Genomic DNA, 72,089 nt, shown 5'->3' with positions numbered 1-72,089 from the left:
TCGACCAAAAAGGTCAAATCGCCGTAGGAGTCTCAGACTTTGCAGGACGACTCCTTAGGTCATATGGAGCATACTGAACCGAACATTTTTCACTTTGGAGCCAATGTTAAAATCATCTTTGATCGCCCATAGCTCCACTCACAGAGGTGAGCGGGGGTCAAGAACGGTGGAAACATGACCTCCAGGTCAAGGTCTACCCGCATGCAAAATTTCAATGCGCTGCGACAACTTTGACATCCGAGTGGCATTTGAGCGCCAGGTGTTAGCCTTACATGCATTTTCGACAAAAAAGGTCAAATCGCCGTAGGAGTCTCAGACTTTGCAGGACGACTCCTTAGGTCATATGAAGCATACTGAACCGAACATTTTTCCCTTTGGAGCCAATGTTAAAATCATCTTTGATCGCCCATAGCTCCACTCACAGAGGTGAGCGGTGGTCAAGAACGGTGGAAACGTGACCTCCAGGTCAAGGTCTACCCGCATGCAAAATTTCAATGCGCTGCGACAACTTTGACATCCGAGTGGCATTTGAGCGCCAGGTGTTAGCCTTACATGCATTTTCGACCAAAAAGGTCAAATCGCCGTAGGAGTCTCAGACTTTGCAGGACGACTCCTTAGGTCATATGGAGCATACTGAACCGAACATTTTTCACTTTGGAGCCAATGTTAAAATCATCTTTGATCGCCCATAGCTCCACTCACAGAGGTGAGCGGGGGTCAAGAACGATGGAAACGTGACTTCCAGGTCAAGGTCTACCCGCATGCAAAATTTCAATGCGCTGCGACAACTTTGACATCCGAGTGGCATTTGAACGCCAGGTGTTAGCCTTACATGCATTTTCGACCAAAAAGGTCAAATCGCCGTAGGAGTCTCAGACTTTGCAGGACGACTCCTTAGGTCATATGGAGCATACTGAACCGAACATTTTTCACTTTGGAGCCAATGTTAAAATCGTCTTTGATCGCCCATAGCTCCACTCACAGAGGTGAGCGGGGGTCAAGAACGGTGGAAACGTGACCTCCAGGTCAAGGTCTACCCGCATGCAAAATTTCAATGCGCTGCGACAACTTTGACATCCGAGTGGCATTTGAGCGCCAGGTGTTAGCCTTACATGCATTTTCGACCAAAAAGGTCAAATCGCCGTAGGAGTCTCAGACTTTGCAGGACGACTCCTTAGGTCATATGAAGGATACTGAACCGAACATTTTTCACTTTGGAGCCAATGTTAAAATCATCTTTGATCGCCCATAGCTCCACTCACAGAGGTGAGCGGTGGTCAAGAACGGTGGAAACGTGACCTCCAGGTCAAGGTCTACCCGCATGCAAAATTTCAATGCGCTGCGACAACTTTGACATCCGAGTGGCATTTGAGCGCCAGGTGTTAGCCTTACATGCATTTTCGAACAAAAGGTCAAATCGCCGTAGGAGTCTCAGACTTTGCAGGACGACTCCTTAGGTCATATGGAGCATACTGAACCGAACATTTTTCCCTTTGGAGCCAATGTTAAAATCATCTTTGATCGCCCATAGCTCCACTCACAGAGGTGAGCGGGGGTCAAGAACGGTGGAAACGTGACCTCCAGGTCAAGGTCTACCCGCATGCAAAATTTCAATGCGCTGCGACAACTTTGACATCCGAGTGGCATTTGAGCGCCAGGTGTTAAGCCTTACATGCATTTTCGACCAAAAAGGTCAAATCGCCGTAGGAGTCTCAGACTTTGCAGGACGACTCCTTAGGTCATATGGAGCATACTGAACCGAACATTTTTCCCTTTGGAGCCAATGTTAAAATCTTCTTTGATCGCCCATAGCTCCACTCACAGAGGTGAGCGGGGGTCAAGAACGGTGGAAACGTGACCTCCAGGTCAAGGTCTACCCGCATGCAAAATTTCAATGCGCTGCGACAACTTTGACATCCGAGTGGCATTTGAGCGCCAGGTGTTAGCCTTACATGCATTTTCGACCAAAAAGGTCAAATCGCCGTAGGAGTCTCAGACTTTGCAGGACGACTCCTTAGGTCATATGGAGCATACTGAACCGAACATTTTTCACTTTGGAGCCAATGTTAAAATCATCTTTGATCGCCCATAGCTCCACTCACAGAGGTGAGCGGGGGTCAAGAACGGTGGAAACGTGACCTCCGGGTGAAGGTCTACCCGCATGCAAAATTTCAATGCGCTGCGACAACTTTGACATCCGAGTGGCATTTGAGCGCCAGGTGTTAGCCTTACATGCATTTTCGACCAAAAAGGTCAAATCGCCGTAGGAGTCTCAGACTTTGCAGGACGACTCCTTAGGTCATATGGAGCATACTGAACCGAACATTTTTCACTTTGGAGCCAATGTTAAAATCATCTTTGATCGCCCATAGCTCCACTCACAGAGGTGAGCGGGGGTCAAGAACGGTGGAAACGTGACCTCCAGGTCAAGGTCTACCCGCATGCAAAATTTCAATGCGCTGCGACAACTTTGACATCCGAGTGGCATTTGAGCGCCAGGTGTTAGCCTTACATGCATTTTCGACCAAAAAGGTCAAATCGCCGTAGGAGTCTCAGACTTTGCAGGACGACTCCTTAGGTCATATGGAGCATACTGAACCGAACATTTTTCCCTTTGGAGCCAATGTTAAAATCTTCTTTGATCGCCCATAGCTCCACTCACAGAGGTGAGCGGGGGTCAAGAACGGTGGAAACGTGACCTCCAGGTCAAGGTCTACCCGCATGCAAAATTTCAATGCGCTGCGACAACTTTGACATCCGAGTGGCATTTGAGCGCCAGGTGTTAGCCTTACATGCATTTTCGACCAAAAAGGTCAAATCGCCGTAGGAGTCTCAGACTTTGCAGGACGACTCCTTAGGTCATATGGAGCATACTGAACCGAACATTTTTCACTTTGGAGCCAATGTTAAAATCATCTTTGATCGCCCATAGCTCCACTCACAGAGGTGAGCGGGGGTCAAGAACGGTGGAAACGTGACCTCCGGGTGAAGGTCTACCCGCATGCAAAATTTCAATGCGCTGCGACAACTTTGACATCCGAGTGGCATTTGAGCGCCAGGTGTTAGCCTTACATGCATTTTCGACCAAAAAGGTCAAATCGCCGTAGGAGTCTCAGACTTTGCAGGACGACTCCTTAGGTCATATGGAGCATACTGAACCGAACATTTTTCACTTTGGAGCCAATGTTAAAATCATCTTTGATCGCCCATAGCTCCACTCACAGAGGTGAGCGGGGGTCAAGAACGGTGGAAACGTGACCTCCAGGTCAAGGTCTACCTGCATGCAAAATTTCAATGCGCTGCGACAACTTTGACATCCGAGTGGCATTTGAGCGCCAGGTGTTAGCCTTACATGCATTTTCGACCAAAAAGGTCAAATCGCCGTAGGAGTCTCAGACTTTGCAGGACGACTCCTTAGGTCATATGGAGCATACTGAACCGAACATTTTTCACTTTGGAGCCAATGTTAAAATCGTCTTTGATCGCCCATAGCTCCACTCACAGAGGTGAGCGGGGGTCAAGAACGGTGGAAACGTGACCTCCAGGTCAAGGTCTACCCGCATGCAAAATTTCAATGCGCTGCGACAACTTTGACATCCGAGTGGCATTTGAGCGCCAGGTGTTAGCCTTACATGCATTTTCGACCAAAAGGTCAAATCGCCGTAGGAGTCTCAGACTTTGCAGGACGACTCCTTAGGTCATATGGAGCATACTGAACCGAACATTTTTCACTTTGGAGCCAATGTTAAAATCATCTTTGATCGCCCATAGCTCCACTCACAGAGGTGAGCGGGGGTCAAGAACGGTGGAAACGTGACCTCCAGGTCAAGGTCTACCCGCATGCAAAATTTCAATGCGCTGCGACAACTTTGACATCCGAGTGGCATTTGAGCGCCAGGTGTTAGCCTTACATGCATTTTCGACCAAAAAGGTCAAATCGCCGTAGGAGTCTCAGACTTTGCAGGACGACTCCTTAGGTCATATGGAGCATACTGAACCGAACATTTTTCCCTTTGGAGCCAATGTTAAAATCATCTTTGATCGCCCATAGCTCCACTCACAGAGGTGAGCGGGGGTCAAGAACGGTGGAAACGTGACCTCCAGGTCAAGGTCTACCCGCATGCAAAATTTCAATGCGCTGCGACAACTTTGACATCCGAGTGGCATTTGAGCGCCAGGTGTTAAGCCTTACATGCATTTTCGACCAAAAAGGTCAAATCGCCGTAGGAGTCTCAGACTTTGCAGGACGACTCCTTAGGTCATATGGAGCATACTGAACCGAACATTTTTCCCTTTGGAACCAATGTTAAAATCATCTTTGATCGCCCATAGCTCCACTCACAGAGGTGAGCGGGGGTCAAGAACGGTGGAAACGTGACCTCCAGGTCAAGGTCTACCTGCATGCAAAATTTCAATGCGCTGCGACAACTTTGACATCCGAGTGGCATTTGAGCGCCATGTGTTAGCCTTACATGCATTTTCGACCAAAAAGGTCAAATCGCCGTAGGAGTCTCAGACTTTGCAGGACGACTCCTTAGGTCATATGGAGCATACTGAACCGAACATTTTTCCCTTTGGAGCCAATGTTAAAATCATCTTTGATCGCCCATAGCTCCACTCACAGAGGTGAGCGGGGGTCAAGAACGGTGGAAACGTGACCTCCAGGTCAAGGTCTACCCGCATGCAAAATTTCAATGCGCTGCGACAACTTTGACATCCGAGTGGCATTTGAGCGCCAGGTGTTAAGCCTTACATGCATTTTCGACCAAAAAGGTCAAATCGCCGTAGGAGTCTCAGACTTTGCAGGACGACTCCTTAGGTCATATGGAGCATACTGAACCGAACATTTTTCCCTTTGGAGCCAATGTTAAAATCATCTTTGATCGCCCATAGCTCCACTCACAGAGGTGAGCGGGGGTCAAGAACGGTGGAAACGTGACCTCCAGGTCAAGGTCTACATGCCTGCAAAATTTCAATGCGCTGCGACAACTTTGACATCCGAGTGGCATTTGAGCGCCATGTGTTAGCCTTACATGCATTTTCGACCAAAAAGGTCAAATCGCCGTAGGAGTCTCAGACTTTGCAGGACGACTCCTTAGGTCATATGGAGCATACTGAACCGAACATTTTTCACTTTGGAGCCAATGTTAAAATCATCTTTGATCGCCCATAGCTCCACTCACAGAGGTGAGCGGGGGTCAAGAACGGTGGAAACGTGACCTCCAGGTCAAGGTCTACCCGCATGCAAAATTTCAATGCGCTGCGACAACTTTGACATCCGAGTGGCATTTGAGCGCCAGGTGTTAGCCTTACATGCATTTTCGACCAAAAAGGTCAAATCGCCGTAGGAGTCTCAGACTTTGCAGGACGACTCCTTAGGTCATATGGAGCATACTGAACCGAACATTTTTCCCTTTGGAGCCAATGTTAAAATCTTCTTTGATCGCCCATAGCTCCACTCACAGAGGTGAGCGGGGGTCAAGAACGGTGGAAACGTGACCTCCAGGTCAAGGTCTACCCGCATGCAAAATTTCAATGCGCTGCGACAACTTTGACATCCGAGTGGCATTTGAGCGCCAGGTGTTAGCCTTACATGCATTTTCGACCAAAAAGGTCAAATCGCCGTAGGAGTCTCAGACTTTGCAGGACGACTCCTTAGGTCATATGGAGCATACTGAACCGAACATTTTTCACTTTGGAGCCAATGTTAAAATCATCTTTTATCGCCCATAGCTCCACTCACAGAGGTGAGCGGGGGTCAAGAACGGTGGAAACGTGACCTCCGGGTCAAGGTCTACCCGCATGCAAAATTTCAATGCGCTGCGACAACTTTGACATCCGAGTGGCATTTGAGCGCCAGGTGTTAGCCTTACATGCATTTTCGACCAAAAAGGTCAAATCGCCGTAGGAGTCTCAGACTTTGCAGGACGACTCCTTAGGTCATATGGAGCATACTGAACCGAACATTTTTCACTTTGGAGCCAATGTTAAAATCATCTTTGATCGCCCATAGCTCCACTCACAGAGGTGAGCGGGGGTCAAGAACGGTGGAAACGTGACCTCCAGGTCAAGGTCTACCCGCATGCAAAATTTCAATGCGCTGCGACAACTTTGACATCCGAGTGGCATTTGAGCGATAGATGTTAGCCTTACATGCATTTTCGACCAAAAAGGTCAAATCGCCGTAGGAGTCTCAGACTTTGCAGGACGACTCCTTAGGTCATATGGAGCATACTGAACCGAACATTTTTCACTTTGGAGCCAATGTTAAAATCATCTTTGATCGCCCATAGCTCCACTCACAGAGGTGAGCGGGGGTCAAGAACGGTGGAAACGTGACCTCCAGGTCAAGGTCTACCTGCATGCAAAATTTCAATGCGCTGCGACAACTTTGACATCCGAGTGGCATTTGAGCGCCAGGTGTTAGCCTTACATGCATTTTCGACCAAAAAGGTCAAATCGCCGTAGGAGTCTCAGACTTTGCAGGACGACTCCTTAGGTCATATGGAGCATACTGAACCGAACATTTTTCACTTTGGAGCCAATGTTAAAATCATCTTTGATCGCCCATAGCTCCACTCACAGAGGTGAGCGGGGGTCAAGAACGGTGGAAACGTGACCTCCAGGTCAAGGTCTACCCGCATGCAAAATTTCAATGCGCTGCGACAACTTTGACATCCGAGTGGCATTTGAGCGCCAGGTGTTAGCCTTACATGCATTTTCGACCCAAAAGGTCAAATCGCCGTAGGAGTCTCAGACTTTGCAGGACGACTCCTTAGGTCATATGGAGCATACTGAACCGAACATTTTTCCCTTTGGAGCCAATGTTAAAATCATCTTTGATCGCCCATAGCTCCACTCACAGAGGTGAGCGGGGGTCAAGAACGGTGGAAACGTGACCTCCAGGTCAAGGTCTACCCGCATGCAAAATTTCAATGCGCTGCGACAACTTTGACATCCGAGTGGCATTTGAGCGCCAGGTGTTAGCCTTACATGCATTTTCGACCAAAAAGGTCAAATCGCCGTAGGAGTCTCAGACTTTGCAGGACGACTCCTTAGGTCATATGGAGCATACTGAACCGAACATTTTTCCCTTTGGAGCCAATGTTAAAATCTTCTTTGATCGCCCATAGCTCCACTCACAGAGGTGAGCGGGGGTCAAGAACGGTGGAAACGTGACCTCCAGGTCAAGGTCTACCCGCATGCAAAATTTCAATGCGCTGCGACAACTTTGACATCCGAGTGGCATTTGAGCGCCAGGTGTTAGCCTTACATGCATTTTCGACCCAAAAGGTCAAATCGCCGTAGGAGTCTCAGACTTTGCAGGACGACTCCTTAGGTCATATGGAGCATACTGAACCGAACATTTTTCCCTTTGGAGCCAATGTTAAAATCATCTTTGATCGCCCATAGCTCCACTCACAGAGGTGAGCGGGGGTCAAGAACGGTGGAAACGTGACCTCCAGGTCAAGGTCTACCCGCATGCAAAATTTCAATGCGCTGCGACAACTTTGACATCCGAGTGGCATTTGAGCGCCAGGTGTTAGCCTTACATGCATTTTCGACCAAAAAGGTCAAATCGCCGTAGGAGTCTCAGACTTTGCAGGACGACTCCTTAGGTCATATGGAGCATACTGAACCGAACATTTTTCCCTTTGGAGCCAATGTTAAAATCTTCTTTGATCGCCCATAGCTCCACTCACAGAGGTGAGCGGGGGTCAAGAACGGTGGAAACGTGACCTCCAGGTCAAGGTCTACCCGCATGCAAAATTTCAATGCGCTGCGACAACTTTGACATCCGAGTGGCATTTGAGCGCCAGGTGTTAGCCTTACATGCATTTTCGACCAAAAAGGTCAAATCGCCGTAGGAGTCTCAGACTTTGCAGGACGACTCCTTAGGTCATATGGAGCATACTGAACCGAACATTTTTCACTTTGGAGCCAATGTTAAAATCATCTTTGATCGCCCATAGCTCCACTCACAGAGGTGAGCGGGGGTCAAGAACGGTGGAAACGTGACCTCCGGGTGAAGGTCTACCCGCATGCAAAATTTCAATGCGCTGCGACAACTTTGACATCCGAGTGGCATTTGAGCGCCAGGTGTTAGCCTTACATGCATTTTCGACCAAAAAGGTCAAATCGCCGTAGGAGTCTCAGACTTTGCAGGACGACTCCTTAGGTCATATGGAGCATACTGAACCGAACATTTTTCACTTTGGAGCCAATGTTAAAATCATCTTTGATCGCCCATAGCTCCACTCACAGAGGTGAGCGGGGGTCAAGAACGGTGGAAACGTGACCTCCAGGTCAAGGTCTACCCGCATGCAAAATTTCAATGCGCTGCGACAACTTTGACATCCGAGTGGCATTTGAGCGATAGATGTTAGCCTTACATGCATTTTCGACCAAAAAGGTCAAATCGCCGTAGGAGTCTCAGACTTTGCAGGACGACTCCTTAGGTCATATGGAGCATACTGAACCGAACATTTTTCACTTTGGAGCCAATGTTAAAATCATCTTTGATCGCCCATAGCTCCACTCACAGAGGTGAGCGGGGGTCAAGAACGGTGGAAACGTGACCTCCAGGTCAAGGTCTACCCGCATGCAAAATTTCAATGCGCTGCGACAACTTTGACATCCGAGTGGCATTTGAGCGCCAGGTGTTAGCCTTACATGCATTTTCGACCAAAAAGGTCAAATCGCCGTAGGAGTCTCAGACTTTGCAGGACGACTCCTTAGGTCATATGGAGCATACTGAACCGAACATTTTTCCCTTTGGAGCCAATGTTAAAATCTTCTTTGATCGCCCATAGCTCCACTCACAGAGGTGAGCGGGGGTCAAGAACGGTGGAAACGTGACCTCCAGGTCAAGGTCTACCCGCATGCAAAATTTCAATGCGCTGCGACAACTTTGACATCCGAGTGGCATTTGAGCGCCAGGTGTTAGCCTTACATGCATTTTCGACCAAAAAGGTCAAATCGCCGTAGGAGTCTCAGACTTTGCAGGACGACTCCTTAGGTCATATGGAGCATACTGAACCGAACATTTTTCACTTTGGAGCCAATGTTAAAATCATCTTTGATCGCCCATAGCTCCACTCACAGAGGTGAGCGGGGGTCAAGAACGGTGGAAACGTGACCTCCGGGTCAAGGTCTACCCGCATGCAAAATTTCAATGCGCTGCGACAACTTTGACATCCGAGTGGCATTTGAGCGCCAGGTGTTAGCCTTACATGCATTTTCGACCAAAAAGGTCAAATCGCCGTAGGAGTCTCAGACTTTGCAGGACGACTCCTTAGGTCATATGGAGCATACTGAACCGAACATTTTTCACTTTGGAGCCAATGTTAAAATCATCTTTGATCGCCCATAGCTCCACTCACAGAGGTGAGCGGGGGTCAAGAACGGTGGAAACGTGACCTCCAGGTCAAGGTCTACCCGCATGCAAAATTTCAATGCGCTGCGACAACTTTGACATCCGAGTGGCATTTGAGCGATAGATGTTAGCCTTACATGCATTTTCGACCAAAAAGGTCAAATCGCCGTAGGAGTCTCAGACTTTGCAGGACGACTCCTTAGGTCATATGGAGCATACTGAACCGAACATTTTTCACTTTGGAGCCAATGTTAAAATCATCTTTGATCGCCCATAGCTCCACTCACAGAGGTGAGCGGGGGTCAAGAACGGTGGAAACGTGACCTCCAGGTCAAGGTCTACCTGCATGCAAAATTTCAATGCGCTGCGACAACTTTGACATCCGAGTGGCATTTGAGCGCCAGGTGTTAGCCTTACATGCATTTTCGACCAAAAAGGTCAAATCGCCGTAGGAGTCTCAGACTTTGCAGGACGACTCCTTAGGTCATATGGAGCATACTGAACCGAACATTTTTCACTTTGGAGCCAATGTTAAAATCATCTTTGATCGCCCATAGCTCCACTCACAGAGGTGAGCGGGGGTCAAGAACGGTGGAAACGTGACCTCCAGGTCAAGGTCTACCCGCATGCAAAATTTCAATGCGCTGCGACAACTTTGACATCCGAGTGGCATTTGAGCGATAGATGTTAGCCTTACATGCATTTTCGACCAAAAAGGTCAAATCGCCGTAGGAGTCTCAGACTTTGCAGGACGACTCCTTAGGTCATATGGAGCATACTGAACCGAACATTTTTCACTTTGGAGCCAATGTTAAAATCATCTTTGATCGCCCATAGCTCCACTCACAGAGGTGAGCGGGGGTCAAGAACGGTGGAAACGTGACCTCCAGGTCAAGGTCTACCCGCATGCAAAATTTCAATGCGCTGCGACAACTTTGACATCCGAGTGGCATTTGAGCGCCAGGTGTTAGCCTTACATGCATTTTCGACCAAAAAGGTCAAATCGCCGTAGGAGTCTCAGACTTTGCAGGACGACTCCTTAGGTCATATGGAGCATACTGAACCGAACATTTTTCCCTTTGGAGCCAATGTTAAAATCTTCTTTGATCGCCCATAGCTCCACTCACAGAGGTGAGCGGGGGTCAAGAACGGTGGAAACGTGACCTCCAGGTCAAGGTCTACCCGCATGCAAAATTTCAATGCGCTGCGACAACTTTGACATCCGAGTGGCATTTGAGCGCCAGGTGTTAGCCTTACATGCATTTTCGACCAAAAAGGTCAAATCGCCGTAGGAGTCTCAGACTTTGCAGGACGACTCCTTAGGTCATATGGAGCATACTGAACCGAACATTTTTCACTTTGGAGCCAATGTTAAAATCATCTTTGATCGCCCATAGCTCCACTCACAGAGGTGAGCGGGGGTCAAGAACGGTGGAAACGTGACCTCCGGGTCAAGGTCTACCCGCATGCAAAATTTCAATGCGCTGCGACAACTTTGACATCCGAGTGGCATTTGAGCGCCAGGTGTTAGCCTTACATGCATTTTCGACCAAAAAGGTCAAATCGCCGTAGGAGTCTCAGACTTTGCAGGACGACTCCTTAGGTCATATGGAGCATACTGAACCGAACATTTTTCACTTTGGAGCCAATGTTAAAATCATCTTTGATCGCCCATAGCTCCACTCACAGAGGTGAGCGGGGGTCAAGAACGGTGGAAACGTGACCTCCAGGTCAAGGTCTACCCGCATGCAAAATTTCAATGCGCTGCGACAACTTTGACATCCGAGTGGCATTTGAGCGATAGATGTTAGCCTTACATGCATTTTCGACCAAAAAGGTCAAATCGCCGTAGGAGTCTCAGACTTTGCAGGACGACTCCTTAGGTCATATGGAGCATACTGAACCGAACATTTTTCACTTTGGAGCCAATGTTAAAATCATCTTTGATCGCCCATAGCTCCACTCACAGAGGTGAGCGGGGGTCAAGAACGGTGGAAACGTGACCTCCAGGTCAAGGTCTACCTGCATGCAAAATTTCAATGCGCTGCGACAACTTTGACATCCGAGTGGCATTTGAGCGCCAGGTGTTAGCCTTACATGCATTTTCGACCAAAAAGGTCAAATCGCCGTAGGAGTCTCAGACTTTGCAGGACGACTCCTTAGGTCATATGGAGCATACTGAACCGAACATTTTTCACTTTGGAGCCAATGTTAAAATCATCTTTGATCGCCCATAGCTCCACTCACAGAGGTGAGCGGGGGTCAAGAACGGTGGAAACGTGACCTCCAGGTCAAGGTCTACCCGCATGCAAAATTTCAATGCGCTGCGACAACTTTGACATCCGAGTGGCATTTGAGCGCCAGGTGTTAGCCTTACATGCATTTTCGACCCAAAAGGTCAAATCGCCGTAGGAGTCTCAGACTTTGCAGGACGACTCCTTAGGTCATATGGAGCATACTGAACCGAACATTTTTCACTTTGGAGCCAATGTTAAAATCATCTTTGATCGCCCATAGCTCCACTCACAGAGGTGAGCGGGGGTCAAGAACGGTGGAAACGTGACCTCCGGGTCAAGGTCTACCCGCATGCAAAATTTCAATGCGCTGCGACAACTTTGACATCCGAGTGGCATTTGAGCGCCAGGTGTTAGCCTTACATGCATTTTCGACCAAAAAGGTCAAATCGCCGTAGGAGTCTCAGACTTTGCAGGACGACTCCTTAGGTCATATGGAGCATACTGAACCGAACATTTTTCACTTTGGAGCCAATGTTAAAATCATCTTTGATCGCCCATAGCTCCACTCACAGAGGTGAGCGGGGGTCAAGAACGGTGGAAACGTGACCTCCAGGTCAAGGTCTACCCGCATGCAAAATTTCAATGCGCTGCGACAACTTTGACATCCGAGTGGCATTTGAGCGATAGATGTTAGCCTTACATGCATTTTCGACCAAAAAGGTCAAATCGCCGTAGGAGTCTCAGACTTTGCAGGACGACTCCTTAGGTCATATGGAGCATACTGAACCGAACATTTTTCACTTTGGAGCCAATGTTAAAATCATCTTTGATCGCCCATAGCTCCACTCACAGAGGTGAGCGGGGGTCAAGAACGGTGGAAACGTGACCTCCAGGTCAAGGTCTACCTGCATGCAAAATTTCAATGCGCTGCGACAACTTTGACATCCGAGTGGCATTTGAGCGCCAGGTGTTAGCCTTACATGCATTTTCGACCAAAAAGGTCAAATCGCCGTAGGAGTCTCAGACTTTGCAGGACGACTCCTTAGGTCATATGGAGCATACTGAACCGAACATTTTTCACTTTGGAGCCAATGTTAAAATCATCTTTGATCGCCCATAGCTCCACTCACAGAGGTGAGCGGGGGTCAAGAACGGTGGAAACGTGACCTCCAGGTCAAGGTCTACCCGCATGCAAAATTTCAATGCGCTGCGACAACTTTGACATCCGAGTGGCATTTGAGCGCCAGGTGTTAGCCTTACATGCATTTTCGACCCAAAAGGTCAAATCGCCGTAGGAGTCTCAGACTTTGCAGGACGACTCCTTAGGTCATATGGAGCATACTGAACCGAACATTTTTCACTTTAGAGCCAATGTTAAAATCATCTTTGATCGCCCATTTGCTCCACTCACAGAGGTGAGCGGGGGTCAAGAACGGTGGAAACGTGACCTCCAGGTCAAGGTCTACCCGCATGCAAAATTTCAATGCGCTGCGACAACTTTGACATCCGAGTGGCATTTGAGCGCCAGGTGTTAGCCTTACATGCATTTTCGACCAAAAAGGTCAAATCGCCGTAGGAGTCTCAGACTTTGCAGGACGACTCCTTAGGTCATATGGAGCATACTGAACCGAACATTTTTCACTTTGGAGCCAATGTTAAAATCGTCTTTGATCGCCCATAGCTCCACTCACAGAGGTGAGCGGGGGTCAAGAACGGTGGAAACGTGACCTCCAGGTCAAGGTCTACCCGCATGCAAAATTTCAATGCGCTGCGACAACTTTGACATCCGAGTGGCATTTGAGCGCCAGATGTTAGCCTTACATACATTTTCGACCAAAAAGGTCAAATCGCCGTAGGAGTCTCAGACTTTGCAGGACGACTCCTTAGGTCATATGGAGCATACTGAACCGAACATTTTTCACTTTGGAGCCAATGTTAAAATCATCTTTGATCGCCCATAGCTCCACTCACAGAGGTGAGCGGGGGTCAAGAACGGTGGAAACGTGACCTCCAGGTCAAGGTCTACCCGCATGCAAAATTTCAATGCGCTGCGACAACTTTGACATCCGAGTGGCATTTGAGCGCCAGGTGTTAGCCTTACATGCATTTTCGACCAAAAAGGTCAAATCGCCGTAGGAGTCTCAGACTTTGCAGGACGACTCCTTAGGTCATATGGAGCATACTGAACCGAACATTTTTCACTTTGGAGCCAATGTTAAAATCATCTTTGATCGCCCATAGCTCCACTCACAGAGGTGAGCGGGGGTCAAGAACGGTGGAAACGTGACCTCCAGGTCAAGGTCTACCCGCATGCAAAATTTCAATGCGCTGCGACAACTTTGACATCCGAGTGGCATTTGAGCGCCAGGTGTTAGCCTTACATGCATTTTCGACCAAAAAGGTCAAATCGCCGTAGGAGTCTCAGACTTTGCAGGACGACTCCTTAGGTCATATGGAGCATACTGAACCGAACATTTTTCACTTTGGAGCCAATGTTAAAATCGTCTTTGATCGCCCATAGCTCCACTCACAGAGGTGAGCGGGGGTCAAGAACGGTGGAAACGTGACCTCCAGGTCAAGGTCTACCCGCATGCAAAATTTCAATGCGCTGCGACAACTTTGACATCCGAGTGGCATTTGAGCGCCAGATGTTAGCCTTACATGCATTTTCGACCAAAAAGGTCAAATCGCCGTAGGAGTCTCAGACTTTGCAGGACGACTCCTTAGGTCATATGGAGCATACTGAACCGAACATTTTTCCCTTTGGAGCCAATGTTAAAATCATCTTTGATCGCCCATAGCTCCACTCACAGAGGTGAGCGGGGGTCAAGAACGGTGGAAACGTGACCTCCAGGTCAAGGTCTACCCGCATGCAAAATTTCAATGCGCTGCGACAACTTTGACATCCGAGTGGCATTTGAGCGCCAGGTGTTAGCCTTACATGCATTTTCGACCAAAAAGGTCAAATCGCCGTAGGAGTCTCAGACTTTGCAGGACGACTCCTTAGGTCATATGGAGCATACTGAACCGAACATTTTTCACTTTGGAGCCAATGTTAAAATCATCTTTGATCGCCCATAGCTCCACTCACAGAGGTGAGCGGGGGTCAAGAACGGTGGAAACGTGACCTCCAGGTCAAGGTCTACCCGCATGCAAAATTTCAATGCGCTGCGACAACTTTGACATCCGAGTGGCATTTGAGCGCCAGATGTTAGCCTTACATACATTTTCGACCAAAAAGGTCAAATCGCCGTAGGAGTCTCAGACTTTGCAGGACGACTCCTTAGGTCATATGGAGCATACTGAACCGAACATTTTTCCCTTTGGAGCCAATGTTAAAATCATCTTTGATCGCCCATAGCTCCACTCACAGAGGTGAGCGGGGGTCAAGAACGGTGGAAACGTGACCTCCAGGTCAAGGTCTACCCGCATGCAAAATTTCAATGCGCTGCGACAACTTTGACATCCGAGTGGCATTTGAGCGCCAGGTGTTAGCCTTACATGCATTTTCGACCAAAAAGGTCAAATCGCCGTAGGAGTCTCAGACTTTGCAGGACGACTCCTTAGGTCATATGGAGCATACTGAACCGAACATTTTTCACTTTGGAGCCAATGTTAAAATCGTCTTTGATCGCCCATAGCTCCACTCACAGAGGTGAGCGGGGGTCAAGAACGGTGGAAACGTGACCTCCAGGTCAAGGTCTACCCGCATGCAAAATTTCAATGCGCTGCGACAACTTTGACATCCGAGTGGCATTTGAGCGCCAGGTGTTAGCCTTACATGCATTTTCGACCAAAAAGGTCAAATCGCCGTAGGAGTCTCAGACTTTGCAGGACGACTCCTTAGGTCATATGGAGCATACTGAACCGAACATTTTTCACTTTGGAGCCAATGTTAAAATCGTCTTTGATCGCCCATAGCTCCACTCACAGAGGTGAGCGGGGGTCAAGAACGGTGGAAACGTGACCTCCAGGTCAAGGTCTACCCGCATGCAAAATTTCAATGCGCTGCGACAACTTTGACATCCGAGTGGCATTTGAGCGCCAGATGTTAGCCTTACATGCATTTTCGACCAAAAAGGTCAAATCGCCGTAGGAGTCTCAGACTTTGCAGGACGACTCCTTAGGTCATATGGAGCATACTGAACCGAACATTTTTCACTTTGGAGCCAATGTTAAAATCATCTTTGATCGCCCATAGCTCCACTCACAGAGGTGAGCGGGGGTCAAGAACGGTGGAAACGTGACCTCCAGGTCAAGGTCTACCCGCATGCAAAATTTCAATGCGCTGCGACAACTTTGACATCCGAGTGGCATTTGAGCGCCAGGTGTTAGCCTTACATGCATTTTCGACCAAAAAGGTCAAATCGCCGTAGGAGTCTCAGACTTTGCAGGACGACTCCTTAGGTCATATGGAGCATACTGAACCGAACATTTTTCACTTTGGAGCCAATGTTAAAATCGTCTTTGATCGCCCATAGCTCCACTCACAGAGGTGAGCGGGGGTCAAGAACGGTGGAAACGTGACCTCCAGGTCAAGGTCTACCCGCATGCAAAATTTCAATGCGCTGCGACAACTTTGACATCCGAGTGGCATTTGAGCGCCAGGTGTTAGCCTTACATGCATTTTCGACCAAAAAGGTCAAATCGCCGTAGGAGTCTCAGACTTTGCAGGACGACTCCTTAGGTCATATGGAGCATACTGAACCGAACATTTTTCACTTTGGAGCCAATGTTAAAATCATCTTTTATCGCCCATAGCTCCACTCACAGAGGTGAGCGGGGGTCAAGAACGGTGGAAACGTGACCTCCAGGTCAAGGTCTACCTGCATGCAAAATTTCAATGCGCTGCGACAACTTTGACATCCGAGTGGCATTTGAGCGCCAGGTGTTAGCCTTACATGCATTTTCGACCAAAAAGGTCAAATCGCCGTAGGAGTCTCAGACTTTGCAGGACGACTCCTTAGGTCATATGGAGCATACTGAACCGAACATTTTTCACTTTGGAGCCAATGTTAAAATCATCTTTGATCGCCCATAGCTCCACTCATAGAGGTGAGCGGGGGTCAAGAACGGTGGAAACGTGACCTCCAGGTCAAGGTCTACCCGCATGCAAAATTTCAATGCGCTGCGACAACTTTGACATCCGAGTGGCATTTGAGCGCCAGGTGTTAGCCTTACATGCATTTTCGACCAAAAAGGTCAAATCGCCGTAGGAGTCTCAGACTTTGCAGGACGACTCCTTAGGTCATATGGAGCATACTGAACCGAACATTTTTCACTTTGGAGCCAATGTTAAAATCGTCTTTGATCGCCCATAGCTCCACTCACAGAGGTGAGCGGGGGTCAAGAACGGTGGAAACGTGACCTCCAGGTCAAGGTCTACCCGCATGCAAAATTTCAATGCGCTGCGACAACTTTGACATCCGAGTGGCATTTGAGCGCCAGGTGTTAGCCTTACATGCATTTTCGACCAAAAAGGTCAAATCGCCGTAGGAGTCTCAGACTTTGCAGGACGACTCCTTAGGTCATATGGAGCATACTGAACCGAACATTTTTCACTTTGGAGCCAATGTTAAAATCATCTTTGATCGCCCATAGCTCCACTCACAGAGGTGAGCGGGGGTCAAGAACGGTGGAAACGTGACCTCCAGGTCAAGGTCTACCCGCATGCAAAATTTCAATGCGCTGCGACAACTTTGACATCCGAGTGGCATTTGAGCGCCAGGTGTTAGCCTTACATGCATTTTCGACCAAAAAGGTCAAATCGCCGTAGGAGTCTCAGACTTTGCAGGACGACTCCTTAGGTCATATGGAGCATACTGAACCGAACATTTTTCACTTTGGAGCCAATGTTAAAATCATCTTTTATCGCCCATAGCTCCACTCACAGAGGTGAGCGGGGGTCAAGAACGGTGGAAACGTGACCTCCAGGTCAAGGTCTACCTGCATGCAAAATTTCAATGCGCTGCGACAACTTTGACATCCGAGTGGCATTTGAGCGCCAGGTGTTAGCCTTACATGCATTTTCGACCAAAAAGGTCAAATCGCCGTAGGAGTCTCAGACTTTGCAGGACGACTCCTTAGGTCATATGGAGCATACTGAACCGAACATTTTTCACTTTGGAGCCAATGTTAAAATCATCTTTGATCGCCCATAGCTCCACTCATAGAGGTGAGCGGGGGTCAAGAACGGTGGAAACGTGACCTCCAGGTCAAGGTCTACCCGCATGCAAAATTTCAATGCGCTGCGACAACTTTGACATCCGAGTGGCATTTGAGCGCCAGGTGTTAGCCTTACATGCATTTTCGACCAAAAAGGTCAAATCGCCGTAGGAGTCTCAGACTTTGCAGGACGACTCCTTAGGTCATATGGAGCATACTGAACCGAACATTTTTCACTTTGGAGCCAATGTTAAAATCATCTTTGATCGCCCATAGCTCCACTCACAGAGGTGAGCGGGGGTCAAGAACGGTGGAAACGTGACCTCCAGGTCAAGGTCTACCCGCATGCAAAATTTCAATGCGCTGCGACAACTTTGACATCCGAGTGGCATTTGAGCGCCAGGTGTTAGCCTTACATGCATTTTCGACCCAAAAGGTCAAATCGCCGTAGGAGTCTCAGACTTTGCAGGACGACTCCTTAGGTCATATGGAGCATACTGAACCGAACATTTTTCACTTTGGAGCCAATGTTAAAATCATCTTTGATCGCCCATAGCTCCACTCACAGAGGTGAGCGGGGGTCAAGAACGGTGGAAACGTGACCTCCAGGTCAAGGTCTACCCGCATGCAAAATTTCAATGCGCTGCGACAACTTTGACATCCGAGTGGCATTTGAGCGCCATGTGTTAGCCTTACATGCATTTTCGACCAAAAAGGTCAAATCGCCGTAGGAGTCTCAGACTTTGCAGGACGACTCCTTAGGTCATATGGAGCATACTGAACCGAACATTTTTCCCTTTGGAGCCAATGTTAAAATCATCTTTGATCGCCCATAGCTCCACTCACAGAGGTGAGCGGGGGTCAAGAACGGTGGAAACGTGACCTCCAGGTCAAGGTCTACCCGCATGCAAAATTTCAATGCGCTGCGACAACTTTGACATCCGAGTGGCATTTGAGCGCCAGGTGTTAGCCTTACATGCATTTTCGACCAAAAAGGTCAAATCGCCGTAGGAGTCTCAGACTTTGCAGGACGACTCCTTAGGTCATATGGAGCATACTGAACCGAACATTTTTCACTTTAGAGCCAATGTTAAAATCATCTTTGATCGCCCATTTGCTCCACTCACAGAGGTGAGCGGGGGTCAAGAACGGTGGAAACGTGACCTCCAGGTCAAGGTCTACCCGCATGCAAAATTTCAATGCGCTGCGACAACTTTGACATCCGAGTGGCATTTGAGCGCCAGGTGTTAGCCTTACATGCATTTTCGACCAAAAAGGTCAAATCGCCGTAGGAGTCTCAGACTTTGCAGGACGACTCCTTAGGTCATATGGAGCATACTGAACCGAACATTTTTCACTTTGGAGCCAATGTTAAAATCGTCTTTGATCGCCCATAGCTCCACTCACAGAGGTGAGCGGGGGTCAAGAACGGTGGAAACGTGACCTCCAGGTCAAGGTCTACCCGCATGCAAAATTTCAATGCGCTGCGACAACTTTGACATCCGAGTGGCATTTGAGCGCCAGATGTTAGCCTTACATACATTTTCGACCAAAAAGGTCAAATCGCCGTAGGAGTCTCAGACTTTGCAGGACGACTCCTTAGGTCATATGGAGCATACTGAACCGAACATTTTTCACTTTGGAGCCAATGTTAAAATCATCTTTGATCGCCCATAGCTCCACTCACAGAGGTGAGCGGGGGTCAAGAACGGTGGAAACGTGACCTCCAGGTCAAGGTCTACCCGCATGCAAAATTTCAATGCGCTGCGACAACTTTGACATCCGAGTGGCATTTGAGCGCCAGGTGTTAGCCTTACATGCATTTTCGACCAAAAAGGTCAAATCGCCGTAGGAGTCTCAGACTTTGCAGGACGACTCCTTAGGTCATATGGAGCATACTGAACCGAACATTTTTCACTTTGGAGCCAATGTTAAAATCGTCTTTGATCGCCCATAGCTCCACTCACAGAGGTGAGCGGGGGTCAAGAACGGTGGAAACGTGACCTCCAGGTCAAGGTCTACCCGCATGCAAAATTTCAATGCGCTGCGACAACTTTGACATCCGAGTGGCATTTGAGCGCCAGGTGTTAGCCTTACATGCATTTTCGACCAAAAAGGTCAAATCGCCGTAGGAGTCTCAGACTTTGCAGGACGACTCCTTAGGTCATATGGAGCATACTGAACCGAACATTTTTCACTTTGGAGCCAATGTTAAAATCGTCTTTGATCGCCCATAGCTCCACTCACAGAGGTGAGCGGGGGTCAAGAACGGTGGAAACGTGACCTCCAGGTCAAGGTCTACCCGCATGCAAAATTTCAATGCGCTGCGACAACTTTGACATCCGAGTGGCATTTGAGCGCCAGATGTTAGCCTTACATGCATTTTCGACCAAAAAGGTCAAATCGCCGTAGGAGTCTCAGACTTTGCAGGACGACTCCTTAGGTCATATGGAGCATACTGAACCGAACATTTTTCCCTTTGGAGCCAATGTTAAAATCATCTTTGATCGCCCATAGCTCCACTCACAGAGGTGAGCGGGGGTCAAGAACGGTGGAAACGTGACCTCCAGGTCAAGGTCTACCCGCATGCAAAATTTCAATGCGCTGCGACAACTTTGACATCCGAGTGGCATTTGAGCGCCAGGTGTTAGCCTTACATGCATTTTCGACCAAAAAGGTCAAATCGCCGTAGGAGTCTCAGACTTTGCAGGACGACTCCTTAGGTCATATGGAGCATACTGAACCGAACATTTTTCACTTTGGAGCCAATGTTAAAATCGTCTTTGATCGCCCATAGCTCCACTCACAGAGGTGAGCGGGGGTCAAGAACGGTGGAAACGTGACCTCCAGGTCAAGGTCTACCCGCATGCAAAATTTCAATGCGCTGCGACAACTTTGACATCCGAGTGGCATTTGAGCGCCAGATGTTAGCCTTACATACATTTTCGACCAAAAAGGTCAAATCGCCGTAGGAGTCTCAGACTTTGCAGGACGACTCCTTAGGTCATATGGAGCATACTGAACCGAACATTTTTCACTTTGGAGCCAATGTTAAAATCATCTTTGATCGCCCATAGCTCCACTCACAGAGGTGAGCGGGGGTCAAGAACGGTGGAAACGTGACCTCCAGGTCAAGGTCTACCCGCATGCAAAATTTCAATGCGCTGCGACAACTTTGACATCCGAGTGGCATTTGAGCGCCAGGTGTTAGCCTTACATGCATTTTCGACCAAAAAGGTCAAATCGCCGTAGGAGTCTCAGACTTTGCAGGACGACTCCTTAGGTCATATGGAGCATACTGAACCGAACATTTTTCACTTTGGAGCCAATGTTAAAATCGTCTTTGATCGCCCATAGCTCCACTCACAGAGGTGAGCGGGGGTCAAGAACGGTGGAAACGTGACCTCCAGGTCAAGGTCTACCTGCATGCAAAATTTCAATGCGCTGCGACAACTTTGACATCCGAGTGGCATTTGAGCGCCAGGTGTTAGCCTTACATGCATTTTCGACCAAAAAGGTCAAATCGCCGTAGGAGTCTCAGACTTTGCAGGACGACTCCTTAGGTCATATGGAGCATACTGAACCGAACATTTTTCACTTTGGAGCCAATGTTAAAATCATCTTTGATCGCCCATAGCTCCACTCACAGAGGTGAGCGGGGGTCAAGAACGGTGGAAACGTGACCTCCAGGTCAAGGTCTACCCGCATGCAAAATTTCAATGCGCTGCGACAACTTTGACATCCGAGTGGCATTTGAGCGCCAGATGTTAGCCTTACATGCATTTTCGACCAAAAAGGTCAAATCGCCGTAGGAGTCTCAGACTTTGCAGGACGACTCCTTAGGTCATATGGAGCATACTGAACCGAACATTTTTCACTTTGGAGCCAATGTTAAAATCATCTTTGATCGCCCATAGCTCCACTCACAGAGGTGAGCGGGGGTCAAGAACGGTGGAAACGTGACCTCCAGGTCAAGGTCTACCCGCATGCAAAATTTCAATGCGCTGCGACAACTTTGACATCCGAGTGGCATTTGAGCGCCAGGTGTTAGCCTTACATGCATTTTCGACCAAAAAGGTCAAATCGCCGTAGGAGTCTCAGACTTTGCAGGACGACTCCTTAGGTCATATGGAGCATACTGAACCGAACATTTTTCACTTTGGAGCCAATGTTAAAATCGTCTTTGATCGCCCATAGCTCCACTCACAGAGGTGAGCGGGGGTCAAGAACGGTGGAAACGTGACCTCCAGGTCAAGGTCTACCCGCATGCAAAATTTCAATGCGCTGCGACAACTTTGACATCCGAGTGGCATTTGAGCGCCAGGTGTTAGCCTTACATGCATTTTCGACCAAAAAGGTCAAATCGCCGTAGGAGTCTCAGACTTTGCAGGACGACTCCTTAGGTCATATGGAGCATACTGAACCGAACATTTTTCACTTTGGAGCCAATGTTAAAATCATCTTTTATCGCCCATAGCTCCACTCACAGAGGTGAGCGGGGGTCAAGAACGGTGGAAACGTGACCTCCAGGTCAAGGTCTACCTGCATGCAAAATTTCAATGCGCTGCGACAACTTTGACATCCGAGTGGCATTTGAGCGCCAGGTGTTAGCCTTACATGCATTTTCGACCAAAAAGGTCAAATCGCCGTAGGAGTCTCAGACTTTGCAGGACGACTCCTTAGGTCATATGGAGCATACTGAACCGAACATTTTTCACTTTGGAGCCAATGTTAAAATCATCTTTGATCGCCCATAGCTCCACTCATAGAGGTGAGCGGGGGTCAAGAACGGTGGAAACGTGACCTCCAGGTCAAGGTCTACCCGCATGCAAAATTTCAATGCGCTGCGACAACTTTGACATCCGAGTGGCATTTGAGCGCCAGGTGTTAGCCTTACATGCATTTTCGACCAAAAAGGTCAAATCGCCGTAGGAGTCTCAGACTTTGCAGGACGACTCCTTAGGTCATATGGAGCATACTGAACCGAACATTTTTCACTTTGGAGCCAATGTTAAAATCGTCTTTGATCGCCCATAGCTCCACTCACAGAGGTGAGCGGGGGTCAAGAACGGTGGAAACGTGACCTCCAGGTCAAGGTCTACCCGCATGCAAAATTTCAATGCGCTGCGACAACTTTGACATCCGAGTGGCATTTGAGCGCCAGGTGTTAGCCTTACATGCATTTTCGACCAAAAAGGTCAAATCGCCGTAGGAGTCTCAGACTTTGCAGGACGACTCCTTAGGTCATATGGAGCATACTGAACCGAACATTTTTCACTTTGGAGCCAATGTTAAAATCATCTTTGATCGCCCATAGCTCCACTCATAGAGGTGAGCGGGGGTCAAGAACGGTGGAAACGTGACCTCCAGGTCAAGGTCTACCCGCATGCAAAATTTCAATGCGCTGCGACAACTTTGACATCCGAGTGGCATTTGAGCGCCAGGTGTTAGCCTTACATGCATTTTCGACCAAAAAGGTCAAATCGCCGTAGGAGTCTCAGACTTTGCAGGACGACTCCTTAGGTCATATGGAGCATACTGAACCGAACATTTTTCACTTTGGAGCCAATGTTAAAATCGTCTTTGATCGCCCATAGCTCCACTCACAGAGGTGAGCGGGGGTCAAGAACGGTGGAAACGTGACCTCCAGGTCAAGGTCTACCCGCATGCAAAATTTCAATGCGCTGCGACAACTTTGACATCCGAGTGGCATTTGAGCGCCAGGTGTTAGCCTTACATGCATTTTCGACCAAAAAGGTCAAATCGCCGTAGGAGTCTCAGACTTTGCAGGACGACTCCTTAGGTCATATGGAGCATACTGAACCGAACATTTTTCACTTTGGAGCCAATGTTAAAATCATCTTTTATCGCCCATAGCTCCACTCACAGAGGTGAGCGGGGGTCAAGAACGGTGGAAACGTGACCTCCAGGTCAAGGTCTACCTGCATGCAAAATTTCAATGCGCTGCGACAACTTTGACATCCGAGTGGCATTTGAGCGCCAGGTGTTAGCCTTACATGCATTTTCGACCAAAAAGGTCAAATCGCCGTAGGAGTCTCAGACTTTGCAGGACGACTCCTTAGGTCATATGGAGCATACTGAACCGAACATTTTTCACTTTGGAGCCAATGTTAAAATCATCTTTGATCGCCCATAGCTCCACTCATAGAGGTGAGCGGGGGTCAAGAACGGTGGAAACGTGACCTCCAGGTCAAGGTCTACCCGCATGCAAAATTTCAATGCGCTGCGACAACTTTGACATCCGAGTGGCATTTGAGCGCCAGGTGTTAGCCTTACATGCATTTTCGACCCAAAAGGTCAAATCGCCGTAGGAGTCTCAGACTTTGCAGGACGACTCCTTAGGTCATATGGAGCATACTGAACCGAACATTTTTCACTTTGGAGCCAATGTTAAAATCATCTTTGATCGCCCATAGCTCCACTCACAGAGGTGAGCGGGGGTCAAGAACGGTGGAAACGTGACCTCCAGGTCAAGGTCTACCCGCATGCAAAATTTCAATGCGCTGCGACAACTTTGACATCCGAGTGGCATTTAAGCGCCAGGTGTTAGCCTTACATGCATTTTCGACCCAAAAGGTCAAATCGCCGTAGGAGTCTCAGACTTTGCAGGACGACTCCTTAGGTCATATGGAGCATACTGAACCGAACATTTTTCACTTTGGAGCCAATGTTAAAATCATCTTTGATCGCCCATAGCTCCACTCACAGAGGTGAGCGGGGGTCAAGAACGGTGGAAACGTGACCTCCAGGTCAAGGTCTACCCGCATGCAAAATTTCAATGCGCTGCGACAACTTTGACATCCGAGTGGCATTTGAGCGCCAGGTGTTAGCCTTACATGCATTTTCGACCAAAAAGGTCAAATCGCCGTAGGAGTCTCAGACTTTGCAGGACGACTCCTTAGGTCATATGGAGCATACTGAACCGAACATTTTTCACTTTGGAGCCAATGTTAAAATCATCTTTGATCGCCCATAGCTCCACTCACAGAGGTGAGCGGGGGTCAAGAACGGTGGAAACGTGACCTCCAGGTCAAGGTCTACCCGCATGCAAAATTTCAATGCGCTGCGACAACTTTGACATCCGAGTGGCATTTGAGCGCCAGGTGTTAGCCTTACATGCATTTTCGACCAAAAAGGTCAAATCGCCGTAGGAGTCTCAGACTTTGCAGGACGACTCCTTAGGTCATATGGAGCATACTGAACCGAACATTTTTCACTTTGGAGGCAATGTTAAAATCATCTTTTATCGCCCATAGCTCCACTCACAGAGGTGAGCGGGGGTCAAGAACGGTGGAAACGTGACCTCCAGGTCAAGGTCTACCCGCATGCAAAATTTCAATGCGCTGCGACAACTTTGACATCCGAGTGGCATTTGAGCGCCAGGTGTTAGCCTTACATGCATTTTCGACCAAAAAGGTCAAATCGCCGTAGGAGTCTCAGACTTTGCAGGACGACTCCTTAGGTCATATGGAGCATACTGAACCGAACATTTTTCCCTTTGGAGCCAATGTTAAAATCGTCTTTGATCGCCCATAGCTCCACTCACAGAGGTGAGCGGGGGTCAAGAACGGTGGAAACGTGACCTCCAGGTCAAGGTCTACCTGCATGCAAAATTTCAATGCGCTGCGACAACTTTGACATCCGAGTGGCATTTGAGCGCCAGGTGTTAGCCTTACATGCATTTTCGACCAAAAAGGTCAAATCGCCGTAGGAGTCTCAGACTTTGCAGGACGACTCCTTAGGTCATATGGAGCATACTGAACCGAACATTTTTCACTTTGGAGCCAATGTTAAAATCGTCTTTGATCGCCCATAGCTCCACTCACAGAGGTGAGCGGGGGTCAAGAACGGTGGAAACGTGACCTCCAGGTCAAGGTCTACCCGCATGCAAAATTTCAATGCGCTGCGACAACTTTGACATCCGAGTGGCATTTGAGCGCCAGGTGTTAGCCTTACATGCATTTTCGACCCAAAAGGTCAAATCGCCGTAGGAGTCTCAGACTTTGCAGGACGACTCCTTAGGTCATATGGAGCATACTGAACCGAACATTTTTCACTTTGGAGCCAATGTTAAAATCATCTTTGATCGCCCATAGCTCCACTCATAGAGGTGAGCGGGGGTCAAGAACGGTGGAAACGTGACCTCCAGGTCAAGGTCTACCCGCATGCAAAATTTCAATGCGCTGCGACAACTTTGACGTCCGAGTGGCATTTGAGCGCCAGGTGTTAGCCTTACATGCATTTTCGACCAAAAAGGTCAAATCGCCGTAGGAGTCTCAGACTTTGCAGGACGACTCCTTAGGTCATATGGAGCATACTGAACCGAACATTTTTCACTTTGGAGCCAATGTTAAAATCGTCTTTGATCGCCCATAGCTCCACTCACAGAGGTGAGCGGGGGTCAAGAACGGTGGAAACGTGACCTCCAGGTCAAGGTCTACCCGCATGCAAAATTTCAATGCGCTGCGACAACTTTGACATCCGAGTGGCATTTGAGCGCCAGGTGTTAGCCTTACATGCATTTTCGACCCAAAAGGTCAAATCGCCGTAGGAGTCTCAGACTTTGCAGGACGACTCCTTAGGTCATATGGAGCATACTGAACCGAACATTTTTCACTTTGGAGCCAATGTTAAAATCATCTTTGATCGCCCATAGCTCCACTCACAGAGGTGAGCGGGGGTCAAGAACGGTGGAAACGTGACCTCCAGGTCAAGGTCTACCCGCATGCAAAATTTCAATGCGCTGCGACAACTTTGACATCCGAGTGGCATTTGAGCGCCAGGTGTTAGCCTTACATGCATTTTCGACCAAAAAGGTCAAATCGCCGTAGGAGTCTCAGACTTTGCAGGACGACTCCTTAGGTCATATGGAGCATACTGAACCGAACATTTTTCACTTTGGAGCCAATGTTAAAATCATCTTTGATCGCCCATAGCTCCACTCACAGAGGTGAGCGGGGGTCAAGAACGGTGGAAACGTGACCTCCAGGTCAAGGTCTACCCGCATGCAAAATTTCAATGCGCTGCGACAACTTTGACATCCGAGTGGCATTTGAGCGCCAGGTGTTAGCCTTACATGCATTTTCGACCAAAAAGGTCAAATCGCCGTAGGAGTCTCAGACTTTGCAGGACGACTCCTTAGGTCATATGGAGCATACTGAACCGAACATTTTTCACTTTGGAGCCAATGTTAAAATCATCTTTGATCGCCCATAGCTCCACTCACAGAGGTGAGCGGGGGTCAAGAACGGTGGAAACGTGACCTCCGGGTCAAGGTCTACCTGCATGCAAAATTTCAATGCGCTGCGACAACTTTGACATCCGAGTGGCATTTGAGCGCCAGGTGTTAGCCTTACATGCATTTTCGACCAAAAAGGTCAAATCGCCGTAGGAGTCTCAGACTTTGCAGGACGACTCCTTAGGTCATATGGAGCATACTGAACCGAACATTTTTCACTTTGGAGCCAATGTTAAAATCATCTTTGATCGCCCATAGCTCCACTCACAGAGGTGAGCGGGGGTCAAGAACGGTGGAAACGTGACCTCCAGGTCAAGGTCTACCCGCATGCAAAATTTCAATGCGCTGCGACAACTTTGACATCCGAGTGGCATTTGAGCGCCAGGTGTTAGCCTTACATGCATTTTCGACCAAAAAGGTCAAATCGCCGTAGGAGTCTCAGACTTTGCAGGACGACTCCTTAGGTCATATGAAGCATACTGAACCGAACATTTTTCACTTTGGAGCCAATGTTAAAATCATCTTTGATCGCCCATAGCTCCACTCACAGAGGTGAGCGGGGGTCAAGAACCCTGGAAACGTGACCTCCAGGTCAAGGTCTACCCGCATGCAAAATTTCAATGCGCTGCGACAACTTTGACATCCGAGTGGCATTTGAGCGCCAGGTGTTAGCCTTACATGCATTTTCGACCAAAAAGGTCAAATCGCCGTAGGAGTCTCAGACTTTGCAGGACGACTCCTTAGGTCATATGGAGCTTACTGAACCGAACATTTTTCACTTTGGAGCCAATGTTAAAATTGTCTTTGATCGCCCATAGCTCCACTCACAGAGGTGAGCGGGGGTCAAGAACGGTGGAAACATGACCTCCAGGTCAAGGTCTACCCGCATGCAAAATTTCAATGCGCTGCGACAACTTTGACATCCGAGTGGCATTTGAGCGCCAGGTGTTAGCCTTACATGCATTTTCGACCAAAAAGGTCAAATCGCCGTAGGAGTCTCAGACTTTGCAGGACGACTCCTTAGGTCATATGAAGCATACTGAACCGAACATTTTTCACTTTGGAGCCAATGTTAAAATCGTCTTTGATCGCCCATAGCTCCACTCACAGAGGTGAGCGGGGGTCAAGAACGGTGGAAACGTGACCTCCAGGTCAAGGTCTACCCGCATGCAAAATTTCAATGCGCTGCGACAACTTTGACATCCGAGTGGCATTTGAGCGCCAGGTGTTAGCCTTACATGCATTTTCGACCAAAAAGGTCAAATCGCCGTAGGAGTCTCAGACTTTGCAGGACGACTCCTTAGGTCATATGGAGCATACTGAACCGAACATTTTTCACTTTGGAGCCAATGTTAAAATCATCTTTTATCGCCCATAGCTCCACTCACAGAGGTGAGCGGGGGTCAAGAACGGTGGAAACGTGACCTCCAGGTCAAGGTCTACCTGCATGCAAAATTTCAATGCGCTGCGACAACTTTGACATCCGAGTGGCATTTGAGCGCCAGGTGTTAGCCTTACATGCATTTTCGACCAAAAAGGTCAAATCGCCGTAGGAGTCTCAGACTTTGCAGGACGACTCCTTAGGTCATATGGAGCATACTGAACCGAACATTTTTCACTTTGGAGCCAATGTTAAAATCATCTTTGATCGCCCATAGCTCCACTCATAGAGGTGAGCGGGGGTCAAGAACGGTGGAAACGTGACCTCCAGGTCAAGGTCTACCCGCATGCAAAATTTCAATGCGCTGCGACAACTTTGACATCCGAGTGGCATTTGAGCGCCAGGTGTTAGCCTTACATGCATTTTCGACCAAAAAGGTCAAATCGCCGTAGGAGTCTCAGACTTTGCAGGACGACTCCTTAGGTCATATGGAGCATACTGAACCGAACATTTTTCACTTTGGAGCCAATGTTAAAATCGTCTTTGATCGCCCATAGCTCCACTCACAGAGGTGAGCGGGGGTCAAGAACGGTGGAAACGTGACCTCCAGGTCAAGGTCTACCCGCATGCAAAATTTCAATGCGCTGCGACAACTTTGACATCCGAGTGGCATTTGAGCGCCAGGTGTTAGCCTTACATGCATTTTCGACCCAAAAGGTCAAATCGCCGTAGGAGTCTCAGACTTTGCAGGACGACTCCTTAGGTCATATGGAGCATACTGAACCGAACATTTTTCACTTTGGAGCCAATGTTAAAATCATCTTTGATCGCCCATAGCTCCACTCACAGAGGTGAGCGGGGGTCAAGAACGGTGGAAACGTGACCTCCAGGTCAAGGTCTACCCGCATGCAAAATTTCAATGCGCTGCGACAACTTTGACATCCGAGTGGCATTTAAGCGCCAGGTGTTAGCCTTACATGCATTTTCGACCCAAAAGGTCAAATCGCCGTAGGAGTCTCAGACTTTGCAGGACGACTCCTTAGGTCATATGGAGCATACTGAACCGAACATTTTTCACTTTGGAGCCAATGTTAAAATCATCTTTGATCGCCCATAGCTCCACTCACAGAGGTGAGCGGGGGTCAAGAACGGTGGAAACGTGACCTCCAGGTCAAGGTCTACCCGCATGCAAAATTTCAATGCGCTGCGACAACTTTGACATCCGAGTGGCATTTGAGCGCCAGGTGTTAGCCTTACATGCATTTTCGACCAAAAAGGTCAAATCGCCGTAGGAGTCTCAGACTTTGCAGGACGACTCCTTAGGTCATATGGAGCATACTGAACCGAACATTTTTCACTTTGGAGCCAATGTTAAAATCATCTTTGATCGCCCATAGCTCCACTCACAGAGGTGAGCGGGGGTCAAGAACGGTGGAAACGTGACCTCCAGGTCAAGGTCTACCCGCATGCAAAATTTCAATGCGCTGCGACAACTTTGACATCCGAGTGGCATTTGAGCGCCAGGTGTTAGCCTTACATGCATTTTCGACCAAAAAGGTCAAATCGCCGTAGGAGTCTCAGACTTTGCAGGACGACTCCTTAGGTCATATGGAGCATACTGAACCGAACATTTTTCACTTTGGAGGCAATGTTAAAATCATCTTTTATCGCCCATAGCTCCACTCACAGAGGTGAGCGGGGGTCAAGAACGGTGGAAACGTGACCTCCAGGTCAAGGTCTACCCGCATGCAAAATTTCAATGCGCTGCGACAACTTTGACATCCGAGTGGCATTTGAGCGCCAGGTGTTAGCCTTACATGCATTTTCGACCAAAAAGGTCAAATCGCCGTAGGAGTCTCAGACTTTGCAGGACGACTCCTTAGGTCATATGGAGCATACTGAACCGAACATTTTTTCACTTGGAGCCAATGTTAAAATCATCTTTGATCGCCCATAGCTCCACTCATAGAGGTGAGCGGGGGTCAAGAACGGTGGAAACGTGACCTCCAGGTCAAGGTCTACCCGCATGCAAAATTTCAATGCGCTGCGACAACTTTGACGTCCGAGTGGCATTTGAGCGCCAGGTGTTAGCCTTACATGCATTTTCGACCAAAAAGGTCAAATCGCCGTAGGAGTCTCAGACTTTGCAGGACGACTCCTTAGGTCATATGGAGCATACTGAACCGAACATTTTTCCCTTTGGAGCCAATGTTAAAATCGTCTTTGATCGCCCATAGCTCCACTCACAGAGGTGAGCGGGGGTCAAGAACGGTGGAAACGTGACCTCCAGGTCAAGGTCTACCTGCATGCAAAATTTCAATGCGCTGCGACAACTTTGACATCCGAGTGGCATTTGAGCGCCAGGTGTTAGCCTTACATGCATTTTCGACCAAAAAGGTCAAATCGCCGTAGGAGTCTCAGACTTTGCAGGACGACTCCTTAGGTCATATGGAGCATACTGAACCGAACATTTTTCACTTTGGAGCCAATGTTAAAATCGTCTTTGATCGCCCATAGCTCCACTCACAGAGGTGAGCGGGGGTCAAGAACGGTGGAAACGTGACCTCCAGGTCAAGGTCTACCCGCATGCAAAATTTCAATGCGCTGCGACAACTTTGACATCCGAGTGGCATTTGAGCGCCAGGTGTTAGCCTTACATGCATTTTCGACCCAAAAGGTCAAATCGCCGTAGGAGTCTCAGACTTTGCAGGACGACTCCTTAGGTCATATGGAGCATACTGAACCGAACATTTTTCACTTTGGAGCCAATGTTAAAATCATCTTTGATCGCCCATAGCTCCACTCATAGAGGTGAGCGGGGGTCAAGAACGGTGGAAACGTGACCTCCAGGTCAAGGTCTACCCGCATGCAAAATTTCAATGCGCTGCGACAACTTTGACGTCCGAGTGGCATTTGAGCGCCAGGTGTTAGCCTTACATGCATTTTCGACCAAAAAGGTCAAATCGCCGTAGGAGTCTCAGACTTTGCAGGACGACTCCTTAGGTCATATGGAGCATACTGAACCGAACATTTTTCACTTTGGAGCCAATGTTAAAATCGTCTTTGATCGCCCATAGCTCCACTCACAGAGGTGAGCGGGGGTCAAGAACGGTGGAAACGTGACCTCCAGGTCAAGGTCTACCCGCATGCAAAATTTCAATGCGCTGCGACAACTTTGACATCCGAGTGGCATTTGAGCGCCAGGTGTTAGCCTTACATGCATTTTCGACCCAAAAGGTCAAATCGCCGTAGGAGTCTCAGACTTTGCAGGACGACTCCTTAGGTCATATGGAGCATACTGAACCGAACATTTTTCACTTTGGAGCCAATGTTAAAATCATCTTTGATCGCCCATAGCTCCACTCACAGAGGTGAGCGGGGGTCAAGAACGGTGGAAACGTGACCTCCAGGTCAAGGTCTACCCGCATGCAAAATTTCAATGCGCTGCGACAACTTTGACATCCGAGTGGCATTTGAGCGCAAGGTGTTAGCCTTACATGCATTTTCGACCAAAAAGGTCAAATCGCCGTAGGAGTCTCAGACTTTGCAGGACGACTCCTTAGGTCATATGGAGCATACTGAACCGAACATTTTTCACTTTGGAGCCAATGTTAAAATCATCTTTGATCGCCCATAGCTCCACTCACAGAGGTGAGCGGGGGTCAAGAACGGTGGAAACGTGACCTCCAGGTCAAGGTCTACCCGCATGCAAAATTTCAATGCGCTGCGACAACTTTGACATCCGAGTGGCATTTGAGCGCCAGGTGTTAGCCTTACATGCATTTTCGACCAAAAAGGTCAAATCGCCGTAGGAGTCTCAGACTTTGCAGGACGACTCCTTAGGTCATATGGAGCATACTGAACCGAACATTTTTCACTTTGGAGCCAATGTTAAAATCATCTTTGATCGCCCATAGCTCCACTCACAGAGGTGAGCGGGGGTCAAGAACGGTGGAAACGTGACCTCCGGGTCAAGGTCTACCTGCATGCAAAATTTCAATGCGCTGCGACAACTTTGACATCCGAGTGGCATTTGAGCGCCAGGTGTTAGCCTTACATGCATTTTCGACCAAAAAGGTCAAATCGCCGTAGGAGTCTCAGACTTTGCAGGACGACTCCTTAGGTCATATGGAGCATACTGAACCGAACATTTTTCACTTTGGAGCCAATGTTAAAATCATCTTTGATCGCCCATAGCTCCACTCACAGAGGTGAGCGGGGGTCAAGAACGGTGGAAACGTGACCTCCAGGTCAAGGTCTACCCGCATGCAAAATTTCAATGCGCTGCGACAACTTTGACATCCGAGTGGCATTTGAGCGCCAGGTGTTAGCCTTACATGCATTTTCGACCAAAAAGGTCAAATCGCCGTAGGAGTCTCAGACTTTGCAGGACGACTCCTTAGGTCATATGAAGCATACTGAACCGAACATTTTTCACTTTGGAGCCAATGTTAAAATCATCTTTGATCGCCCATAGCTCCACTCACAGAGGTGAGCGGGGGTCAAGAACGGTGGAAACGTGACCTCCAGGTCAAGGTCTACCCGCATGCAAAATTTCAATGCGCTGCGACAACTTTGACATCCGAGTGGCATTTGAGCGCCAGGTGTTAGCCTTACATGCATTTTCGACCAAAAAGGTCAAATCGCCGTAGGAGTCTCAGACTTTGCAGGACGACTCCTTAGGTCATATGGAGCTTACTGAACCGAACATTTTTCACTTTGGAGCCAATGTTAAAATTGTCTTTGATCGCCCATAGCTCCACTCACAGAGGTGAGCGGGGGTCAAGAACGGTGGAAACATGACCTCCAGGTCAAGGTCTACCCGCATGCAAAATTTCAATGCGCTGCGACAACTTTGACATCCGAGTGGCATTTGAGCGCCAGGTGTTAGCCTTACATGCATTTTCGACCAAAAAGGTCAAATCGCCGTAGGAGTCTCAGACTTTGCAGGACGACTCCTTAGGTCATATGAAGCATACTGAACCGAACATTTTTCACTTTGGAGCCAATGTTAAAATCATCTTTGATCGCCCATAGCTCCACTCACAGAGGTGAGCGGGGGTCAAGAACGGTGGAAACGTGACCTCCAGGTCAAGGTCTACCCGCATGCAAAATTTCAATGCGCTGCGACAACTTTGACATCCGAGTGGCATTTGAGCGCCAGGTGTTAGCCTTACATGCATTTTCGACCAAAAAGGTCAAATCGCCGTAGGAGTCTCAGACTTTGCAGGACGACTCCTTAGGTCATATGGAGCATACTGAACCGAACATTTTTCACTTTGGAGCCAATGTTAAAATCATCTTTGATCGCCCATAGCTCCACTCACAGAGGTGAGCGGGGGTCAAGAACGGTGGAAACGTGACCTCCAGGTCAAGGTCTACCCGCATGCAAAATTTCAATGCGCTGCGACAACTTTGACATCCGAGTGGCATTTGAGCGCCAGGTGTTAGCCTTACATGCATTTTCGACCAAAAAGGTCATATCGCCGTAGGAGTCTCAGACTTTGCAGGACGACTCCTTAGGTCATATGGAGCTTACTGAACCGAACATTTTTCACTTTGGAGCCAATGTTAAAATTGTCTTTGATCGCCCATAGCTCCACTCACAGAGGTGAGCGGGGGTCAAGAACGGTGGAAACATGACCTCCAGGTCAAGGTCTACCCGCATGCAAAATTTCAATGCGCTGCGACAACTTTGACATCCGAGTGGCATTTGAGCGCCAGGTGTTAGCCTTACATGCATTTTCGACCAAAAAGGTCAAATCGCCGTAGGAGTCTCAGACTTTGCAGGACGACTCCTTAGGTCATATGGAGCATACTGAACCGAACATTTTTCACTTTGGAGCCAATGTTAAAATCATCTTTCATCGCCCATAGCTCCACTCACAGAGGTGAGCGGTGGTCAAGAACGGTGGAAACGTGACCTCCAGGTCAAGGTCTACCCGCATGCAAAATTTCAATGCGCTGCGACAACTTTGACATCCGAGTGGCATTTGAGCGCCAGGTGTTAGCCTTACATGCATTTTCGACCAAAAAGGGCAAATCGCCGTAGGAGTCTCAGACTTTGCAGGACGACTCCTTAGGTCATATGGAGCTTACTGAACCGAACATTTTTCACTTTGGAGCCAATGTTAAAATCATCTTTGATCGCCCATAGCTCCACTCACAGAGGTGAGCGGGGGTCAAGAACGGTGGAAACGTGACCTCCAGGTCAAGGTGTACCCGCATGCAAAATTTCAATGCGCTGCGACAACTTTGACATCCGAGTGGCATTTGAGCGCCAGGTGTTAGCCTTACATGCATTTTCGACCAAAAAGGTCATATCGCCGTAGGAGTCTCAGACTTTGCAGGACGACTCCTTAGGTCATATGGAGCATACTGAACCGAACATTTTTCACTTTGGAGCCAATGTTAAAATTGTCTTTGATCGCCCATAGCTCCACTCACAGAGGTGAGCGGGGGTCAAGAACGGAGGAAACATGACCTCCAGGTCAAGGTCTACCAGCATGCAAAATTTCAATGCGCTGCGACAACTTTGACATCCGAGTGGCATTTGAGCGCCAGGTGTTAGCCTTACATGCATTTTCGACCAAAAAGGTCAAATCGCCGTAGGAGTCTCAGACTTTGCAGGACGACTCCTTAGGTCATATGGAGCATACTGAACCGAACATTTTTCACTTTGGAGCCAATGTTAAAATCATCTTTCATCGCCCATAGCTCCACTCACAGAGGTGAGCGGTGGTCAAGAACGGTGGAAAAGTGACCTCCAGGTCAAGGTCTACCCGCATGCAAAATTTCAATGCGCTGCGACAACTTTGACATCCGAGTGGCATTTGAGCGCCAGGTGTTAGCCTTACATGCATTTTCGACCAAAAAGGGCAAATCGCCGTAGGAGTCTCAGACTTTGCAGGACGACTCCTTAGGTCATATGGAGCTTACTGAACCGAACATTTTTCACTTTGGAGCCAATGTTAAAATCATCTTTGATCGCCCATAGCTCCACTCACAGAGGTGAGCGGGGGTCAAGAACGGTGGAAACGTGACCTCCAGGTCAAGGTCTACCTGCATGCAAAATTTCAATGCGCTGCGACAACTTTGACATCCGAGTGGCATTTGAGCGCCAGGTGTTAGCCTTACATGCATTTTCGACCAAAAAGGGCAAATCGCCGTAGGAGTCTCAGACTTTGCAGGACGACTCCTTAGGTCATATGGAGCTTACTGAACCGAACATTTTTCACTTTGGAGCCAATGTTAAAATCATCTTTGATCGCCCATAGCTCCACTCACAGAGGTGAGCGGGGGTCAAGAACGGTGGAAACGTGACCTCCAGGTCAAGGTGTACCCGCATGCAAAATTTCAATGCGCTGCGACAACTTTGACATCCGAGTGGCATTTGAGCGCCAGGTGTTAGCCTTACATGCATTTTCGACCAAAAAGGTCATATCGCCGTAGGAGTCTCAGACTTTGCAGGACGACTCCTTAGGTCATATGGAGCATACTGAACCGAACATTTTTCACTTTGGAGCCAATGTTAAAATCATCTTTGATCGCCCATAGCTCCACTCACAGAGGTGAGCGGGGGTCAAGAACGGAGGAAACATGACCTCCAGGTCAAGGTCTACCAGCATGCAAAATTTCAATGCGCTGCGACAACTTTGACATCCGAGTGGCATTTGAGCGCCAGGTGTTAGCCTTACATGCATTTTCGACCAAAAAGGTCAAATCGCCGTAGGAGTCTCAGACTTTGCAGGACGACTCCTTAGGTCATATGGAGCATACTGAACCGAACATTTTTCACTTTGGAGCCAATGTTAAAATCATCTTTCATCGCCCATAGCTCCACTCACAGAGGTGAGCGGTGGTCAAGAACGGTGGAAACGTGACCTCCAGGTCAAGGTCTACCCGCATGCAAAATTTCAATGCGCTGCGACAACTTTGACATCCGAGTGGCATTTGAGCGCCAGGTGTTAGCCTTACATGCATTTTCGACCAAAAAGGGCAAATCGCCGTAGGAGTCTCAGACTTTGCAGGACGACTCCTTAGGTCATATGGAGCTTACTGAACCGAACATTTTTCACTTTGGAGCCAATGTTAAAATCATCTTTGATCGCCCATAGCTCCACTCACAGAGGTGAGCGGGGGTCAAGAACGGTGGAAACGTGACCTCCAGGTCAAGGTCTACCCGCATGCAAAATTTCAATGCGCTGCGACAACTTTGACATCCGAGTGGCATTTGAGCGCCAGGTGTTAGCCTTACATGCATTTTCGACCAAAAAGGTCAAATCGGCGTAGGAGTCTCAGACTTTGCAGGACGACTCCTTAGGTCATATGGAGCATACTGTACCGAACATTTTTCACTTTGGAGCCAATGTTAAAATTGTCTTTGATCGCCCATAGCTCCACTCACAGAGGTGAGCGGGGGTCAAGAACGGTGGAAACGTGACCTCCAGGTCAAGGTCTACCCGCATGCAAAATTTCAATGCGCTGCGACAACTTTGACATCCGAGTGGCATTTGAGCGCCAGGTGTTAGCCTTACATGCATTTTCGACCAAAAAGGTCAAATCGGCGTAGGAGTCTCAGACTTTGCAGGACGACTCCTTAGGTCATATGGAGCATACTGAACCGAACATTTTTCCCTTTGGAGCCAATGTTAAAATCGTCTTTGATCGCCCATAGCTCCACTCACAGAGGTGAGCGGGGGTCAAGAACGGAGGAAACATGACCTCCAGGTCAAGGTCTACCCGCATGCAAAATTTCAATGCGCTGCGACAACTTTGACATCCGAGTGGCATTTGAGCGCCAGGTGTTAGCCTTACATGCATTTTCGACCAAAAAGGTCAAATCGGCGTAGGAGTCTCAGACTTTGCAGGACGACTCCTTAGGTCATATGGAGCATACTGTACCGAACATTTTTCACTTTGGAGCCAATGTTAAAATTGTCTTTGATCGCCCATAGCTCCACTCACAGAGGTGAGCGGTGGTCAAGAACGGTGGAAACGTGACCTCCAGGTCAAGGTCTACCCGCATGCAAAATTTCAATGCGCTGCGACAACTTTGACATCCGAGTGGCATTTGAGCGCCAGGTGTTAGCCTTACATGCATTTTCGACCAAAAAGGTCAAATCGGCGTAGGAGTCTCAGACTTTGCAGGACGACTCCTTAGGTCATATGGAGCATACTGAACCGAACATTTTTCCCTTTGGAGCCAATGTTAAAATCATCTTTGATCGCCCATAGCTCCACTCACAGAGGTGAGCGGGGGTCAAGAACGGTGGAAACGTGACCTCCAGGTCAAGGTCTACCCGCATGCAAAATTTCAATGCGCTGCGACAACTTTGACATCCGAGTGGCATTTGAGCGCCAGGTGTTAGCCTTACATGCATTTTCGACCAAAAAGGTCAAATCGCCGTAGGAGTCTCAGACTTTGCAGGACGACTCCTTAGGTCATATGAAGCATACTGAACCGAACATTTTTCACTTTGGAGCCAATGTTAAAATTGTCTTTGATCGCCCATAGCTCCACTCACAGAGGTGAGCGGGGGTCAAGAACGGTGGAAACGTGACCTCCAGGTCAAGGTCTACCCGCATGCAAAATTTCAATGCGCTGCGACAACTTTGACATCCGAGTGGCATTTGAGCGCCAGGTGTTAGCCTTACATGCATTTTCGACCAAAAAGGTCAAATCGGCGTAGGAGTCTCAGACTTTGCAGGACGACTCCTTAGGTCATATGGAGCATACTGAACCGAACATTTTTCCCTTTGGAGCCAATGTTAAAATCGTCTTTGATCGCCCATAGCTCCACTCACAGAGGTGAGCGGGGGTCAAGAACGGAGGAAACATGACCTCCAGGTCAAGGTCTACCCGCATGCAAAATTTCAATGCGCTGCGACAACTTTGACATCCGAGTGGCATTTGAGCGCCAGGTGTTAGCCTTACATGCATTTTCGACCAAAAAGGTCAAATCGGCGTAGGAGTCTCAGACTTTGCAGGACGACTCCTTAGGTCATATGGAGCATACTGTACCGAACATTTTTCACTTTGGAGCCAATGTTAAAATTGTCTTTGATCGCCCATAGCTCCACTCACAGAGGTGAGCGGTGGTCAAGAACGGTGGAAACGTGACCTCCAGGTCAAGGTCTACCCGCATGCAAAATTTCAATGCGCTGCGACAACTTTGACATCCGAGTGGCATTTGAGCGCCAGGTGTTAGCCTTACATGCATTTTCGACCAAAAAGGTCAAATCGGCGTAGGAGTCTCAGACTTTGCAGGACGACTCCTTAGGTCATATGGAGCATACTGAACCGAACATTTTTCCCTTTGGAGCCAATGTTAAAATCATCTTTGATCGCCCATAGCTCCACTCACAGAGGTGAGCGGGGGTCAAGAACGGTGGAAACGTGACCTCCAGGTCAAGGTCTACCCGCATGCAAAATTTCAATGCGCTGCGACAACTTTGACATCCGAGTGGCATTTGAGCGCCAGGTGTTAGCCTTACATGCATTTTCGACCAAAAAGGTCAAATCGCCGTAGGAGTCTCAGACTTTGCAGGACGACTCCTTAGGTCATATGAAGCATACTGAACCGAACATTTTTCACTTTGGAGCCAATGTTAAAATCGTCTTTGATCGCCCATAGCTCCACTCACAGAGGTGAGCGGGGGTCAAGAACGGAGGAAACATGACCTCCAGGTCAAGGTCTACCCGCATGCAAAATTTCAATGCGCTGCGACAACTTTGACATCCGAGTGGCATTTGAGCGCCAGGTGTTAGCCTTACATGCATTTTCGACCAAAAAGGTCAAATCGCCGTAGGAGTCTCAGACTTTGCAGGACGACTCCTTAGGTCATATGAAGCATACTGAACCGAACATTTTTCACTTTGGAGCCAATGTTAAAATTGTCTTTGATCGCCCATAGCTCCACTCACAGAGGTGAGCGGGGGTCAAGAACGGTGGAAACGTGACCTCCAGGTCAAGGTCTACCCGCATGCAAAATTTCAATGCGCTGCGACAACTTTGACATCCGAGTGGCATTTGAGCGCCAGGTGTTAGCCTTACATGCATTTTCGACCAAAAAGGTCAAATCGCCGTAGGAGTCTCAGACTTTGCAGGACGACTCCTTAGGTCATATGAAGCATACTGAACCGAACATTTTTCACTTTGGAGCCAATGTTAAAATCGTCTTTGATCGCCCATAGCTCCACTCACAGAGGTGAGCGGGGGTCAAGAACGGAGGAAACATGACCTCCAGGTCAAGGTCTACCCGCATGCAAAATTTCAATGCGCTGCGACAACTTTGACATCCGAGTGGCATTTGAGCGCCAGGTGTTAGCCTTACATGCATTTTCGACCAAAAAGGTCAAATCGCCGTAGGAGTCTCAGACTTTGCAGGACGACTCCTTAGGTCATATGAAGCATACTGAACCGAACATTTTTCACTTTGGAGCCAATGTTAAAATTGTCTTTGATCGCCCATAGCTCCACTCACAGAGGTGAGCGGTGGTCAAGAACGGTGGAAACGTGACCTCCAGGTCAAGGTCTACCCGCATGCAAAATTTCAATGCGCTGCGACAACTTTGACATCCGAGTGGCATTTGAGCGCCAGGTGTTAGCCTTACATGCATTTTCGACCAAAAAGGTCAAATCGCCGTAGGAGTCTCAGACTTTGCAGGACGACTCCTTAGGTCATATGGAGCATACTGAACCGAAAATTTTTCCCTTTGGAGCCAATGTTAAAATCATCTTTGATCGCCCATAGCTCCACTCACAGAGGTGAGCGGGGGTCAAGAACGGTGGAAACGTGACCTCCAGGTCAAGATCTACCCGCATGCAAAATTTCAATGCGCTGCGACAACTTTGACATCCGAGTGGCATTTGAGCGCCAGGTGTTAGCCTTACATGCATTTTCGACCAAAAAGGTCAAATCGCCGTAGGAGTCTCAGACTTTGCAGGACGACTCCTTAGGTCATATGAAGCATACTGAACCGAACATTTTTCACTTTGGAGCCAATGTTAAAATTGTCTTTGATCGCCCATAGCTCCACTCACAGAGGTGAGCGGTGGTCAAGAACGGTGGAAACGTGACCTCCAGGTCAAGGTCTACCCGCATGCAAAATTTCAATGCGCTGCGACAACTTTGACATCCGAGTGGCATTTGAGCGCCAGGTGTTAGCCTTACATGCATTTTCGACCAAAAAGGTCAAATCGGCGTAGGAGTCTCAGACTTTGCAGGACGACTCCTTAGGTCATATGGAGCATACTGAACCGAACATTTTTCCCTTTGGAGCCAATGTTAAAATCATCTTTGATCGCCCATAGCTCCACTCACAGAGGTGAGCGGGGGTCAAGAACGGTGGAAACGTGACCTCCAGGTCAAGGTCTACCCGCATGCAAAATTTCAATGCGCTGCGACAACTTTGACATCCGAGTGGCATTTGAGCGCCAGGTGTTAGCCTTACATGCATTTTCGACCAAAAAGGTCAAATCGCCGTAGGAGTCTCAGACTTTGCAGGACGACTCCTTAGGTCATATGAAGCATACTGAACCGAACATTTTTCACTTTGGAGCCAATGTTAAAATCATCTTTGATCGCCCATAGCTCCACTCACAGAGGTGAGCGGGGGTCAAGAACGGAGGAAACATGACCTCCAGGTCAAGGTCTACCCGCATGCAAAATTTCAATGCGCTGCGACAACTTTGACATCCGAGTGGCATTTGAGCGCCAGGTGTTAGCCTTACATGCATTTTCGACCAAAAAGGTCAAATCGCCGTAGGAGTCTCAGACTTTGCAGGACGACTCCTTAGGTCATATGAAGCATACTGAACCGAACATTTTTCCCTTTGGAGCCAATGTTAAAATCATCTTTGATCGCCCATAGCTCCACTCACAGAGGTGAGCGGGGGTGAAGAACGGTGGAAACGTGACCTCCAGGTCAAGGTCTACCCGCATGCAAAATTTCAATGCGCTGCGACAACTTTGACATCCGAGTGGCATTTGAGCGCCAGGTGTTAGCCTTACATGCATTTTCGACCAAAAAGGTCAAATCGCCGTAGGAGTCTCAGACTTTGCAGGACGACTCCTTAGGTCATATGGAGCATACTGTACCGAACATTTTTCACTTTGGAGCCAATGTTAAAATTGTCTTTGATCGCCCATAGCTCCACTCACAGAGGTGAGCGGGGGTCAAGAACGGAGGAAACATGACCTCCAGGTCAAGGTCTACCAGCATGCAAAATTTCAATGCGCTGCGACAACTTTGACATCCGAGTGGCATTTGAGCGCCAGGTGTTAGCCTTACATGCATTTTCGACCAAAAAGGTCAAATCGCCGTAGGAGTCTCAGACTTTGCAGGACGACTCCTTAGGTCATATGGAGCATACTGAACCGAACATTTTTCCCTTTGGAGCCAATGTTAAAATCATCTTTGATCGCCCATAGCTCCACTCACAGAGGTGAGCGGGGGTCAAGAACGGTGGAAACGTGACCTCCAGGTCAAGGTCTACCCGCATGCAAAATTTCAATGCGCTGCGACAACTTTGACATCCGAGTGGCATTTGAGCGCCAGGTGTTAGCCTTACATGCATTTTCGACCAAAAAGGTCAAATCGCCGTAGGAGTCTCAGACTTTGCAGGACGACTCCTTAGGTCATATGAAGCATACTGAACCGAACATTTTTCACTTTGGAGCCAATGTTAAAATCATCTTTGATCGCCCATAGCTCCACTCACAGAGGTGAGCGGGGGTCAAGAACGGAGGAAACATGACCTCCAGGTCAAGGTCTACCCGCATGCAAAATTTCAATGCGCTGCGACAACTTTGACATCCGAGTGGCATTTGAGCGCCAGGTGTTAGCCTTACATGCATTTTCGACCAAAAAGGTCAAATCGCCGTAGGAGTCTCAGACTTTGCAGGACGACTCCTTAGGTCATATGGAGCATACTGAACCGAACATTTTTCCCTTTGGAGCCAATGTTAAAATCATCTTTGATCGCCCATAGCTCCACTCACAGAGGTGAGCGGTGGTCAAGAACGGTGGAAACGTGACCTCCAGGTCAAGGTCTACCCGCATGCAAAATTTCAATGCGCTGCGACAACTTTGACATCCGAGTGGCATTTGAGCGCCAGGTGTTAGCCTTACATGCATTTTCGACCAAAAAGGTCAAATCGGCGTAGGAGTCTCAGACTTTGCAGGACGACTCCTTAGGTCATATGGAGCATACTGTACCGAACATTTTTCACTTTGGAGCCAATGTTAAAATTGTCTTTGATCGCCCGTAGCTCCACTCACAGAGGTGAGCGGTGGTCAAGAACGGTGGAAACGTGACCTCCAGGTCAAGGTCTACCCGCATGCAAAATTTCAATGCGCTGCGACAACTTTGACATCCGAGTGGCATTTGAGCGCCAGGTGTTAGCCTTACATGCATTTTCGACCAAAAAGGTCAAATCGCCGTAGGAGTCTCAGACTTTGCAGGACGACTCCTTAGGTCATATGGAGCATACTGAACCGAACATTTTTCACTTTGGAGCCAATGTTAAAATCGTCTTTGATCGCCCATAGCTCCACTCACAGAGGTGAGCGGGGGTCAAGAACGGTGGAAACGTGACCTCCAGGTCAAGGTCTACCCGCATGCAAAACTTCAATGCGCTGCGACAACTTTGACATCCGAGTGGCATTTGAGCGCCAGGTGTTAGCCTTACATGCATTTTCGACCAAAAAGGTCAAATCGCCGTAGGAGTCTCAGACTTTGCAGGACGACTCCTTAGGTCATATGGAGCTTACTGAACCGAACATTTTTCACTTTGGAGCCAATGTTAAAATCATCTTTGATCGCCCATAGCTCCACTCACAGAGGTGAGCGGGGGTCAAGAACGGTGGAAACGTGACTTCCAGGTCAAGGTCTACCCGCATGCAAAATTTCAATGCGCTGCGACAACTTTGACATCCGAGTGGCATTTGAGCGCCAGGTGTTAGCCTTACATGCATTTTCGACCAAAAAGGTCAAATCGCCGTAGGAGTCTCAGACTTTGCAGGACGACTCCTTAGGTCATATGGAGCATACTGAACCGAACATTTTTCCCTTTGGAGCCAATGTTAAAATCTTCTTTGATCGCCCATAGCTCCACTCACAGAGGTGAGCGGGGGTCAAGAACGGTGGAAACGTGACCTCCAGGTCAAGGTCTACCCGCATGCAAAATTTCAATGCGCTGCGACAACTTTGACATCCGAGTGGCATTTGAGCGCCAGGTGTTAGCCTTACATGCATTTTCGACCAAAAAGGTCAAATCGCCGTAGGAGTCTCAGACTTTGCAGGACGACTCCTTAGGTCATATGAAGCATACTGAACCGAACATTTTTCACTTTGGAGCCAATGTTAAAATCATCTTTGATCGCCCATAGCTCCACTCACAGAGGTGAGCGGGGGTCAAGAACGGAGGAAACATGACCTCCAGGTCAAGGTCTACCCGCATGCAAAATTTCAATGCGCTGCGACAACTTTGACATCCGAGTGGCATTTGAGCGCCAGGTGTTAGCCTTACATGCATTTTCGACCAAAAAGGTCAAATCGCCGTAGGAGTCTCAGACTTTGCAGGACGACTCCTTAGGTCATATGGAGCATACTGTACCGAACATTTTTCACTTTGGAGCCAATGTTAAAATTGTCTTTGATCGCCCATAGCTCCACTCACAGAGGTGAGCGGGGGTCAAGAACGGAGGAAACATGACCTCCAGGTCAAGGTCTACCCGCATGCAAAATTTCAATGCGCTGCGACAACTTTGACATCCGAGTGGCATTTGAGCGCCAGGTGTTAGCCTTACATGCATTTTCGACCAAAAAGGTCAAATCGCCGTAGGAGTCTCAGACTTTGCAGGACGACTCCTTAGGTCATATGGAGCATACTGAACCGAACATTTTTCCCTTTGGAGCCAATGTTAAAATCATCTTTGATCGCCCATAGCTCCACTCACAGAGGTGAGCGGGGGTCAAGAACGGTGGAAACGTGACCTCCAGGTCAAGGTCTACCCGCATGCAAAATTTCAATGCGCTGCGACAACTTTGACATCCGAGTGGCATTTGAGCGCCAGGTGTTAGCCTTACATGCATTTTCGACCAAAAAGGTCAAATCGCCGTAGGAGTCTCAGACTTTGCAGGACGACTCCTTAGGTCATATGAAGCATACTGAACCGAACATTTTTCACTTTGGAGCCAATGTTAAAATCATCTTTGATCGCCCATAGCTCCACTCACAGAGGTGAGCGGGGGTCAAGAACGGAGGAAACATGACCTCCAGGTCAAGGTCTACCCGCATGCAAAATTTCAATGCGCTGCGACAACTTTGACATCCGAGTGGCATTTGAGCGCCAGGTGTTAGCCTTACATGCATTTTCGACCAAAAAGGTCAAATCGCCGTAGGAGTCTCAGACTTTGCAGGACGACTCCTTAGGTCATATGGAGCATACTGTACCGAACATTTTTCACTTTGGAGCCAATGTTAAAATTGTCTTTGATCGCCCATAGCTCCACTCACAGAGGTGAGCGGGGGTCAAGAACGGAGGAAACATGACCTCCAGGTCAAGGTCTACCCGCATGCAAAATTTCAATGCGCTGCGACAACTTTGACATCCGAGTGGCATTTGAGCGCCAGGTGTTAGCCTTACATGCATTTTCGACCAAAAAGGTCAAATCGGCGTAGGAGTCTCAGACTTTGCAGGACGACTCCTTAGGTCATATGGAGCATACTGAACCGAACATTTTTCACTTTGGAGCCAATGTTAAAATCGTCTTTGATCGCCCATAGCTCCACTCACAGAGGTGAGCGGGGGTCAAGAACGGTGGAAACGTGACCTCATGGTCAAGGTCTACCCGCATGCAAAATTTCAATGCGCTGCGACAACTTTGACATCCGAGTGGCATTTGAGCGCCAGGTGTTAGCCTTACATGCATTTTCGACCAAAAAGGTCAAATCGCCGTAGGAGTCTCAGACTTTGCAGGACGACTCCTTAGGTCATATGGAGCATACTAAACCGAACATTTTTCACTTTGGAGCCAATGTTAAAATCATCTTTGATCGCCCATAGCTCCACTCACAGAGGTGAGCGGGGGTCAAGAACGGTGGAAACGTGACCTCCAGGTCAAGGTCTACCCGCATGCAAAATTTCAATGCGCTGCGACAACTTTGACATCCGAGTGGCATTTGAGCGCCAGGTGTTAGCCTTACATGCATTTTCGACCAAAAAGGTCAAATCGGCGTAGGAGTCTCAGACTTTGCAGGACGACTCCTTAGGTCATATGGAGCATACTGAACCGAACATTTTTCACTTTGGAGCCAATGTTAAAATTGTCTTTGATCGCCCATAGCTCCACTCACAGAGGTGAGCGGGGGTCAAGAACGGAGGAAACATGACCTCCAGGTCAAGGTCTACCCGCATGCAAAATTTCAATGCGCTGCGACAACTTTGACATCCGAGTGGCATTTGAGCGCCAGGTGTTAGCCTTACATGCATTTTCGACCAAAAAGGTCAAATCGCCGTAGGAGTCTCAGACTTTGCAGGACGACTCCTTAGGTCATATGGAGCATACTGTACCGAACATTTTTCACTTTGGAGCCAATCTTAAAATTGTCTTTGATCGCCCATAGCTCCACTCACAGAGGTGAGCGGGGGTCAAGAACGGAGGAAACATGACCTCCAGGTCAAGGTCTACCCGCATGCAAAATTTCAATGCGCTGCGACAACTTTGACATCCGAGTGGCATTTGAGCGCCAGGTGTTAGCCTTACATGCATTTTCGACCAAAAAGGTCAAATCGCCGTAGGAGTCTCAGACTTTGCAGGACGACTCCTTAGGTCATATGGAGCATACTGAACCGAACATTTTTCACTTTGGAGCCAATGTTAAAATCATATTTGATCGCCCATAGCTCCACTCACAGAGGTGAGCGGGGGTCAAGAACGGTGGAAACATGACCTCCAGGTCAAGGTCTACCCGCATGCAAAATTTCAATGCGCTGCGACAACTTTGACATCCGAGTGGCATTTGAGCGCCAGGTGTTAGCCTTACATGCATTTTCGACCAAAAAGGTCAAATCGCCGTAGGAGTCTCAGACTTTGCAGGACGACTCCTTAGGTCATATGAAGCATACTGAACCGAACATTTTTCACTTTGGAGCCAATGTTAAAATCATCTTTGATCGCCCATAGCTCCACTCACAGAGGTGAGCGGGGGTCAAGAACGGTGGAAACGTGACCTCCAGGTCAAGGTCTACCCGCATGCAAAATTTCAATGCGCTGCGACAACTTTGACATCCGAGTGGCATTTGAGCGCCAGGTGTTAGCCTTACATGCATTTTCGAACAAAAAGGGCAAATCGCCGTAGGAGTCTCAGACTTTGCAGGACGACTCCTTAGGTCATATGGAGCTTACTGAACCGAACATTTTTCACTTTGGAGCCAATGTTAAAATCATCTTTGATCGCCCATAGCTCCACTCACAGAGGTGAGCGGGGGTCAAGAACGGTGGAAACGTGACCTCCAGGTCAAGGTCTACCCGCATGCAAAATTTCAATGCGCTGCGACAACTTTGACATCCGAGTGGCATTTGAGCGCCAGGTGTTAGCCTTACATGCATTTTCGACCAAAAAGGTCATATCGCCGTAGGAGTCTCAGACTTTGCAGGACGACTCCTTAGGTCATATGGAGCATACTGAACCGAACATTTTTCACTTTGGAGCCAATGTTAAAATTGTCTTTGATCGCCCATAGCTCCACTCACAGAGGTGAGCGGGGGTCAAGAACGGAGGAAACATGACCTCCAGGTCAAGGTCTACCAGCATGCAAAATTTCAATGCGCTGCGACAACTTTGACATCCGAGTGGCATTTGAGCGCCAGGTGTTAGCCTTACATGCATTTTCGACCAAAAAGGTCAAATCGGCGTAGGAGTCTCAGACTTTGCAGGACGACTCCTTAGGTCATATGGAGCATACTGTACCGAACATTTTTCACTTTGGAGCCAATGTTAAAATCATCTTTGATCGCCCATAGCTCCACTCACAGAGGTGAGCGGTGGTCAAGAACGGTGGAAACGTGACCTCCAGGTCAAGGTCTACCCGCATGCAAAATTTCAATGCGCTGCGACAACTTTGACATCCGAGTGGCATTTGAGCGCCAGGTGTTAGCCTTACATGCATTTTCGACCAAAAAGGTCAAATCGCCGTAGGAGTCTCAGACTTAGCAGGACGACTCCTTAGGTCATATGGAGCATACTGAACCGAACATTTTTCACTTTGGAGCCAATGTTAAAATCATCTTTGATCGCCCATAGCTCCACTCACAGAGGTGAGCGGGGATCAAGAACGGTGGAAACGTGACCTCCAGGTCAAGGTCTACCCGCATGCAAAATTTCAATGCGCTGCGACATCTTTGACATCCGAGTGGCATTTGAGCGCCAGGTGTTAGCCTTACATGCATTTTCGACCAAAAAGGTCAAATCGCCGTAGGAGTCTCAGACTTTGCAGGACGACTCCTTAGGTCATATGGAGCATACTGAACCGAACATTTTTCACTTTGGAGCCAATGTTAAAATCGTCTTTGATCGCCCATAGCTCCACTCACAGAGGTGAGCGGTGGTCAAGAACGGTGGAAACGTGACCTCCAGGTCAAGGTCTACCCGCATGCAAAATTTCAATGCGCTGCGACAACTTTGACATCCGAGTGGCATTTGAGCGCCAGGTGTTAGCCTTCACATGCATTTTCGACCAAAAAGGTCAAATCGCCGTAGGAGTCTCAGACTTTGCAGGACGACTCCTTAGGTCATATGGAGCATACTGAACCGAACATTTTTCCCTTTGGAGCCAATGTTAAAATCGTCTTTGATCGCCCATAGCTCCACTCACAGAGGTGAGCGGGGGTCAAGAACGGTGGAAACGTGACCTCCAGGTCAAGGTCTACCTGCATGCAAAATTTCAATGCGCTGCGACAACTTTGACATCCGAGTGGCATTTGAGCGCCAGGTGTTAGCCTTACATGCATTTTCGACCAAAAAGGTCAAATCGCCGTAGGAGTCTCAGACTTTGCAGGACGACTCCTTAGGTCATATGGAGCATACTGAACCGAACATTTTTCACTTTGGAGCCAATGTTAAAATCATCTTTGATCGCCCATAGCTCCACTCACAGAGGTGAGCGGGGGTCAAGAACGGTGGAAACGTGACCTCCAGGTCAAGGTCTACCCGCATGCAAAATTTCAATGCGCTGCGACAACTTTGACATCCGAGTGGCATTTGAGCGCCAGGTGTTAGCCTTACATGCATTTTCGACCCAAAAGGTCAAATCGCCGTAGGAGTCTCAGACTTTGCAGGACGACTCCTTAGGTCATATGGAGCATACTGAACCGAACATTTTTCACTTTGGAGCCAATGTTAAAATCATCTTTGATCGCCCATAGCTCCACTCATAGAGGTGAGCGGGGGTCAAGAACGGTGGAAACGTGACCTCCAGGTCAAGGTCTACCCGCATGCAAAATTTCAATGCGCTGCGACAACTTTGACGTCCGAGTGGCATTTGAGCGCCAGGTGTTAGCCTTACATGCATTTTCGACCAAAAAGGTCAAATCGCCGTAGGAGTCTCAGACTTTGCAGGACGACTCCTTAGGTCATATGGAGCATACTGAACCGAACATTTTTCACTTTGGAGCCAATGTTAAAATCGTCTTTGATCGCCCATAGCTCCACTCACAGAGGTGAGCGGGGGTCAAGAACGGTGGAAACGTGACCTCCAGGTCAAGGTCTACCCGCATGCAAAATTTCAATGCGCTGCGACAACTTTGACATCCGAGTGGCATTTGAGCGCCAGGTGTTAGCCTTACATGCATTTTCGACCCAAAAGGTCAAATCGCCGTAGGAGTCTCAGACTTTGCAGGACGACTCCTTAGGTCATATGGAGCATACTGAACCGAACATTTTTCACTTTGGAGCCAATGTTAAAATCATCTTTGATCGCCCATAGCTCCACTCACAGAGGTGAGCGGGGGTCAAGAACGGTGGAAACGTGACCTCCAGGTCAAGGTCTACCTGCATGCAAAATTTCAATGCGCTGCGACAACTTTGACATCCGAGTGGCATTTGAGCGCCAGGTGTTAGCCTTACATGCATTTTCGACCAAAAAGGTCAAATCGCCGTAGGAGTCTCAGACTTTGCAGGACGACTCCTTAGGTCATATGGAGCATACTGAACCGAACATTTTTCACTTTGGAGCCAATGTTAAAATCATCTTTGATCGCCCATAACTCCACTCACAGAGGTGAGCGGGGGTCAAGAACGGTGGAAACGTGACCTCCAGGTCAAGGTCTACCCGCATGCAAAATTTCAATGCGCTGCGACAACTTTGACATCCGAGTGGCATTTGAGCGCCAGGTGTTAGCCTTACATGCATTTTCGACCAAAAAGGTCAAATCGCCGTAGGAGTCTCAGACTTTGCAGGACGACTCCTTAGGTCATATGGAGCATACTGAACCGAACATTTTTCACTTTGGAGCCAATGTTAAAATCATCTTTGATCGCCCATAGCTCCACTCACAGAGGTGAGCGGGGGTCAAGAACGGTGGAAACGTGACCTCCGGGTCAAGGTCTACCTGCATGCAAAATTTCAATGCGCTGCGACAACTTTGACATCCGAGTGGCATTTGAGCGCCAGGTGTTAGCCTTACATGCATTTTCGACCAAAAAGGTCAAATCGCCGTAGGAGTCTCAGACTTTGCAGGACGACTCCTTAGGTCATATGGAGCATACTGAACCGAACATTTTTCACTTTGGAGCCAATGTTAAAATCATCTTTGATCGCCCATAGCTCCACTCACAGAGGTGAGCGGGGGTCAAGAACGGTGGAAACGTGACCTCCAGGTCAAGGTCTACCCGCATGCAAAATTTCAATGCGCTGCGACAACTTTGACATCCGAGTGGCATTTGAGCGCCAGGTGTTAGCCTTACATGCATTTTCGACCAAAAAGGTCAAATCGCCGTAGGAGTCTCAGACTTTGCAGGACGACTCCTTAGGTCATATGAAGCATACTGAACCGAACATTTTTCACTTTGGAGCCAATGTTAAAATCATCTTTGATCGCCCATAGCTCCACTCACAGAGGTGAGCGGGGGTCAAGAACGGTGGAAACGTGACCTCCAGGTCAAGGTCTACCCGCATGCAAAATTTCAATGCGCTGCGACAACTTTGACATCCGAGTGGCATTTGAGCGCCAGGTGTTAGCCTTACATGCATTTTCGACCAAAAAGGTCAAATCGCCGTAGGAGTCTCAGACTTTGCAGGACGACTCCTTAGGTCATATGGAGCTTACTGAACCGAACATTTTTCACTTTGGAGCCAATGTTAAAATTGTCTTTGATCGCCCATAGCTCCACTCACAGAGGTGAGCGGGGGTCAAGAACGGTGGAAACATGACCTCCAGGTCAAGGTCTACCCGCATGCAAAATTTCAATGCGCTGCGACAACTTTGACATCCGAGTGGCATTTGAGCGCCAGGTGTTAGCCTTACATGCATTTTCGACCAAAAAGGTCAAATCGCCGTAGGAGTCTCAGACTTTGCAGGACGACTCCTTAGGTCATATGAAGCATACTGAACCGAACATTTTTCACTTTGGAGCCAATGTTAAAATCGTCTTTGATCGCCCATAGCTCCACTCACAGAGGTGAGCGGGGGTCAAGAACGGTGGAAACGTGACCTCCAGGTCAAGGTCTACCCGCATGCAAAATTTCAATGCGCTGCGACAACTTTGACATCCGAGTGGCATTTGAGCGCCAGGTGTTAGCCTTACATGCATTTTCGACCAAAAAGGTCAAATCGCCGTAGGAGTCTCAGACTTTGCAGGACGACTCCTTAGGTCATATGGAGCATACTGAACCGAACATTTTTCACTTTGGAGCCAATGTTAAAATCATCTTTTATCGCCCATAGCTCCACTCACAGAGGTGAGCGGGGGTCAAGAACGGTGGAAACGTGACCTCCAGGTCAAGGTCTACCTGCATGCAAAATTTCAATGCGCTGCGACAACTTTGACATCCGAGTGGCATTTGAGCGCCAGGTGTTAGCCTTACATGCATTTTCGACCAAAAAGGTCAAATCGCCGTAGGAGTCTCAGACTTTGCAGGACGACTCCTTAGGTCATATGGAGCATACTGAACCGAACATTTTTCACTTTGGAGCCAATGTTAAAATCATCTTTGATCGCCCATAGCTCCACTCATAGAGGTGAGCGGGGGTCAAGAACGGTGGAAACGTGACCTCCAGGTCAAGGTCTACCCGCATGCAAAATTTCAATGCGCTGCGACAACTTTGACATCCGAGTGGCATTTGAGCGCCAGGTGTTAGCCTTACATGCATTTTCGACCAAAAAGGTCAAATCGCCGTAGGAGTCTCAGACTTTGCAGGACGACTCCTTAGGTCATATGGAGCATACTGAACCGAACATTTTTCACTTTGGAGCCAATGTTAAAATCGTCTTTGATCGCCCATAGCTCCACTCACAGAGGTGAGCGGGGGTCAAGAACGGTGGAAACGTGACCTCCAGGTCAAGGTCTACCCGCATGCAAAATTTCAATGCGCTGCGACAACTTTGACATCCGAGTGGCATTTGAGCGCCAGGTGTTAGCCTTACATGCATTTTCGACCCAAAAGGTCAAATCGCCGTAGGAGTCTCAGACTTTGCAGGACGACTCCTTAGGTCATATGGAGCATACTGAACCGAACATTTTTCACTTTGGAGCCAATGTTAAAATCATCTTTGATCGCCCATAGCTCCACTCACAGAGGTGAGCGGGGGTCAAGAACGGTGGAAACGTGACCTCCAGGTCAAGGTCTACCCGCATGCAAAATTTCAATGCGCTGCGACAACTTTGACATCCGAGTGGCATTTAAGCGCCAGGTGTTAGCCTTACATGCATTTTCGACCCAAAAGGTCAAATCGCCGTAGGAGTCTCAGACTTTGCAGGACGACTCCTTAGGTCATATGGAGCATACTGAACCGAACATTTTTCACTTTGGAGCCAATGTTAAAATCATCTTTGATCGCCCATAGCTCCACTCACAGAGGTGAGCGGGGGTCAAGAACGGTGGAAACGTGACCTCCAGGTCAAGGTCTACCCGCATGCAAAATTTCAATGCGCTGCGACAACTTTGACATCCGAGTGGCATTTGAGCGCCAGGTGTTAGCCTTACATGCATTTTCGACCAAAAAGGTCAAATCGCCGTAGGAGTCTCAGACTTTGCAGGACGACTCCTTAGGTCATATGGAGCATACTGAACCGAACATTTTTCACTTTGGAGCCAATGTTAAAATCATCTTTGATCGCCCATAGCTCCACTCACAGAGGTGAGCGGGGGTCAAGAACGGTGGAAACGTGACCTCCAGGTCAAGGTCTACCCGCATGCAAAATTTCAATGCGCTGCGACAACTTTGACATCCGAGTGGCATTTGAGCGCCAGGTGTTAGCCTTACATGCATTTTCGACCAAAAAGGTCAAATCGCCGTAGGAGTCTCAGACTTTGCAGGACGACTCCTTAGGTCATATGGAGCATACTGAACCGAACATTTTTCACTTTGGAGGCAATGTTAAAATCATCTTTTATCGCCCATAGCTCCACTCACAGAGGTGAGCGGGGGTCAAGAACGGTGGAAACGTGACCTCCAGGTCAAGGTCTACCCGCATGCAAAATTTCAATGCGCTGCGACAACTTTGACATCCGAGTGGCATTTGAGCGCCAGGTGTTAGCCTTACATGCATTTTCGACCAAAAAGGTCAAATCGCCGTAGGAGTCTCAGACTTTGCAGGACGACTCCTTAGGTCATATGGAGCATACTGAACCGAACATTTTTCACTTTGGAGCCAATGTTAAAATCATCTTTGATCGCCCATAGCTCCACTCATAGAGGTGAGCGGGGGTCAAGAACGGTGGAAACGTGACCTCCAGGTCAAGGTCTACCCGCATGCAAAATTTCAATGCGCTGCGACAACTTTGACGTCCGAGTGGCATTTGAGCGCCAGGTGTTAGCCTTACATGCATTTTCGACCAAAAAGGTCAAATCGCCGTAGGAGTCTCAGACTTTGCAGGACGACTCCTTAGGTCATATGGAGCATACTGAACCGAACATTTTTCCCTTTGGAGCCAATGTTAAAATCGTCTTTGATCGCCCATAGCTCCACTCACAGAGGTGAGCGGGGGTCAAGAACGGTGGAAACGTGACCTCCAGGTCAAGGTCTACCTGCATGCAAAATTTCAATGCGCTGCGACAACTTTGACATCCGAGTGGCATTTGAGCGCCAGGTGTTAGCCTTACATGCATTTTCGACCAAAAAGGTCAAATCGCCGTAGGAGTCTCAGACTTTGCAGGACGACTCCTTAGGTCATATGGAGCATACTGAACCGAACATTTTTCACTTTGGAGGCAATGTTAAAATCATCTTTGATCGCCCATAGCTCCACTCATAGAGGTGAGCGGGGGTCAAGAACGGTGGAAACGTGACCTCCAGGTCAAGGTCTACCCGCATGCAAAATTTCAATGCGCTGCGACAACTTTGACATCCGAGTGGCATTTGAGCGCCAGGTGTTAGCCTTACATGCATTTTCGACCAAAAAGGTCAAATCGCCGTAGGAGTCTCAGACTTTGCAGGACGACTCCTTAGGTCATATGGAGCATACTGAACCGAACATTTTTCACTTTGGAGCCAATGTTAAAATCGTCTTTGATCGCCCATAGCTCCACTCACAGAGGTGAGCGGGGGTCAAGAACGGTGGAAACGTGACCTCCAGGTCAAGGTCTACCCGCATGCAAAATTTCAATGCGCTGCGACAACTTTGACATCCGAGTGGCATTTGAGCGCCAGGTGTTAGCCTTACATGCATTTTCGACCCAAAAGGTCAAATCGCCGTAGGAGTCTCAGACTTTGCAGGACGACTCCTTAGGTCATATGGAGCATACTGAACCGAACATTTTTCACTTTGGAGCCAATGTTAAAATCATCTTTGATCTCCCATAGCTCCACTCATAGAGGTGAGCGGGGGTCAAGAACGGTGGAAACGTGACCTCCAGGTCAAGGTCTACCCGCATGCAAAATTTCAATGCGCTGCGACAACTTTGACGTCCGAGTGGCATTTGAGCGCCAGGTGTTAGCCTTACATGCATTTTCGACCAAAAAGGTCAAATCGCCGTAGGAGTCTCAGACTTTGCAGGACGACTCCTTAGGTCATATGGAGCATACTGAACCGAACATTTTTCACTTTGGAGCCAATGTTAAAATCGTCTTTGATCGCCCATAGCTCCACTCACAGAGGTGAGCGGGGGTCAAGAACGGTGGAAACGTGACCTCCAGGTCAAGGTCTACCCGCATGCAAAATTTCAATGCGCTGCGACAACTTTGACATCCGAGTGGCATTTGAGCGCCAGGTGTTAGCCTTACATGCATTTTCGACCCAAAAGGTCAAATCGCCGTAGGAGTCTCAGACTTTGCAGGACGACTCCTTAGGTCATATGGAGCATACTGAACCGAACATTTTTCACTTTGGAGCCAATGTTAAAATCATCTTTGATCGCCCATAGCTCCACTCACAGAGGTGAGCGGGGGTCAAGAACGGTGGAAACGTGACCTCCAGGTCAAGGTCTACCCGCATGCAAAATTTCAATGCGCTGCGACAACTTTGACATCCGAGTGGCATTTGAGCGCAAGGTGTTAGCCTCACATGCATTTTCGACCAAAAAGGTCAAATCGCCGTAGGAGTCTCAGACTTTGCAGGACGACTCCTTAGGTCATATGGAGCATACTGAACCGAACATTTTTCACTTTGGAGCCAATGTTAAAATCATCTTTGATCGCCCATAGCTCCACTCACAGAGGTGAGCGGGGGTCAAGAACGGTGGAAACGTGACCTCCAGGTCAAGGTCTACCCGCATGCAAAATTTCAATGCGCTGCGACAACTTTGACATCCGAGTGGCATTTGAGCGCCAGGTGTTAGCCTTACATGCATTTTCGACCAAAAAGGTCAAATCGCCGTAGGAGTCTCAGACTTTGCAGGACGACTCCTTAGGTCATATGGAGCATACTGAACCGAACATTTTTCACTTTGGAGCCAATGTTAAAATCATCTTTGATCGCCCATAGCTCCACTCACAGAGGTGAGCGGGGGTCAAGAACGGTGGAAACGTGACCTCCGGGTCAAGGTCTACCTGCATGCAAAATTTCAATGCGCTGCGACAACTTTGACATCCGAGTGGCATTTGAGCGCCAGGTGTTAGCCTTACATGCATTTTCGACCAAAAAGGTCAAATCGCCGTAGGAGTCTCAGACTTTGCAGGACGACTCCTTAGGTCATATGGAGCATACTGAACCGAACATTTTTCACTTTGGAGCCAATGTTAAAATCATCTTTGATCGCCCATAGCTCCACTCACAGAGGTGAGCGGGGGTCAAGAACGGTGGAAACGTGACCTCCAGGTCAAGGTCTACCCGCATGCAAAATTTCAATGCGCTGCGACAACTTTGACATCCGAGTGGCATTTGAGCGCCAGGTGTTAGCCTTACATGCATTTTCGACCAAAAAGGTCAAATCGCCGTAGGAGTCTCAGACTTTGCAGGACGACTCCTTAGGTCATATGAAGCATACTGAACCGAACATTTTTCACTTTGGAGCCAATGTTAAAATCATCTTTGATCGCCCATAGCTCCACTCACAGAGGTGAGCGGGGGTCAAGAACGGTGGAAACGTGACCTCCAGGTCAAGGTCTACCCGCATGCAAAATTTCAATGCGCTGCGACAACTTTGACATCCGAGTGGCATTTGAGCGCCAGGTGTTAGCCTTACATGCATTTTCGACCAAAAAGGTCAAATCGCCGTAGGAGTCTCAGACTTTGCAGGACGACTCCTTAGGTCATATGGAGCTTACTGAACCGAACATTTTTCACTTTGGAGCCAATGTTAAAATTGTCTTTGATCGCCCATAGCTCCACTCACAGAGGTGAGCGGGGGTCAAGAACGGTGGAAACATGACCTCCAGGTCAAGGTCTACCCGCATGCAAAATTTCAATGCGCTGCGACAACTTTGACATCCGAGTGGCATTTGAGCGCCAGGTGTTAGCCTTACATGCATTTTCGACCAAAAAGGTCAAATCGCCGTAGGAGTCTCAGACTTTGCAGGACGACTCCTTAGGTCATATGAAGCATACTGAACCGAACATTTTTCACTTTGGAGCCAATGTTAAAATCATCTTTGATCGCCCATAGCTCCACTCACAGAGGTGAGCGGGGGTCAAGAACGGTGGAAACGTGACCTCCAGGTCAAGGTCTACCCGCATGCAAAATTTCAATGCGCTGCGACAACTTTGACATCCGAGTGGCATTTGAGCGCCAGGTGTTAGCCTTACATGCATTTTCGACCAAAAAGGTCAAATCGCCGTAGGAGTCTCAGACTTTGCAGGACGACTCCTTAGGTCATATGGAGCATACTGAACCGAACATTTTTCACTTTGGAGCCAATGTTAAAATCATCTTTGATCGCCCATAGCTCCACTCACAGAGGTGAGCGGGGGTCAAGAACGGTGGAAACGTGACCTCCAGGTCAAGGTCTACCCGCATGCAAAATTTCAATGCGCTGCGACAACTTTGACATCCGAGTGGCATTTGAGCGCCAGGTGTTAGCCTTACATGCATTTTCGACCAAAAAGGTCATATCGCCGTAGGAGTCTCAGACTTTGCAGGACGACTCCTTAGGTCATATGGAGCTTACTGAACCGAACATTTTTCACTTTGGAGCCAATGTTAAAATTGTCTTTGATCGCCCATAGCTCCACTCACAGAGGTGAGCGGGGGTCAAGAACGGTGGAAACATGACCTCCAGGTCAAGGTCTACCCGCATGCAAAATTTCAATGCGCTGCGACAACTTTGACATCCGAGTGGCATTTGAGCGCCAGGTGTTAGCCTTACATGCATTTTCGACCAAAAAGGTCAAATCGCCGTAGGAGTCTCAGACTTTGCAGGACGACTCCTTAGGTCATATGGAGCATACTGAACCGAACATTTTTCACTTTGGAGCCAATGTTAAAATCATCTTTCATCGCCCATAGCTCCACTCACAGAGGTGAGCGGTGGTCAAGAACGGTGGAAACGTGACCTCCAGGTCAAGGTCTACCCGCATGCAAAATTTCAATGCGCTGCGACAACTTTGACATCCGAGTGGCATTTGAGCGCCAGGTGTTAGCCTTACATGCATTTTCGACCAAAAAGGGCAAATCGCCGTAGGAGTCTCAGACTTTGCAGGACGACTCCTTAGGTCATATGGAGCTTACTGAACCGAACATTTTTCACTTTGGAGCCAATGTTAAAATCATCTTTGATCGCCCATAGCTCCACTCACAGAGGTGAGCGGGGGTCAAGAACGGTGGAAACGTGACCTCCAGGTCAAGGTGTACCCGCATGCAAAATTTCAATGCGCTGCGACAACTTTGACATCCGAGTGGCATTTGAGCGCCAGGTGTTAGCCTTACATGCATTTTCGACCAAAAAGGTCATATCGCCGTAGGAGTCTCAGACTTTGCAGGACGACTCCTTAGGTCATATGGAGCATACTGAACCGAACATTTTTCACTTTGGAGCCAATGTTAAAATTGTCTTTGATCGCCCATAGCTCCACTCACAGAGGTGAGCGGGGGTCAAGAACGGAGGAAACATGACCTCCAGGTCAAGGTCTACCAGCATGCAAAATTTCAATGCGCTGCGACAACTTTGACATCCGAGTGGCATTTGAGCGCCAGGTGTTAGCCTTACATGCATTTTCGACCAAAAAGGTCAAATCGCCGTAGGAGTCTCAGACTTTGCAGGACGACTCCTTAGGTCATATGGAGCATACTGAACCGAACATTTTTCACTTTGGAGCCAATGTTAAAATCATCTTTCATCGCCCATAGCTCCACTCACAGAGGTGAGCGGTGGTCAAGAACGGTGGAAAAGTGACCTCCAGGTCAAGGTCTACCCGCATGCAAAATTTCAATGCGCTGCGACAACTTTGACATCCGAGTGGCATTTGAGCGCCAGGTGTTAGCCTTACATGCATTTTCGACCAAAAAGGGCAAATCGCCGTAGGAGTCTCAGACTTTGCAGGACGACTCCTTAGGTCATATGGAGCTTACTGAACCGAACATTTTTCACTTTGGAGCCAATGTTAAAATCATCTTTGATCGCCCATAGCTCCACTCACAGAGGTGAGCGGGGGTCAAGAACGGTGGAAACGTGACCTCCAGGTCAAGGTCTACCTGCATGCAAAATTTCAATGCGCTGCGACAACTTTGACATCCGAGTGGCATTTGAGCGCCAGGTGTTAGCCTTACATGCATTTTCGACCAAAAAGGGCAAATCGCCGTAGGAGTCTCAGACTTTGCAGGACGACTCCTTAGGTCATATGGAGCTTACTGAACCGAACATTTTTCACTTTGGAGCCAATGTTAAAATCATCTTTGATCGCCCATAGCTCCACTCACAGAGGTGAGCGGGGGTCAAGAACGGTGGAAACGTGACCTCCAGGTCAAGGTGTACCCGCATGCAAAATTTCAATGCGCTGCGACAACTTTGACATCCGAGTGGCATTTGAGCGCCAGGTGTTAGCCTTACATGCATTTTCGACCAAAAAGGTCATATCGCCGTAGGAGTCTCAGACTTTGCAGGACGACTCCTTAGGTCATATGGAGCATACTGAACCGAACATTTTTCACTTTGGAGCCAATGTTAAAATCATCTTTGATCGCCCATAGCTCCACTCACAGAGGTGAGCGGGGGTCAAGAACGGAGGAAACATGACCTCCAGGTCAAGGTCTACCAGCATGCAAAATTTCAATGCGCTGCGACAACTTTGACATCCGAGTGGCATTTGAGCGCCAGGTGTTAGCCTTACATGCATTTTCGACCAAAAAGGTCAAATCGCCGTAGGAGTCTCAGACTTTGCAGGACGACTCCTTAGGTCATATGGAGCATACTGAACCGAACATTTTTCACTTTGGAGCCAATGTTAAAATCATCTTTCATCGCCCATAGCTCCACTCACAGAGGTGAGCGGTGGTCAAGAACGGTGGAAACGTGACCTCCAGGTCAAGGTCTACCCGCATGCAAAATTTCAATGCGCTGCGACAACTTTGACATCCGAGTGGCATTTGAGCGCCAGGTGTTAGCCTTACATGCATTTTCGACCAAAAAGGGCAAATCGCCGTAGGAGTCTCAGACTTTGCAGGACGACTCCTTAGGTCATATGGAGCTTACTGAACCGAACATTTTTCACTTTGGAGCCAATGTTAAAATCATCTTTGATCGCCCATAGCTCCACTCACAGAGGTGAGCGGGGGTCAAGAACGGTGGAAACGTGACCTCCAGGTCAAGGTCTACCCGCATGCAAAATTTCAATGCGCTGCGACAACTTTGACATCCGAGTGGCATTTGAGCGCCAGGTGTTAGCCTTACATGCATTTTCGACCAAAAAGGTCAAATCGGCGTAGGAGTCTCAGACTTTGCAGGACGACTCCTTAGGTCATATGGAGCATACTGTACCGAACATTTTTCACTTTGGAGCCAATGTTAAAATTGTCTTTGATCGCCCATAGCTCCACTCACAGAGGTGAGCGGGGGTCAAGAACGGTGGAAACGTGACCTCCAGGTCAAGGTCTACCCGCATGCAAAATTTCAATGCGCTGCGACAACTTTGACATCCGAGTGGCATTTGAGCGCCAGGTGTTAGCCTTACATGCATTTTCGACCAAAAAGGTCAAATCGGCGTAGGAGTCTCAGACTTTGCAGGACGACTCCTTAGGTCATATGGAGCATACTGAACCGAACATTTTTCCCTTTGGAGCCAATGTTAAAATCGTCTTTGATCGCCCATAGCTCCACTCACAGAGGTGAGCGGGGGTCAAGAACGGAGGAAACATGACCTCCAGGTCAAGGTCTACCCGCATGCAAAATTTCAATGCGCTGCGACAACTTTGACATCCGAGTGGCATTTGAGCGCCAGGTGTTAGCCTTACATGCATTTTCGACCAAAAAGGTCAAATCGGCGTAGGAGTCTCAGACTTTGCAGGACGACTCCTTAGGTCATATGGAGCATACTGTACCGAACATTTTTCACTTTGGAGCCAATGTTAAAATTGTCTTTGATCGCCCATAGCTCCACTCACAGAGGTGAGCGGTGGTCAAGAACGGTGGAAACGTGACCTCCAGGTCAAGGTCTACCCGCATGCAAAATTTCAATGCGCTGCGACAACTTTGACATCCGAGTGGCATTTGAGCGCCAGGTGTTAGCCTTACATGCATTTTCGACCAAAAAGGTCAAATCGGCGTAGGAGTCTCAGACTTTGCAGGACGACTCCTTAGGTCATATGGAGCATACTGAACCGAACATTTTTCCCTTTGGAGCCAATGTTAAAATCATCTTTGATCGCCCATAGCTCCACTCACAGAGGTGAGCGGGGGTCAAGAACGGTGGAAACGTGACCTCCAGGTCAAGGTCTACCCGCATGCAAAATTTCAATGCGCTGCGACAACTTTGACATCCGAGTGGCATTTGAGCGCCAGGTGTTAGCCTTACATGCATTTTCGACCAAAAAGGTCAAATCGCCGTAGGAGTCTCAGACTTTGCAGGACGACTCCTTAGGTCATATGAAGCATACTGAACCGAACATTTTTCACTTTGGAGCCAATGTTAAAATTGTCTTTGATCGCCCATAGCTCCACTCACAGAGGTGAGCGGGGGTCAAGAACGGTGGAAACGTGACCTCCAGGTCAAGGTCTACCCGCATGCAAAATTTCAATGCGCTGCGACAACTTTGACATCCGAGTGGCATTTGAGCGCCAGGTGTTAGCCTTACATGCATTTTCGACCAAAAAGGTCAAATCGGCGTAGGAGTCTCAGACTTTGCAGGACGACTCCTTAGGTCATATGGAGCATACTGAACCGAACATTTTTCCCTTTGGAGCCAATGTTAAAATCGTCTTTGATCGCCCATAGCTCCACTCACAGAGGTGAGCGGGGGTCAAGAACGGAGGAAACATGACCTCCAGGTCAAGGTCTACCCGCATGCAAAATTTCAATGCGCTGCGACAACTTTGACATCCGAGTGGCATTTGAGCGCCAGGTGTTAGCCTTACATGCATTTTCGACCAAAAAGGTCAAATCGGCGTAGGAGTCTCAGACTTTGCAGGACGACTCCTTAGGTCATATGGAGCATACTGTACCGAACATTTTTCACTTTGGAGCCAATGTTAAAATCGTCTTTGATCGCCCATAGCTCCACTCACAGAGGTGAGCGGTGGTCAAGAACGGTGGAAACGTGACCTCCAGGTCAAGGTCTACCCGCATGCAAAATTTCAATGCGCTGCGACAACTTTGACATCCGAGTGGCATTTGAGCGCCAGGTGTTAGCCTTACATGCATTTTCGACCAAAAAGGTCAAATCGGCGTAGGAGTCTCAGACTTTGCAGGACGACTCCTTAGGTCATATGGAGCATACTGAACCGAACATTTTTCCCTTTGGAGCCAATGTTAAAATCATCTTTGATCGCCCATAGCTCCACTCACAGAGGTGAGCGGGGGTCAAGAACGGTGGAAACGTGACCTCCAGGTCAAGGTCTACCCGCATGCAAAATTTCAATGCGCTGCGACAACTTTGACATCCGAGTGGCATTTGAGCGCCAGGTGTTAGCCTTACATGCATTTTCGACCAAAAAGGTCAAATCGCCGTAGGAGTCTCAGACTTTGCAGGACGACTCCTTAGGTCATATGAAGCATACTGAACCGAACATTTTTCACTTTGGAGCCAATGTTAAAATCATCTTTGATCGCCCATAGCTCCACTCACAGAGGTGAGCGGGGGTCAAGAACGGAGGAAACATGACCTCCAGGTCAAGGTCTACCCGCATGCAAAATTTCAATGCGCTGCGACAACTTTGACATCCGAGTGGCATTTGAGCGCCAGGTGTTAGCCTTACATGCATTTTCGACCAAAAAGGTCAAATCGCCGTAGGAGTCTCAGACTTTGCAGGACGACTCCTTAGGTCATATGAAGCATACTGAACCGAACATTTTTCACTTTGGAGCCAATGTTAAAATTGTCTTTGATCGCCCATAGCTCCACTCACAGAGGTGAGCGGGGGTCAAGAACGGTGGAAACGTGACCTCCAGGTCAAGGTCTACCCGCATGCAAAATTTCAATGCGCTGCGACAACTTTGACATCCGAGTGGCATTTGAGCGCCAGGTGTTAGCCTTACATGCATTTTCGACCAAAAAGGTCAAATCGCCGTAGGAGTCTCAGACTTTGCAGGACGACTCCTTAGGTCATATGAAGCATACTGAACCGAACATTTTTCACTTTGGAGCCAATGTTAAAATCGTCTTTGATCGCCCATAGCTCCACTCACAGAGGTGAGCGGGGGTCAAGAACGGAGGAAACATGACCTCCAGGTCAAGGTCTACCCGCATGCAAAATTTCAATGCGCTGCGACAACTTTGACATCCGAGTGGCATTTGAGCGCCAGGTGTTAGCCTTACATGCATTTTCGACCAAAAAGGTCAAATCGCCGTAGGAGTCTCAGACTTTGCAGGACGACTCCTTAGGTCATATGAAGCATACTGAACCGAACATTTTTCACTTTGGAGCCAATGTTAAAATTGTCTTTGATCGCCCATAGCTCCACTCACAGAGGTGAGCGGTGGTCAAGAACGGTGGAAACGTGACCTCCAGGTCAAGGTCTACCCGCATGCAAAATTTCAATGCGCTGCGACAACTTTGACATCCGAGTGGCATTTGAGCGCCAGGTGTTAGCCTTACATGCATTTTCGACCAAAAAGGTCAAATCGCCGTAGGAGTCTCAGACTTTGCAGGACGACTCCTTAGGTCATATGGAGCATACTGAACCGAAAATTTTTCCCTTTGGAGCCAATGTTAAAATCATCTTTGATCGCCCATAGCTCCACTCACAGAGGTGAGCGGGGGTCAAGAACGGTGGAAACGTGACCTCCAGGTCAAGATCTACCCGCATGCAAAATTTCAATGCGCTGCGACAACTTTGACATCCGAGTGGCATTTGAGCGCCAGGTGTTAGCCTTACATGCATTTTCGACCAAAAAGGTCAAATCGCCGTAGGAGTCTCAGACTTTGCAGGACGACTCCTTAGGTCATATGAAGCATACTGAACCGAACATTTTTCACTTTGGAGCCAATGTTAAAATTGTCTTTGATCGCCCATAGCTCCACTCACAGAGGTGAGCGGTGGTCAAGAACGGTGGAAACGTGACCTCCAGGTCAAGGTCTACCCGCATGCAAAATTTCAATGCGCTGCGACAACTTTGACATCCGAGTGGCATTTGAGCGCCAGGTGTTAGCCTTACATGCATTTTCGACCAAAAAGGTCAAATCGGCGTAGGAGTCTCAGACTTTGCAGGACGACTCCTTAGGTCATATGGAGCATACTGAACCGAACATTTTTCCCTTTGGAGCCAATGTTAAAATCATCTTTGATCGCCCATAGCTCCACTCACAGAGGTGAGCGGGGGTCAAGAACGGTGGAAACGTGACCTCCAGGTCAAGGTCTACCCGCATGCAAAATTTCAATGCGCTGCGACAACTTTGACATCCGAGTGGCATTTGAGCGCCAGGTGTTAGCCTTACATGCATTTTCGACCAAAAAGGTCAAATCGCCGTAGGAGTCTCAGACTTTGCAGGACGACTCCTTAGGTCATATGAAGCATACTGAACCGAACATTTTTCACTTTGGAGCCAATGTTAAAATCATCTTTGATCGCCCATAGCTCCACTCACAGAGGTGAGCGGGGGTCAAGAACGGAGGAAACATGACCTCCAGGTCAAGGTCTACCCGCATGCAAAATTTCAATGCGCTGCGACAACTTTGACATCCGAGTGGCATTTGAGCGCCAGGTGTTAGCCTTACATGCATTTTCGACCAAAAAGGTCAAATCGCCGTAGGAGTCTCAGACTTTGCAGGACGACTCCTTAGGTCATATGAAGCATACTGAACCGAACATTTTTCCCTTTGGAGCCAATGTTAAAATCATCTTTGATCGCCCATAGCTCCACTCACAGAGGTGAGCGGGGGTGAAGAACGGTGGAAACGTGACCTCCAGGTCAAGGTCTACCCGCATGCAAAATTTCAATGCGCTGCGACAACTTTGACATCCGAGTGGCATTTGAGCGCCAGGTGTTAGCCTTACATGCATTTTCGACCAAAAAGGTCAAATCGCCGTAGGAGTCTCAGACTTTGCAGGACGACTCCTTAGGTCATATGGAGCATACTGTACCGAACATTTTTCACTTTGGAGCCAATGTTAAAATTGTCTTTGATCGCCCATAGCTCCACTCACAGAGGTGAGCGGGGGTCAAGAACGGAGGAAACATGACCTCCAGGTCAAGGTCTACCAGCATGCAAAATTTCAATGCGCTGCGACAACTTTGACATCCGAGTGGCATTTGAGCGCCAGGTGTTAGCCTTACATGCATTTTCGACCAAAAAGGTCAAATCGCCGTAGGAGTCTCAGACTTTGCAGGACGACTCCTTAGGTCATATGGAGCATACTGAACCGAACATTTTTCACTTTGGAGCCAATGTTAAAATCATCTTTGATCGCCCATAGCTCCACTCACAGAGGTGAGCGGTGGTCAAGAACGGTGGAAACGTGACCTCCAGGTCAAGGTCTACCCGCATGCAAAATTTCAATGCGCTGCGACAACTTTGACATCCGAGTGGCATTTGAGCGCCAGGTGTTAGCCTTACATGCATTTTCGACCAAAAAGGTCAAATCGCCGTAGGAGTCTCAGACTTTGCAGGACGACTCCTTAGGTCATATGGAGCATACTGAACCGAACATTTTTCACTTTGGAGCCAATGTTAAAATCATCTTTGATCGCCCATAGCTCCACTCACAGAGGTGAGCGGTGGTCAAGAACGGTGGAAACGTGACCTCCAGGTCAAGGTCTACCCGCATGCAAAATTTCAATGCGCTGCGACAACTTTGACATCCGAGTGGCATTTGAGCGCCAGGTGTTAGCCTTACATGCATTTTCGACCAAAAAGGTCAAATCGGCGTAGGAGTCTCAGACTTTGCAGGACGACTCCTTAGGTCATATGGAGCATACTGTACCGAACATTTTTCACTTTGGAGCCAATGTTAAAATTGTCTTTGATCGCCCGTAGCTCCACTCACAGAGGTGAGCGGTGGTCAAGAACGGTGGAAACGTGACCTCCAGGTCAAGGTCTACCCGCATGCAAAATTTCAATGCGCTGCGACAACTTTGACATCCGAGTGGCATTTGAGCGCCAGGTGTTAGCCTTACATGCATTTTCGACCAAAAAGGTCAAATCGCCGTAGGAGTCTCAGACTTTGCAGGACGACTCCTTAGGTCATATGGAGCATACTGAACCGAACATTTTTCACTTTGGAGCCAATGTTAAAATCATCTTTGATCGCCCATAGCTCCACTCACAGAGGTGAGCGGGGGTCAAGAACGGTGGAAACGTGACCTCCAGGTCAAGGTCTACCCGCATGCAAAATTTCAATGCGCTGCGACAACTTTGACATCCGAGTGGCATTTGAGCGCCAGGTGTTAGCCTTACATGCATTTTCGACCAAAAAGGTCAAATCGCCGTAGGAGTCTCAGACTTTGCAGGACGACTCCTTAGGTCATATGGAGCTTACTGAACCGAACATTTTTCACTTTGGAGCCAATGTTAAAATCATCTTTGATCGCCCATAGCTCCACTCACAGAGGTGAGCGGGGGTCAAGAACGGTGGAAACGTGACTTCCAGGTCAAGGTCTACCCGCATGCAAAATTTCAATGCGCTGCGACAACTTTGACATCCGAGTGGCATTTGAGCGCCAGGTGTTAGCCTTACATGCATTTTCGACCAAAAAGGTCAAATCGCCGTAGGAGTCTCAGACTTTGCAGGACGACTCCTTAGGTCATATGGAGCATACTGAACCGAACATTTTTCCCTTTGGAGCCAATGTTAAAATCATCTTTGATCGCCCATAGCTCCACTCACAGAGGTGAGCGGGGGTCAAGAACGGTGGAAACGTGACCTCCAGGTCAAGGTCTACCCGCATGCAAAATTTCAATGCGCTGCGACAACTTTGACATCCGAGTGGCATTTGAGCGCCAGGTGTTAGCCTTACATGCATTTTCGACCAAAAAGGTCAAATCGCCGTAGGAGTCTCAGACTTTGCAGGACGACTCCTTAGGTCATATGGAGCATACTGAACCGAACATTTTTCCCTTTGGAGCCAATGTTAAAATCATCTTTGATCGCCCATAGCTCCACTCACAGAGGTGAGCGGTGGTCAAGAACGGTGGAAACGTGACCTCCAGGTCAAGGTCTACCCGCATGCAAAATTTCAATGCGCTGCGACAACTTTGACATCCGAGTGGCATTTGAGCGCCAGGTGTTAGCCTTACATGCATTTTCGACCAAAAAGGTCAAATCGGCGTAGGAGTCTCAGACTTTGCAGGACGACTCCTTAGGTCATATGGAGCATACTGTACCGAACATTTTTCACTTTGGAGCCAATGTTAAAATTGTCTTTGATCGCCCGTAGCTCCACTCACAGAGGTGAGCGGTGGTCAAGAACGGTGGAAACGTGACCTCCAGGTCAAGGTCTACCCGCATGCAAAATTTCAATGCGCTGCGACAACTTTGACATCCGAGTGGCATTTGAGCGCCAGGTGTTAGCCTTACATGCATTTTCGACCAAAAAGGTCAAATCGCCGTAGGAGTCTCAGACTTTGCAGGACGACTCCTTAGGTCATATGGAGCATACTGAACCGAACATTTTTCACTTTGGAGCCAATGTTAAAATCGTCTTTGATCGCCCATAGCTCCACTCACAGAGGTGAGCGGGGGTCAAGAACGGTGGAAACGTGACCTCCAGGTCAAGGTCTACCCGCATGCAAAACTTCAATGCGCTGCGACAACTTTGACATCCGAGTGGCATTTGAGCGCCAGGTGTTAGCCTTACATGCATTTTCGACCAAAAAGGTCAAATCGCCGTAGGAGTCTCAGACTTTGCAGGACGACTCCTTAGGTCATATGGAGCTTACTGAACCGAACATTTTTCACTTTGGAGCCAATGTTAAAATCATCTTTGATCGCCCATAGCTCCACTCACAGAGGTGAGCGGGGGTCAAGAACGGTGGAAACGTGACTTCCAGGTCAAGGTCTACCCGCATGCAAAATTTCAATGCGCTGCGACAACTTTGACATCCGAGTGGCATTTGAGCGCCAGGTGTTAGCCTTACATGCATTTTCGACCAAAAAGGTCAAATCGCCGTAGGAGTCTCAGACTTTGCAGGACGACTCCTTAGGTCATATGGAGCATACTGAACCGAACATTTTTCCCTTTGGAGCCAATGTTAAAATCTTCTTTGATCGCCCATAGCTCCACTCACAGAGGTGAGCGGGGGTCAAGAACGGTGGAAACGTGACCTCCAGGTCAAGGTCTACCCGCATGCAAAATTTCAATGCGCTGCGACAACTTTGACATCCGAGTGGCATTTGAGCGCCAGGTGTTAGCCTTACATGCATTTTCGACCAAAAAGGTCAAATCGCCGTAGGAGTCTCAGACTTTGCAGGACGACTCCTTAGGTCATATGAAGCATACTGAACCGAACATTTTTCACTTTGGAGCCAATGTTAAAATCATCTTTGATCGCCCATAGCTCCACTCACAGAGGTGAGCGGGGGTCAAGAACGGAGGAAACATGACCTCCAGGTCAAGGTCTACCCGCATGCAAAATTTCAATGCGCTGCGACAACTTTGACATCCGAGTGGCATTTGAGCGCCAGGTGTTAGCCTTACATGCATTTTCGACCAAAAAGGTCAAATCGCCGTAGGAGTCTCAGACTTTGCAGGACGACTCCTTAGGTCATATGGAGCATACTGTACCGAACATTTTTCACTTTGGAGCCAATGTTAAAATTGTCTTTGATCGCCCATAGCTCCACTCACAGAGGTGAGCGGGGGTCAAGAACGGAGGAAACATGACCTCCAGGTCAAGGTCTACCCGCATGCAAAATTTCAATGCGCTGCGACAACTTTGACATCCGAGTGGCATTTGAGCGCCAGGTGTTAGCCTTACATGCATTTTCGACCAAAAAGGTCAAATCGCCGTAGGAGTCTCAGACTTTGCAGGACGACTCCTTAGGTCATATGGAGCATACTGAACCGAACATTTTTCCCTTTGGAGCCAATGTTAAAATCATCTTTGATCGCCCATAGCTCCACTCACAGAGGTGAGCGGGGGTCAAGAACGGTGGAAACGTGACCTCCAGGTCAAGGTCTACCCGCATGCAAAATTTCAATGCGCTGCGACAACTTTGACATCCGAGTGGCATTTGAGCGCCAGGTGTTAGCCTTACATGCATTTTCGACCAAAAAGGTCAAATCGCCGTAGGAGTCTCAGACTTTGCAGGACGACTCCTTAGGTCATATGAAGCATACTGAACCGAACATTTTTCACTTTGGAGCCAATGTTAAAATCATCTTTGATCGCCCATAGCTCCACTCACAGAGGTGAGCGGGGGTCAAGAACGGAGGAAACATGACCTCCAGGTCAAGGTCTACCCGCATGCAAAATTTCAATGCGCTGCGACAACTTTGACATCCGAGTGGCATTTGAGCGCCAGGTGTTAGCCTTACATGCATTTTCGACCAAAAAGGTCAAATCGCCGTAGGAGTCTCAGACTTTGCAGGACGACTCCTTAGGTCATATGGAGCATACTGTACCGAACATTTTTCACTTTGGAGCCAATGTTAAAATTGTCTTTGATCGCCCATAGCTCCACTCACAGAGGTGAGCGGGGGTCAAGAACGGAGGAAACATGACCTCCAGGTCAAGGTCTACCCGCATGCAAAATTTCAATGCGCTGCGACAACTTTGACATCCGAGTGGCATTTGAGCGCCAGGTGTTAGCCTTACATGCATTTTCGACCAAAAAGGTCAAATCGGCGTAGGAGTCTCAGACTTTGCAGGACGACTCCTTAGGTCATATGGAGCATACTGAACCGAACATTTTTCACTTTGGAGCCAATGTTAAAATCGTCTTTGATCGCCCATAGCTCCACTCACAGAGGTGAGCGGGGGTCAAGAACGGTGGAAACGTGACCTCATGGTCAAGGTCTACCCGCATGCAAAATTTCAATGCGCTGCGACAACTTTGACATCCGAGTGGCATTTGAGCGCCAGGTGTTAGCCTTACATGCATTTTCGACCAAAAAGGTCAAATCGCCGTAGGAGTCTCAGACTTTGCAGGACGACTCCTTAGGTCATATGGAGCATACTGAACCGAACATTTTTCACTTTGGAGCCAATGTTAAAATCATCTTTGATCGCCCATAGCTCCACTCACAGAGGTGAGCGGGGGTCAAGAACGGTGGAAACGTGACCTCCAGGTCAAGGTCTACCCGCATGCAAAATTTCAATGCGCTGCGACAACTTTGACATCCGAGTGGCATTTGAGCGCCAGGTGTTAGCCTTACATGCATTTTCGACCAAAAAGGTCAAATCGGCGTAGGAGTCTCAGACTTTGCAGGACGACTCCTTAGGTCATATGGAGCATACTGAACCGAACATTTTTCACTTTGGAGCCAATGTTAAAATTGTCTTTGATCGCCCATAGCTCCACTCACAGAGGTGAGCGGGGGTCAAGAACGGAGGAAACATGACCTCCAGGTCAAGGTCTACCCGCATGCAAAATTTCAATGCGCTGCGACAACTTTGACATCCGAGTGGCATTTGAGCGCCAGGTGTTAGCCTTACATGCATTTTCGACCAAAAAGGTCAAATCGCCGTAGGAGTCTCAGACTTTGCAGGACGACTCCTTAGGTCATATGGAGCATACTGTACCGAACATTTTTCACTTTGGAGCCAATCTTAAAATTGTCTTTGATCGCCCATAGCTCCACTCACAGAGGTGAGCGGGGGTCAAGAACGGAGGAAACATGACCTCCAGGTCAAGGTCTACCCGCATGCAAAATTTCAATGCGCTGCGACAACTTTGACATCCGAGTGGCATTTGAGCGCCAGGTGTTAGCCTTACATGCATTTTCGACCAAAAAGGTCAAATCGCCGTAGGAGTCTCAGACTTTGCAGGACGACTCCTTAGGTCATATGGAGCATACTGAACCGAACATTTTTCCCTTTGGAGCCAATGTTAAAATCATCTTTGATCGCCCATAGCTCCACTCACAGAGGTGAGCGGGGGTCAAGAACGGTGGAAACGTGACCTCCAGGTCAAGGTCTACCCGCATGCAAAATTTCAATGCGCTGCGACAACTTTGACATCCGAGTGGCATTTGAGCGCCAGGTGTTAGCCTTACATGCATTTTCGACCAAAAAGGTCAAATCGCCGTAGGAGTCTCAGACTTTGCAGGACGACTCCTTAGGTCATATGAAGCATACTGAACCGAACATTTTTCACTTTGGAGCCAATGTTAAAATCATCTTTGATCGCCCATAGCTCCACTCACAGAGGTGAGCGGGGGTCAAGAACGGAGGAAACATGACCTCCAGGTCAAGGTCTACCCGCATGCAAAATTTCAATGCGCTGCGACAACTTTGACATCCGAGTGGCATTTGAGCGCCAGGTGTTAGCCTTACATGCATTTTCGACCAAAAAGGTCAAATCGCCGTAGGAGTCTCAGACTTTGCAGGACGACTCCTTAGGTCATATGGAGCATACTGTACCGAACATTTTTCACTTTGGAGCCAATGTTAAAATTGTCTTTGATCGCCCATAGCTCCACTCACAGAGGTGAGCGGGGGTCAAGAACGGAGGAAACATGACCTCCAGGTCAAGGTCTACCCGCATGCAAAATTTCAATGCGCTGCGACAACTTTGACATCCGAGTGGCATTTGAGCGCCAGGTGTTAGCCTTACATGCATTTTCGACCAAAAAGGTCAAATCGGCGTAGGAGTCTCAGACTTTGCAGGACGACTCCTTAGGTCATATGGAGCATACTGAACCGAACATTTTTCACTTTGGAGCCAATGTTAAAATCGTCTTTGATCGCCCATAGCTCCACTCACAGAGGTGAGCGGGGGTCAAGAACGGTGGAAACGTGACCTCATGGTCAAGGTCTACCCGCATGCAAAATTTCAATGCGCTGCGACAACTTTGACATCCGAGTGGCATTTGAGCGCCAGGTGTTAGCCTTACATGCATTTTCGACCAAAAAGGTCAAATCGCCGTAGGAGTCTCAGACTTTGCAGGACGACTCCTTAGGTCATATGGAGCATACTGAACCGAACATTTTTCACTTTGGAGCCAATGTTAAAATCATCTTTGATCGCCCATAGCTCCACTCACAGAGGTGAGCGGGGGTCAAGAACGGTGGAAACGTGACCTCCAGGTCAAGGTCTACCCGCATGCAAAATTTCAATGCGCTGCGACAACTTTGACATCCGAGTGGCATTTGAGCGCCAGGTGTTAGCCTTACATGCATTTTCGACCAAAAAGGTCAAATCGGCGTAGGAGTCTCAGACTTTGCAGGACGACTCCTTAGGTCATATGGAGCATACTGAACCGAACATTTTTCACTTTGGAGCCAATGTTAAAATTGTCTTTGATCG

This window comes from Haliotis rufescens, unplaced genomic scaffold (assembly GCF_023055435.1).
Source record: "Haliotis rufescens isolate VD_foot unplaced genomic scaffold, xgHalRufe1.0.p SCAF_7, whole genome shotgun sequence".
Classification (NCBI taxonomy): Eukaryota; Metazoa; Mollusca; class Gastropoda; order Lepetellida; family Haliotidae; genus Haliotis; species Haliotis rufescens.
The sequence above is the reverse complement of the archived record's forward strand: the minus strand, read 5'-3'. Positions refer to the sequence as shown.